General features: G+C 37.2%; 3 protein-coding genes across 3 annotated transcripts; 2 read left to right on the top strand and 1 right to left on the bottom strand.

The window, feature by feature from the left end:
• The first annotated feature begins 38,463 nt into the window (after positions 1 to 38,463).
• Positions 38,464 to 49,057, top strand: LOC133321360 (probable cytochrome P450 4ac1). Its single transcript, XM_061530452.1, has 8 exons — positions 38,464 to 38,659; positions 43,766 to 43,969; positions 44,030 to 44,111; positions 47,745 to 47,845; positions 47,911 to 48,154; positions 48,239 to 48,456; positions 48,519 to 48,830; positions 48,894 to 49,057. The coding sequence occupies exons 1-8, from the start codon at positions 38,464 to 38,466 to the stop codon at positions 49,055 to 49,057; spliced, it is 1,521 nt and encodes a 506-aa protein (XP_061386436.1).
• Positions 49,058 to 60,527: 11,470 nt separating this feature from the next.
• LOC133321339 (uncharacterized) lies at positions 60,528 to 61,064 on the top strand. The gene has a single exon (XM_061530435.1). The coding sequence runs from the start codon at positions 60,528 to 60,530 to the stop codon at positions 61,062 to 61,064; it is 537 nt and encodes a 178-aa protein (XP_061386419.1).
• Positions 61,065 to 65,676: 4,612 nt separating this feature from the next.
• On the bottom strand, positions 65,677 to 66,617 carry LOC133321349 (large ribosomal subunit protein eL34). The gene is made up of 3 exons (XM_061530443.1): positions 66,593 to 66,617; positions 66,218 to 66,290; positions 65,677 to 66,076 (listed from the first exon to the last, which is right to left on the bottom strand). The coding sequence occupies exons 2-3, from the start codon at positions 66,280 to 66,282 to the stop codon at positions 65,683 to 65,685; spliced, it is 459 nt and encodes a 152-aa protein (XP_061386427.1). The 5' UTR covers positions 66,283 to 66,290; positions 66,593 to 66,617; the 3' UTR covers positions 65,677 to 65,682.
• Positions 66,618 to 72,089: the final 5,472 nt, after the last annotated feature.

The following is a 72,089-nucleotide window of genomic DNA, read 5'->3' as shown; positions in this document are numbered from 1 at the left end:
AGGCGTGGACTTTTTTAAGGACCTACACAAGGCGTGGATTTTTTTAAGGACCTACACAAGGCGTGGATTTTTTTAAGTAATTTTTTTAAGGACCTACACAAGGCGTGGATTTTTTTAAGTAATTTTTTTAAGGACCTACACAAGGCGTGGATTTTTTTAAGTAATTTTTTTAAGGACCTACACAAGGCGTGGATTTTTTTAAGTAATTTTTTTAAGGACCTACACAAGGCGTGGATTTTTTTAAGTAATTTTTTTAAGGACCTACACAAGGCGTGGATTTTTTTAAGTAATTTTTTTAAGGACCTACACAAGGCGTGGATTTTTTTAAGTAATTTTTTTAAGGACCTACACAAGGCGTGGTTTTTATACCCTTCACCACACTGTGATACAGGGTATTATGTCTTTGTGCATATGTTTGTAACAGGCAAAAGGAAAGGGACTATCTGAGAGGTGGATATGAGGCGTGGATTTTTTAAACAATTTTTTCCAGGGACTATCTGAGAGGTGGATATGAGGCGTGGATTTTTTAAACAATTTTTTCCAGGGACTATCTGAGAGGTGGATATGAGGCGTGGATTTTTTAAATAATTTTTTTCCAGGGACTATCTGAGAGGTGGATATGAGGCGTGGATTTTTTAAACAATTTTTTCCAGGGACTATCTGAGAGGTGGATTTTTTAATAATTATTTTCCAGGTACTATCTGAGGGGTGGATATGAGGCGTGGATTTTTGAAATAATTTTTTTCCTGGGACTATCTGAGGTGTGGATATGAGCCGTGCATTTTTTAAATAACTTTTTCCAGGGACTATCTGAAAGGTGGATCTGAGGCGAGGATTTTTTAAACAATTTTCTTTCAGGGACTATCTGAGGCGTGGATTTTTTAAAGAATTTTTTCCAGGGACTATCTGAGAGGTGGATATGAGGCGTGGATTTTTTAAATAATTTTTTCCAGGGACTATCTGAGAGGTGGATATGAGGCGTGGATTTTTGAAATAATTTTTTCCAGGGACTATCTGAGGGGTGGATATGAGGCGTGGATTTTTTAAATAATTTTTTCCAGGGACTATCTGAGAGGTGGATATGAGGCGTGGATTTTTTAAACAATTTTTTCCAGGGACTATCTGAGAGGTGGATATGAGGCGTGGATTTTTTAAACAATTTTTTCCAGGGACTATCTGAGAGGTGGATATGAGGCGTGGATTTTTTAAACAATTTTTTCCAGGCCATAATAATGAAGGGAATGTAGGTAAGTATGACTATTTTTTAAGGCTGAAGAAATTATTTTTAGATTTAATTTAAAAAAAAAATTACCTCAGATTAACTGAAGTCACTTAAATGAAAAAAAACAAATATTTTTAAAAAATCCACTCCTATAATAGGGTGTAAAAAACTATTTTTAATAGGAAGTGAAAACTATTTAAAAAAATCCTCGCCTATAATAGGGTGTAAAAAAAATAAAACAATTTTTTTAAAAAAATCCACGCCTATGTTGGCTACTAGAAAAAATATTTTTTCAAAATAAAAAAATCACTCTGATGAGGAACTGAGGTCGATACACATTTTACTCGAGTGGGAATAACACACACACATAGTTCCGCCTTTAAAAGACAGTTATGGATATTTGAGTATGTGATGGCGCCTCTGTTGGTATTTTTTATTTTTAATAGCATTCTCTCCTTCCTTTTGTTGGGATGTAAATGCCAGCCCACGTAGTGGATGTGCAATAAAAAAATCATGGTATTTAAATAGACTTTCTTTCGAAATTGTTAAACTAATTTTCGGTTATAGCTCCACGAGCGGGTAAACTGCATTGAAGATGCGAAGAGCTATTTCAATAACGACAAATATCCGATTGGTAATAAAAATAATCATATTTACGATGTCAGCCAGGTGTTATCGGCTTGTCCGCCCACCTTTGATGGAGGTGTTGGAAATACCATTTTTATGATTTAACCACTTGGGGCTTATAAAAAATATTTTTTATACCCTTCACCACACTGTGGTACAGGGTATTATGTCTTTGTGCTTATGTTTGTAACAGGCAAAATTAAGCAAGATAGACACATGGTTCCTTTTGAGAATATGCATAGAATCACTTTCTGAGTCGATATATGCATGTCCGTCTGCCCGTCCGTCGGTCTGTCCATGTTAAATTGTAAACAAAGTGCAGGTCGCATTTATTATCCGAATTGGATGAAATTTGGCATAGCTCATTTATTTGGCCCAAGGACGAACCCTATTGAAATTGGGAAAAATTGGTTCAGATTTATGCAAATAGTGCACCAAAGTCCCTATATATCCTTCGATTTGCACGAAACTTGGCATAGTGTACTGAATTAAGTCTAGAACGATGTGTGTTAAATTTCTTGAAAATCGGTTCAGATATATAGCTCCCATATATATGTTCGTCCGATTTTAGGTAAATAGTGCACCAACGTCCCTATATATCCTTCGATTTGCACGAAACTTGGCATAGTGTACTGAATTAAGTCTAGAACGATATGTGTTAAATTTCTTGAAAATCGGTTCAGATTTAGATATAGCTCCCATATATATGTTCGTCCGATTTTAGGCAAATAGTGCGCCAAATTCCCTATATATCCTTCGATTTGCACGAAACTTGGCATAGTGTACTGAATTAAGTCTAGAACGATGTGTGTTAAATTTCTTGAAAAAGGGTTAAGATTTACATATAGCTCCCATATATATGTTCGTCCGATTTTAGGCAAATAGTGCACCAAATTCCTTATATATCCTTCGATTTGCACGAAACTTGGCATAGTGTACTGAATTAAGTCTAGAATGGTATGTGTTAAATTTCGTAGAAATCGGTTCAGATTTAGATATAGCTCCCATATATATTTTCGTCCGATTTTAGGTAAATGGGGAACCAAAGTCTTTATATATCCCTCGATTTGCACGAAATTCGACACAGTGTACTGAATTAAGTCTAGAACGATTTGTGATAAGTTTCGGGAAAATCGGTTCAGATTTAGATATAGCTCCCATATATGTTCGTCCGATTTTATGTAAATGGTGCACCAAAGCCCCTATATATCTTTCGATTTGCACGAAATCTAGCATAGCGTGCTGAATTAAGTCTAGAATGATGTGTGCTAAGTTTCCTGAAAATCGGTTCAGATTTCGATATAGCTCCCATATATATTTTCGTCCGATTTTATGTAAATGGTGCAAAAAAGTCCCTATAGACACATGGTTCCTTTTGAGAATATGGATAGAATCACTTTCTGAGTCGATATATGCATGTCCGTCTGCCCGTCCGTCGGTCTGTCCATGTTAAATTGTAAACAAAGTGCAGGTCGCATTTATTATCCGAATTGGATGAAATTTGGCATAGCTCATTTATTTCGCCCAAGGACGAACCCTATTGAAATTGGGAAAAATTGGTTCAGATTTATGCAAATAGTGCACCAAAGTCCCTATATATCCTTCGATTTGCACGAAACTTGGCATAGTGTACTGAATTAAGTCTAGAACGATGTGTGTTAAATTTCTTGAAAATCGGTTCAGATTTAGATATAGCTCCCATATATATGTTCGTCCGATTTTAGGTAAATAGTGCACCAACGTCCCTATATATCCTTCGATTTGCACGAAACTTGGCATAGTGTACTGAATTAAGTCTAGAACGATGTGTGTTAAATTTCTTGAAAATCGGTTCAGATTTAGATATAGCTCCCATATATATGTTCGTCCGATTATAGGCAAATAGTGCGCCAAATTCCCTATATATCCTTCGATTTGCACGAAACTTGGCATAGTGTACTGAATTAAGTCTAGAACGATGTGTGTTAAATTTCTTGAAAAAGGGTTAAGATTTACATATAGCTCCCATATATATGTTCGTCCGATTTTAGGCAAATAGTGCGCCAAATTCCTTATATATCCTTCGATTTGCACGAAACTTGGCATAGTGTACTGAATTAAGTCTAGAATGGTATGTGTTAAATTTCGTAGAAATCGGTTCAGATTTAGATATAGCTCCCATATATATGTTCGTCCGATTTAATGTAAATGGGGCACCAAAGCCCCTATATATCTTTCGATTTGCAAGAAATTTAGCATAGCGTACTGAATTAAGTCTAGAACGATTTGTGATAAGTTTCGCTAAAATCGGTTCAGATTTCGATATAGCTCCCATATATATGTTCGTCCGATTTTAGGCAAATAGTGCGCCAAAGTCCCTATATATCCTTCGATTTGCACGAAACTTGGCATAGTGTACTGAATTATGTCTAGAACGATGTGTGTTAAATTTCTTGAAAATCGGTTCAGATTTAGATATAGCTCCCATATATATTTTCGTCCGATTTTAGGTAAATAGTGCACCAAAGTCTTTATATATCCCTCGATTTGCACGAAATTCGACACAGTGTACTGAATTAAGTCTAGAACGATGTGTGTTAAATTTCGTGAAAATCGGTTCAGATTTAGATATAGCTCCCATATATGTTCGTCCGATTTTATGTAAATGGTGCACCAAAGCCCCTATATATCTTTCGATTTGCACGAAATCTAGCATAGCGTGCTGAATTAAGTCTAGAATGATGTGTGCTAAGTTTCCTGAAAATCGGTTCAGATTTCGATATAGCTCCCATATATATTTTCGTCCGATTTTATGTAAATGGTGCAAAAAAGTCCCTATATATTCTTCGATTTTCACGAAATTTGGCATAGTGTACTAAATTAAGTCTAGAACGATGTGTGTTAAATTTCTTGAAAATCGGTTCAGATTTCGATATAGCTCCCATATATATTTTCGTCCGATTTTATGTAAATGATGCACTAAAGTCCCTATATATCCTTCGATTTTCACGAAATTTGGCATAGCGCACTGAATTAAGTCTAGAACGATGTGTGGTAAGTTTCGGGAAAATCGGTTCAGATTTCGATAAAGCTCCCACATATATTTTCGTCCGATTTTATGTAAACGGTGCACCAAAGTCCCTATGTATTCTTCGATTTGCACGAAATTTGGCTTAGCGTACTAAATTAAGTCTAGAACGATGTGTGGTAAGTTTCGGGAAAAACGGTTCAGATTTCGATATAGCTCCCATATATGTTCGTCCGATTTTAAGCAAATAGTGCACCAAAGTCCTTATTTATCCTTCGATTTGCACGAAACTTGGCATAGCGTACTGAATTAAGTTTAGAATGTGTGTGTTAAATTTCGTAGAAATCGGTTCAGATTTAGATATAGCTCCCATATATATTTTCGTCCGATTTTTGGTAAATATTGCACCAAAGCCCCTTTATATTCTTCGATTTGCACGAAATTTGGCTTAGCGTACTAAATTAAGTCTAGAATGATGTGTAATAAGTTTTGGGAAAATTGGTTCAGATTTCGATATACCTCTCACGTAAACCCAAATATATTCGTCCAGTTTTACATAAATGGTGTACCACCAAACTCCTAATTTGTGTCCGAGTAACACGAAAATTTGCACAACGTATCCAATTGAAAATTTAATGACCTTATTGCGTTTTGCGGAAATTCGTGCAGATGCAGTCAAAGCTTCCATATGTATTGCGAACGGGTGCCTGATTGATATTAATTTTTTAACTGTATGGCTTACGTGTATCAATTTTCTAAGTTTGTCCCTTGAAGAAAGACATGAGAATGTTTCTTTGAGGGAACATTGACAAGCAATTGTAAGGATACATATGTACAATATATCGAAAGTGTTGAAGGGTATCATATAGTCGGCCCAGTCCGACTTTACTACTTTCCTTACTGGTTTTTAATTAAGGTTATGGTTTCGAAATGAAGAATAACAAAATATTTCAAATTTCATCCCACCATAGATCCCCGTTCTACCCTACCTTTAATTGAATTAAAAATCACAAATGTATTGGCAAAACATAATTGGTAAAACATAATTTTCATGCTGTTAATTTCTGAAGCACTCGGCGGCATCGCTAAGCAAATTTCCATGTAAAACATTTACATGTATTACACGTACACATACACTGATAGAAAAATGGCATTTCAAATTTAAGCCGAATACACTCAGTTTTTACTAAAATCGTACTTAAAAAATTAAGAAAAATTCGTACTTAGTTATTCTTAAAATAAGTACAATTTTGGATAGTTTTATAAATTCAAGTACGGAAATTATTGGAATAAGTATTAATTTCTTGACTTACGTAAAAAATTCTCATATTAAGTTAAGATTTGTATTTAATTCAAGAAAAAATTTCTAATAATGAAAAGTAAGTCATATATAACTTGAATTAAAAAGGAAATTCTTAAAACAAGCTTTGAGAGAAAAACAATGAGCACATAACAAATTTACTCTCTCAGATACTAATGAAAAGTAAGCGGAATATCACTTGAAATAAGAAGAACATTCTTATAACAAGCCTTGAGAGAGGAAAATGATGGAATACAAAAACTCTCTCGGCTGCATTTTTTTCTTAGTTGCGTTTGTTCATTTCTAGCTTTGATACAGAACATTGTGGAAAAGCAGTATTAGTTCGATTTGCGCGTGCCAGTAGACGGTTGGTAGAATTGTTTTTCTGTGTGCCAAAAAATGAGTGAAAGTGTTTTTTCAACTGTGAAAGAGACGCCTCCTGGGGACGACGACTCCCGTATGCGCAAATTACTCCAGGAGTTTCAATTGGAATCAGTCTTTGATTATTTGAAAGGTGAGTATAACAAAGATGGCGAAAAAAATAAAATATATATTCCGAATATTTTGAAGTGTTTATAAAAGTGTGCGCGTGTGTTTTTTTTATACATATGTAATATTTTACTCCAAATATATTGACTATTTCTACATACACATTTTAATAACGGTATATTTCCGAAAAATTCTTATGAAAATGTACATAAAGCTCAACAACCCCTGTTTGCTTTCGCAAACTGTTTGTATAAAATATATATGTGTACACACAAACACCTACTTGGTATACACATATTACCATGCAACAAAAGCGCGATCTTCAAAACGATAAGATAAGCGCAAAATTTCTTAGATCAAGAATATACTTCTTGCATTTCTAACGCGCATATATTTTAAGTATTACAAATTCTTAACGTAAGTGCAACACACTTAATCTAAGTGGAGAGAGCGAGTTGAAAGCAAACCAAAATGTCTCTGTTATTGTCTGTTGCATTGTGTATTTTTTGGAAGGAGAGAGAGTGTTGAAGCAAATCCAAATTTTATGCTCTATTCCGTTCTCATTGAATTTATTCGTATTCCTGGTCGTCGCTTACTATGTTTTTCAGTTTTGAATTGTGAAATACCGTTAGTCATGTAGAGTTTTTTTTGTGTATTCATTATTTTTGTGTTATGTAGCAAAATGCATTGATAGTTGTAAAGAATTTTGTTGATATCGTTATATGTCGCTGCGCTTTACATTAGTTGTGTTTTATATTATTCTTCAATTACAATATTTCCATATTATCTTTATGGTTTAACAATAACTTTATATCCTTATTTATTTAGCTGCTCAAGTGCGGTATAGAAGTTTGCAATACATGCAAACAGAAGATATAAAAGAAGCAATACCTCCTCTTGGTCTTCGAATAGAATTTCGAGAAAAACTTTTCAATAGCAGGTAATAAAATTTAATGAGTATATGATTTGGCGAATTAAATTAATTTTTCAATATTATTTTATAGTTTGGAATCGATGACGAAACAATTTCTGTGCAATCCAAAGTCGACAATTGGTTGACAGGAAAAGAGTTCCATGGGAAACTGCTGATTTGGTAAGCATTAACTTAAATAATTATTTGCAAAAAATTAGCAATTATTTAACATAGTCTTCATTCCAGTCTCATTTGATAAATTTACCACCATAGATTTTATATTTCGTATTATCTTTTCAGATCCAAATTAATTTCGAACTTTTGTATCCAGGCAAGAGTCATATGTTGTTTTCCAAGTGGCAAAATTTCAAAGGAAAAATGCTGCCATATCACGAAAGAAACGTCACCAAGTGAAGGACACACAACAACTAGGTAAACATGAGGAGTTTTTTGTATTATATAGATTTAAAAATGATTTTTCATTTATTTGTCGTATTACTTTATAATTTCTCTTAAAAATCAAATAAACTATATTTTACGTAAATCAACCATTGTTTTATTTCATATCAAACACGGAAAATAGCTTAAATTCAGCTCGAAAAACTCAATTTAAATGACTTTGGATCATTTCAATCACTGGCATTTCTTAAATCAATTTTATTTTTGAATTAGAACAAGTGAGAGTTTGGATTAAATCAAGTTTGGAAATATATTTTTTTATCATTTCAATCTGTGGTACTCTCAATTTAATCTTTTAATCAGGAACAAAATTCTTGAAACAAGTATATTGTGAGATAATTCTGATTTATAGAATGCTCAAATCAAGGCCACGTTGCGCTTGAATCAAGTTTTATTAAGCATTAAATCAATCCTAGCGATCTTTTACCAAGTAAATTTCGTACTTAGATCGAAACTAAAATTAACTTAAATCAATTCCAGTTTTCTTAAATCAAGACTCTTCTGAGCTTAAAGCAAACACAATCCGGCACAAATGGTGCTAAAATTAAGAAATCCGCACTAGAAAAAACCGTACTTAAATCAAGTTTTTTCATCTTGGTATAAGAAAAACAGCACTTACCGTACTTTTGACACCGCTCCGGCTTCATTTAAGTACGGAATACTCAATTTTTTTTATCAGTGTACACAACACACAGCCATTTACACATGTATATAGTTACATTCTGGAAAAAAAACACAGATCTTATCCCAAGATGTTTTTTTTTTCTATTTTGCACATCAAACGCAATGATCTGATAAATTTAACCATTCCGAGATGTTCATCGCAGATTTTTTTGTTCGTTTCGTAATTTTTTGCTCAGATTTGTTTCAGACCTCAATACGCGAACGCGGCAAATGTTCTACAGAAATGTTAACAAGTGCCAAAAACATCAAAAAGTACTTTAAAATAAAGCTCCGGGAAAAGGAGAAGAGAAGACAAATGAACGAACGACCGATCCGAACAAGAGACAAATAAAACACAAAAGAAAATGTTAATTTCATGTCGGAGCAACACTTCGCCGGTGAGGTGCCAAAAGCTATGTTTTTCTTGTATTTTTTTGGGAATAAAATTCCAATGAAGAGGCAACAAAACGAATTCCAAAAAAAAAATGACACAATTTGCCTTGAGAGTCTTTGCAAAAATATTCATTAGAAAATCGAGGCCTAGAGCCTGTAACGTCGTTTTCTCGTCGGCTGAGGTTAGCCCAGTCGTATCCAAGGTCACCATAAGAACCCACAAAACCTATTGATTGGAAAGACTAGTGTCTCACTTTTGGGGTTAAAATCTGATGTTTATTGATTTTAATACTAGTGTGTTTATATATAAATATGCGATACAAATAATTGATTTCGGGTGGCTTATTATGCTGGTGATTATCGGGAGCGGCTATGACGATTTAACGGTGTTCGGGAATGATGGTTGTCGAGAGTCGGAATCGATGATCGGCAATGATGATTCAACCGTGATCGGGAGTGGTGAATGTCGGAAGCGGCAACGACGATTTAACGGTGGTCGGGAGTGATGATTGTCGGGTGTCAGTACGATGATCTGCAACGACGATTTAACGGTGGTCGGGAATGATGGTTGTCGGGTATCAGTACGATGATCGGCAACAAAGATTTAACGGTGATCGGGAATGATGGTTATCTGGTGTCAGTACGATGATCGGCAACGACGATTCAATGGTGATCAGGAACGATGTTAGTAGTTGCTTACTGACTAATTTCTCGTACAATCTACTATATCTAACAACGAACAGTAAACCGAAGTCTCTCGGTGGAACAGTAAGCCGAATCCTCTGTGTGGAACAGTAAGCCGAAGTCTCTGTGTGGAACAGTAGACTGAAGTCTCTGTGTGGAATAGTAAGGCGAAGCCTCTATATGTAACAGTAATCCGAAACCTCTGTGTAGAACAATAAGCCGAAGCCTCTTTGTGGAACAGTAGACCGAAGTCTCTGTGTGGAACAGTAAGCCGATGCCTCTGTGTTGAACAGTAAGCCGAAGCCTCTGTGTGGAACAGTAAGCCGAAGTCTCTGTGTGGAACAGTAAGCCGAAGCCTCTGTGTGGAACAGTAAGCCGAAGCCTCTGTGTGGAACAGTAGACCGAAGCCTCTGTGTGGAACAGTAAACCAAAGTGTCTGTGTGGAACAGTAAGCCGACGCCTCTGTGTGGAACAGTAAGCCGAAGCTTCTGTGTGGAACAGTAGACTGAAGTCTCTGTGTGGAACAGTAGACCGAAGTCTCTGTGTGGAACAGTAAGCCGACGCCTCTGTGTGGAACAGTAGACTGAAGTCTCTGTGTGGAACAGTGGACCGAAGTCACTGTGTGGAACAGTAGACCGAAGTCACTGTGTGGAACAGTAAGCCGAAGTCTCTGTGTGGAACAGTAAGCCGAAGCCTCTGTGTGGAACAGTAAACCGAAGTCTCTGTGTGGAACAGTAGACCGAAGCCTCTGTGTGGAACAGTAAACCGAAGACTCTGTGTGGAATAGTAAACCGAAGTCTCTGTGTGGATCAGTAAGCCGAAACCCCTGTGTGGAACAGTAAGCCCAAGCCTCTGTGTGGAACAGTAGACTGAAGTCTCTGTGTGGAGCAGTAAGCCGAAGTCTCTGTGTGGAACAATAGACTGAAGTATCTGTGTGGAACAGTAAGCCTCTGTGTGGATGTATTTATGTAGCCGCCACAATAGGTAGCCACCAAAACTAATTGTGAAAGATCGTAAGTGCAATGAACATCCACAACACAAAATAGCAAGCCTGCGCAATGGCAAGACGCCCTCAGTAGATGAAAGTGAAATACTTAAGGTTGCAGAGTCACAACGTCAATGAGAATTATATGATAGAGTAGCTGAAGCGAGCAAATGCCTATGCACTCGTTCCTGATACTCATGGGGACGTCATGCGAAGTCGTTGCTATGATGGGTGGCTTTTGGCACGTTACAAGCCACAAATGTCTTTAATGCCTCTACACCTCGACCTAGACAATATTCTTTGGAAACAAATCATTACAAAATACACACCTAGAGCTATCCTATTCTATTGAAAAATGTACACCTAGAGCTCTTATAATCCTTTAAAAATCTGACAGACCTTTTGAGAAAAAATCCTAGTCTGTAAAACTATTGGAAAAATTGTAAAAAATTTACTCCTGGTGTCCAAATAGTCTTTTGAGAAAATCTATAAAATCCACGCCTATGGATCTAATAGTAATTTGGAAAAAATCCTTCAGAAAAGTTGTACTAGCGCCTTATTGGTACCTTTCAAAATATTTTGCTTTATTCACCTAAAATCGGACAAAAACATATATGGGAGCTATATCGAAATCTGAACCGATTTTCCCGAAACTTACCACACATCGTTCTAGACTTAATTCAGTACGTTATGCCAAATTTCGTACAAATAGAAGAATAAAGAGAGACCTTGTTGCTTTATTTACATAAAATTGGACGAAAATATATATGGGAGCTATATCGAAATCTGAACCGATTTTCACGAAATTTAACACACATCATTCTAGGCTTAATTCAGTGAGCTATGCCAAATTTTGTGCAAATCGAAAGATGTATAGGGACTTTGGTGCTCTATTTACCTACAATCGGACGAAAATATATATGGAAGCTATATCTAAATCTGAACCGATTTTCACGAAATTTAGCACACATAGTTCTAGACTTAATTCAGTACGGTATGCCAAATTTCGTGCAAATCGAAGGATATATAGGGACTTGTTGCTTTATTCACATAAAAACCTATATCGAAATCTGAACCAATTTTCCCGAAACTTACCATACATCGTTCTAGACTTAATTCAGTACGGTATGCCAAATTTCGTGCAAATTGAAGGATATAAAGGGTGCACTATTTACCTAATATCGGACAGAAATATATATGGGAGCTATATCTAAATCTGAACCGATTTTCACAAACTTTAACACACATCGTTCTAGACTTTTTTCAAATCGCTATGCCAAATTTCGTCCAAAAGAAACCATGTGCCTATCTCGTTTCCTTTTGCCTGTTACAAACATATGCACAAAGACATAATACCCTGTACCACAGTGTGGTGAAGGGTATAAATATTCTATAAAAAATCCACGTTTTGGCTAAGGTCCTGAAAAATAATCTTTAAAAAATCCACGTTTTGGCTAAGGTCCTGAAAAATAATCTTTAAAAAATCCACGTTTTGGCTAAGGTCCTGAAAAATAATCTTTAAAAAATCCACGTTTTGGCTAAGGTCCTGAAAAATAATCTTTAAAAAATCCACGTTTTGGCTAAGGTCCTGAAAAATAATCTTTAAAAAATCCACGTTTTGGCTAAGGTCCTGAAAAATAATCTTTAAAAAATCCACGTTTTGGCTAAGGTCCTGAAAAATAATCTTTAAAAAATCCACGTTTTGGCTAAGGTCCTGAAAAATAATCTTTAAAAAATCCACGTTTTGGCTAAGGTCCTGAAAAATAATCTTTAAAAAATCCACGTTTTGGCTAAGGTCCTGAAAAATAATCTTTAAAAAATCCACGTTTTGGCTAAGGTCCTGAAAAATAATCTTTTAAAAATCCACGTTTTGGCTAAGGTCCTGAAAAATAATCTTTAAAAAATCCACGTTTTGGCTAAGGTCCTGAAAAATAATCTTTAAAAAATCCACGTTTTGGCTAAGGTCCTGAAAAATAATCTTTAAAAAATCCACGTTTTGGCTAAGGTCCTGAAAAATAATCTTTAAAAAATCCACGTTTTGGCTAAGGTCCTGAAAAATAATCTTTAAAAAATCCACGTTTTGGCTAAGGTCCTGAAAAATAATCTTTAAAAAATCCACGTTTTGGTTAAGGTCCTGAAAAATAATCTTTAAAAAATCCACGTTTTGGTTAAGGTCCTGAAAAATAATTTTTAAAAAATCCACGTTTTGGCTAAGGTCCTGAAAAATAATCTTTAAAAAATCCACGCCTTGTCCAAGGCCTCGGAAAATATTCTTTAAAAAATCCACGCCTTGTCCAAGGCCTCGGAAAATATTCTTTAAAAAATTCACGCCTTATATAGGCCTCTGAAAAATATTCTTTAAAAAATTCACGCCTTATATAGGCCTCTGAAAAATATTCTTTAAAAAATCCACGCCTTATATAGGCCTCTGAAAAATATTCTTTAAAAAATCCACGCCTTATATAGGCCTCTGAAAAATATTCTTTAAAAAATCCGCGCCTTGTCCAAGGCCCCTGGAAAATATTTTTTAAAAAATCCGCGCCTTGTCCAAGGCTCATGGAAAATATTTTTTAAAAAATCCACGCCTTGTCCAAGGCCCCTGGAAAATATTTTTTAAAAAATCCACGCCTTGTCCAAGGCCTCGGAAAATATTCTTTAAAAAATCCACGCCTTGTCCAAGGCCTCGGAAAATATTTTTTTTAAAAAATCCACGCTTTGTCCAAGGTTTCCATAAATATTCTTTGAAAAATCCACACCTTGCCCAAGGCCTCGATAAATATTTTTTAAAAAATCCACACCTTATGGTAGCCCTTGAAAAAATATTATTTAAAAAAATTCCGAGATCCTTGAAAATTTTTTCTTTGTTTTTTAGGAAAAATTAAAAAAAATCCACACATGTATTAGTTGTTGAAAAAATATTCCTCACGTGTATGTGTGTAACACACACATTACACACACAAATTGTCGAAGTTGTAAACATGGTTGGCTGGCTGGATGGTTGGTCGGTCGGTCCGGCTGAATGAACTGAACTTCGTAGTGCTCGCATTATTATGAATTACCTCAGATGTTTTTTTTCCTGCTGTGGCTTGTTGTTGTGGTTCGTTCTTTGGTAGGCGATTGCCTGCCTGCCTGCATGGATTGTTTGTTGTCTTTCGGTTGAGTTGCTAGCTGGGCAGCCTGGCCAGGCTGCCGTTTATTTAAAATGCAAAACACGTTATTAACCGTTTTTAGAATTACTAATTGAATCGACGCGTACATTGGTTTCTTAAACGGTTTTTTCTCGCTTCATGCGTTCGTTCGTTTGTTTTGTAGAGGTTGTCCAATCTCCGTCCCCCACTGATTTCATTGCTGCCGGGAATCCTCCGAACTGGATTTAGCCATTCTATTCCGTACCACTCGTGGTGTTTGAAGTTTGTTATCTGTTTTGTTTCTGATTTTTTCATCGTCGTCTTCGTTGCGTTTTTTTTTCTAAGAGCTGTTCTTTTGATTGTCTGATCGCGTTTTTAATGCTTGTAACGAACGAACGATTGTTTGTGCCCCATTGTTGTTGCTGCTGTTGTTAGTTTTGTTGTTGTCGATATTGTTGTTTACTCATTGTTATTGTCAATTGTTGTTTACTTGCTTGTTTGTTGTGATTTTTTGCTGTTAAATGTTGTTGATGGTTGTTTTCACAACAACCACAACAACTTTTGTCGATTTTCTAAGAGAAAATGCCGGTACATGTAGTATTGCCTTGTTGTTGTAGTTTTTCATGTGTTATTTTTACAAGGAAAAAATAATGACAATAACAACAACACATTGACTATTTGACAAGAAAGGAAGTGCGTCATTGTTCCCCATAATTATTACAGGAAATGGGGGTATTTTTTCAAGGACCAATACAAGCTAGGTTTTTTGAAGAATATTTTTCATGGACCCACACAGGATTTAAAAAAAAAATTGCATGTAGCCACGCAAGGCGTGAATTTTTTAAAGAATATTTTTGTCGAGGCCTTAGACAAGGCGTGGATTTTTATACCCTACACAACTATGTCGTCAGGGTATTATAGCTTTGTGCAGCCCCAAAAGTTTGGTCCTAGACCCACCTTTAAGTATACCGATCATCATATCTCGACTAGCTGAATCGATCTACACATGTGTGTCCTTCCGTCCGTCTGTCCATTATATTTTGTAAACACGATACAGGCCACAGTTATGGATCAATCTTCACGAAATTTTGCATGTAGATGGGTTTTGGCCAATGAAGACCCCCAGAGGCCGCAATTATGGCCCAAACACCGCGAATTTTTGCATGGAGAAGGGGATCGGGCCAGAGAATAAGGATGCCTGTTCGGTCAATATTTAGCAGGTCAAATGGACCCTGACTTTTGTGTGAAAAATTACAAAATTTGTATTTACTCCTGAAGGACATAGACCCGAGAAGTTGATAGTATATCCAAGGGGAGTGGTTGACCTTTAAATTGATACCAATTATATGATCGTATGTACTCGGATGTGAGAGTTACACTTAACTATTTACAAGTGCTTACGCATTCAGATATTATTTAGTTGCCCATTACCACACTTGAGGGCGGAAATATAGCCCTGATCGCTTTAAAATTTTCCATGAGGTTCCAGTTATGGTCAAGGAGAACGCCTGTAATTTTCGGTGATGGTCAGATAGAAATTTTGGGATGAAATGGACCAAAAACTTAGGCCACAACTAAAAGCCGAACATCACAATACAACCTACGTCGAAGGGAATCTGGAAAAGTAGTTAGAAGCGCTATACTGAATATTTTGATATTCGGAAAATATGTCGGTGTAAGGAAGAGGTGCTGTTGACCTCTAATCGGGTAAGAGGGATATCACGAAATATTGCCCAGACTCGGAATAAACATCCGCAGAAAGTTAGAGTTCCGTGGTTGTTGTGTAGGGTATCGATTATACTGCTCCGCTCACTGGTTTAAAGAATATTTTTGTTAAGGCCCTAGACAAGGCGTGGATTTTTTAAAGCAGATTTTTATCGAGGCCTTAGACAAGGCGTGGATTTTTTAAAGAATATTTTTGTCGAGGCCTTAGACAAGGCGTGGATTTTTTTTAAAGACTATTTTTGTCGAGGCCTTAGACAAGGCGTGGATTTTTTAAAGAATATTTTTGTCGAGGCCTTAGACAAGGCGTGGATTTTTTTAAAGAATATTTTTGTCGAGGCCTTAGACAAGGCGTGGATTTTTTTAAAGAATATGTTTGTCAAGGCCCTAGACAAGGCGTGGATTTTTTAAAGAATATTTTTTTCGAGGCCTTAGACAAGGCGTGGATTTTTTAAAGAATATTTTTTTCGAGGCCTTAGACAAGGCGTGGATTTTTTAAAGAATATTTTTGTCGAGGCCTTACACAAGGCGTGGATTTTTTTAAAGAATATTTATGATCAACGGTCATTTAACCTCAATTTAAAATCCTTTCACATCCCACAGAACACATTCCGCTTAAATAACAATGGTATTCGAAATAGGAACAAAAATCTGAAATTGTATTTTCTTTCCCAGCCAAGCCATAGAAAGATATTCACACGTACTGTACAGCACTTGCTGCAATGAATTTCCAAAGGCATGCGAAGGAAGAACAAATAACAACAAAAACAACGACGATAATGATAATGTGACCACAATAATGGTGATTACAAAATGGATGAGGACTTCGAAGACGACACTACCATAACTACCGATGATGGTGTAGCCACATTTGTACGTGGCTAGTTTGTAATTCCGTCCATAACATTTACCATTTTACAGCAGCATCCTGCTCCGATGCCACCATATTTACTCAGATGGTGATGATGATGACATCTCATCATCTCTTCCTTATGGTCAGCAGCAAGTCAACGGAATGGTGGAGGAAATGTTGACAAAAGGGTTTTTGGCCTCTAGAAGCTCTTTAATATTCTGTGGAAACCAAACTGTTACACTGTAACACCGGTAGCTGGTGGAGTAGAGTCGACCACAAAATCGTCAACAATGCAGGCCATATTAGTGGAGGCACGTTTAAATTAATTCTTCGTTTTAAAAAAATCATCCTCATCATTATCGAAGCTGGCCCATCATCGACGGGGATGTTGATGCTGTGATTTGTTGAGTGTCGTTTTAATGATTTTCATCGCAAAGACTTTCTTTTGTTTTATTTTATTTATTTTTTTTTTTGTGAAGAAAAATGCGTGAATAGATTTCTAAACGATGTTTAAAAGGGGTAACCTATTTTGGGAAGATATAACTTTGAAAAAATATTCTTTAAAAAATCCACGCCTTGTCTAAGGCCTCCTCAAAAATATCCTTTAAAAAATCCACGCCTTGTCTAAGGCCTCCTCAAAAATATCCTTTAAAAAATCCACGCCTTGTCTAAGGCCTCCTCAAAAATATCCTTTAAAAAATCCACGCCTTGTCTAAGGCCTCCTCAAAAATATCCTTTAAAAAATCCACGCCTTGTCTAAGGCCTCCTCAAAAATATCCTTTAAAAAATCCACGCCTTGTCTAAGGCCTCCTCAAAAATATCCTTTATCCACGCCTTGTCTACGGCCTCCTCAAAAATATTCTTTAAAAAAATCCACGCCTTGTCTAAGGCCTCCTCAAAAATATTCTTTAAAAAATCCACGCCTTGTCTAAGGCCTCCTCAAAAATATTCTTTAAAAAATCCACGCCTTGTCTAAGGTCCTGAAGAAATATTCTTTAAAAAATCCACGCCTTGTCTAAGGCCTCCTCAAAAATATTCTTTAAAAAATCCACGCCTTGTCTAAGGTCCTGAAGAAATATTCTTTAAAAAATCCACGCCTTGTCTAAGGCCTCCTCAAAAATATTCTTTAAAAAATCCACGCCTTGTCTAAGGCCTCCTCAAAAATATTCTTTAAAAAATCCACGCCTTGTCTAAGGCCTCCTCAAAAATATTCTTTAAAAAATCCACGCCTTGTCTAAGGCCTCCTCAAAAATATTCTTTAAAAAATCCACGCCTTGTCTAAGGCCTCCTCAAAAATATTCTTTAAAAAATCCACGCCTTGTCTAAGGCCTCCTCAAAAATATTCTTTAAAAAATCCACGCCTTGTCTAAGGCCTCCTCAAAAATATTCTTTAAAAAATCCACGCCTTGTCTAAGGCCTCCTGAAAAATATTCTTTAAAAAATCCACGCCTTGTCTAAGGCCTCCTCAAAAATATTCTTTAAAAAATCCACGCCTTGTCTAAGGCCTCCTCAAAAATATTCTTTAAAAAATCCACGCCTTGTCTAAGGCCTCCTCAAAAATATTCTTTAAAAAATCCACGCCTTGTCTAAGGCCTCCTCAAAAATATTCTTTAAAAAATCCACACCTTGTCTAAGGCCTTGCAAAAATATTCTTTAAAAAATCCACGCCTTGTCTAAGGCCTCCTCAAAAATATTCTTTAAAAAATCCACGCCTTGTCTAAGGCCTCCTCAAAAATATTCTTTAAAAAATCCACGCCTTGTCTAAGGCCTCCTCAAAAATATTCTTTAAAAAATCCACGCCTTGTCTAAGGTCCTGAAGAAATATTCTTTAAAAAATCCACGCCTTGTCTAAGGCCTCCTCAAAAATATTCTTTAAAAAATCCACGCCTTGTCTAAGGTCCTGAAGAAATATTCTTTAAAAAATCCACGCCTTGTCTAAGGCCTCCTCAAAAATATTCTTTAAAAAATCCACGCCTTGTCTAAGGCCTCCTCAAAAATATTCTTTAAAAAATCCACGCCTTGTCTAAGGCCTCCTCAAAAATATTCTTTAAAAAATCCACGCCTTGTCTAAGGCCTCCTCAAAAATATTCTTTAAAAAATCCACGCCTTGTCTAAGGCCTCCTCAAAAATATTCTTTAAAAAATCCACGCCTTGTCTAAGGCCTCCTCAAAAATATTCTAAAAAATCCACGCCTTGTCTAAGGCCTCCTCAAAAAATCCACGCCTTGTCTAAGGCCTCCTCAAAAATATTCTTTAAAAAATCCACGCCTTGTCTAAGGTCCTGAAGAAATATTCTTTAAAAAATCCACGCCTTGTCTAAGGCCTCCTCAAAAATATTCTTTAAAAAATCCACGCCTTGTCTAAGGCCTCCTCAAAAATATTCTTTAAAAAATCCACGCCTTGTCTAAGGCCTCCTCAAAAATATTCTTTAAAAAATCCACGCCTTGTCTAAGGCCTCCTCAAAAATATTCTTTAAAAAATCCACGCCTTGTCTAAGGCCTCCTCAAAAATATTCTTTAAAAAATCCACGCCTTGTCTAAGGCCTCCTCAAAAATATTCTTTAAAAAATCCACGCCTTGTCTAAGGCCTCCTCAAAAATATTCTTTAAAAAATCCACGCCTTGTCTAAGGCCTCCTCAAAAATATTCTTTAAAAAATCCACGCCTTGTCTAAGGTCCTGAAGAAATATTCTTTAAAAAATCCACGCCTTGTCTAAGGCCTCCTCAAAAATATTCTTTAAAAAATCCACGCCTTGTCTAAGGCCTCCTCAAAAATATTCTTTAAAAAATCCACGCCTTGTCTAAGGCCTCCTCAAAAATATTCTTTAAAAAATCCACGCCTTGTCTAAGGCCTCCTCAAAAATATTCTTTAAAAAATCCACGCCTTGTCTAAGGTCCTGAAGAAATATTCTTTAAAAAATCCACGCCTTGTCTAAGGCCTCCTCAAAAATATTCTTTAAAAAATCCACGCCTTGTCTAAGGCCTCCTCAAAAATATTCTTTAAAAAATCCACGCCTTGTCTAAGGCCTCCTCAAAAATATTCTTTAAAAAATCCACGCCTTGTCTAAGGCCTCCTCAAAAATATTCTTTAAAAAATCCACGCCTTGTCTAAGGCCTCCTCAAAAATATTCTTTAAAAAATCCACGCCTTGTCTAAGGTCTTCTTTAAAAATCCACGCCTTGTCTAAGGCCTCCTCAAAAATATTCTTTAAAAAATCCACGCCTTGTCTAAGGCCTCCTCAAAAATATTCTTTAAAAAATCCACGCCTTGTCTAAGGCCTCCTCAAAAATATTCTTTAAAAAATCCACGCCTTGTCTAAGGCCTCCTCAAAAATATTCTTTAAAAAATCCACGCCTTGTCTAAGGCCTCCTCAAAAATATTCTTTAAAAAATCCACGCCTTGTCTAAGGCCTCCTCAAAAATATTCTTTAAAAAATCCACGCCTTGTCTAAGGCCTCCTCAAAAATATTCTTTAAAAAATCCACGCCTTGTCTAAGGCCTCCTCAAAAATATTCTTTAAAAAATCCACGCCTTGTCTAAGGCCTCCTCAAAAATATTCTTTAAAAAATCCACGCCTTGTCTAAGGCCTCCTCAAAAATATTCTTTAAAAAATCCACGCCTTGTCTAAGGCCTCCTCAAAAATATTCTTTAAAAAATCCACGCCTTGTCTAAGGCCTCCTCAAAAATATTCTTTAAAAAATCCACGCCTTGTCTAAGGCCTCCTCAAAAATATTCTTTAAAAAATCCACGCCTTGTCTAAGGCCTCCTCAAAAATATTCTTTAAAAAATCCACGCCTTGTCTAAGGCCTCCTCAAAAATATTCTTTAAAAAATCCACGCCTTGTCTAAGGCCTCCTCACAAATATTCTTTAAAAAATCCACGCCTTGTCTAAGGCCTCCTCAAAAATATTCTTTAAAAAATCCACGCCTTGTCTAAGGCCTCCTCAAAAATATTCTTTAAAAAATCCACGCCTTGTCTAAGGCCTCCTCAAAAATATTCTTTAAAAAATCCACGCCTTGTCTAAGGCCTCCTCAAAAATATTCTTTAAAAAATCCACGCCTTGTCTAAGGCCTCCTCAAAAATATTCTTTAAAAAATCCACGCCTTGTCTAAGGCCTCCTCAAAAATATTCTTTAAAAAATCCACGCCTTGTCTAAGGCCTCCTCAAAAATATTCTTTAAAAAATCCACGCCTTGTCTAAGGCCTCCTCAAAAATATCCTTTAAAAAATCCACGCCTTGTCTAAGGCCTCCTCAAAAATATTCTTTAAAAAATCCACGCCTTGTCTAAGGCCTCCTCAAAAATATTCTTTAAAAAATCCACGCCTTGTCTAAGGCCTCCTCAAAAATATTCTTTAAAAAATCCACGCCTTGTCTAAGGCCTCCTCAAAAATATTCTTTAAAAAATCCACGCCTTGTCTAAGGCCTCCTCAAAAATATTCTTTAAAAAATCCACGCCTTGTCTAATGCCTCCTCAAAAATATTCTTTAAAAAATCCACGCCTTGTCTAAGGCCTCCTCAAAAATATTCTTTAAAAAATCCACGCCTTGTCTAAGGCCTCCTCAAAAATATTCTTTAAAAAATCCACGCCTTGTCTAAGGCCTCCTCAAAAATATTCTTTAAAAAATCCACGCCTTGTCTAAGGTCCTGAAAAAATATTCTTTAAAAAATCCACGCCTTGTCTAAGGCCTTCTCAAAAATATTCTTTAAAAAATCCACGACCTACCTAAGGCTCTGAAAAAAATATTCTTTAAAAAATCCACGCCCTACCTAAGGCCCTGAAAAAAAAAATCTTTAAAAAATCTACGCCTAGTCTAAGGCCTTGAAAAAATATTTGTAAAAAAGCCACGCCTATTGTGCACCCCGAAACATATTTTTGTTAAATACCATCATTCCAAATGATGAGGTCCCCTCCTCATCCATATGAGGAGGCGAACCTAGACAATTATAGATAAAAAAGATAGTCATACGCACTAAGCCCCAGCCAGCCCGATACCTCTGAATGCCAAACATTTGCGAAGCAGAGCGAACAGATTCGATGATCGACGATCGGTAGTGGCCGTCGTCTCGCTGTTTGACATATTTGGTCATATCGTCAAATCGATGGGAAAATATTTGTGTAAATAACATTTTGCAGGCCGGCTCGACCAGCATGCCAGTCGCATTCGTTACGTTACGTATTTGAGTTGAGTTGAGGCTGCCTGTTCAATATTGATTAGTTTTTCCAAGAGGTCCAAAGCAATGATGGGAGGGAGGTGGTGGCAAAGGGAACTATGGAGAAAATGCCAATAAACACCGCCATCCTCCAATCGATGATTGACATCTTTTTCCTTTTTGCGCTATTAATAGTCATGATCAGATCAGGCCGATCCGTATATGTTGCAGTTGGAGTTGCCGTTCCATGTCGTAGTCGGTCGTTCGTCATCGTTGTCAGCAAGAGCATCTGTGCAACGCACAGGTTGTTAATGATTTTTGTGGTAACGGTAATGATGGCGATATTGATGTCGGTGGAAATGCTGATGCCGATCATCATCATCATCATCGGATTGATCGTCTCTATTGCCGTTTATTTCGAAGGCGATCAATTATGGAGTTAATGCTACTGTGCTACACTGCGTTGCGATGATGCGAATGTTGTTATTGTGGGTACTGATAAATGTCTAAGATATAATAGAGAGTTGCGGATCGATGTTTGGTTAAGTTCGGTAGTTAGTCAATACTTGCAATCATTTGTTCATGTTACGATTGATCATGGTGATCGTATTTCATTATGATTATGTGGTGGAGTTAGTTTTTTTGCAAGAAGATGGGGAACAGTGATCCGAAACCATAAATTTTTTTATATATTTGTGAGAGGGCCTTAGGCAAGGCGTGGATGTTTTAAAGATGATTTTTGAGAACGCCTTGGATTTTTTAAAGAATATTATTGAGAGGGCCGTAGGCAAGGCGTGGATTTTTTTTTTAAGAATATTATTGAGAGGGCCTTAAGCAAGGCGTGGATTTTTTTAAAGAATATTATTGAGAGGGCCTTAGGCAAGGCGTGGATTTTTTTTAAAGAATATTATTGAGAGGGCCTTAGCCAAGGCGTGGATTTTTTTAAAGAATATTATTGAGAGGGCCTTATTTTTGAGAAGGCCTTAGGCAAGGCCTGGATTTTTTAAAGAATATTTTTGAGAAGGCCTTAGGCAAGGCGTGGATTTTTTAAAGAATATTTTTGTCGAGGCCTTAGGCAAGGCGTAGATTTTTAAAAGAATATTTTTGTCGAGGCCTTAGGCAAGGCGTGGATTTTTTAAAGAATATTTTTGAGAAGGCCTTAGGCAAGGCGTGGATTTTTTAAAGAATATTTTTGAGAAGGCCTTAGGCAAGGCGTGGATTTTTTAAAGAATATTTTTGAGAAGGCCTTAGGCAAGGCGTGGATTTTTTAAAGAATATTTTTGAGAAGGCCTTAGGCAAGGCGTGGATTTTTTAAAGAATATTTTTGAGAAGGCCTTAGGCAAGGCGTGGATTTTTTAAAGAATATTTTTGAGAAGGCCTTAGGCAAGGCGTGGATTTTTTAAAGAATATTTTTGAGAAGGCCTTAGGCAAGGCGTGGATTTTTTAAAGAATATTTTTGAGAAGGCCTTAGGCAAGGCGTGGATTTTTTAAAGAATATTTTTGAGAAGGCCTTAGGCAAGGCGTGGATTTTTTAAAGAATATTTTTGAGAAGGCCTTAGGCAAGGCGTGGATTTTTTAAAGAATATTTTTGAGAAGGCCTTAGGCAAGGCGTGGATTTTTTAAAGAATATTTTTGAGAAGGCCTTAGGCAAGGCGTGGATTTTTTAAAGAATATTTTTGAGAAGGCCTTAGGCAAGGCGTGGATTTTTTAAAGAATATTTTTGAGAAGGCCTTAGGCAAGGCGTGGATTTTTTAAAGAATATTTTTGAGAAGGCCTTAGGCAAGGCGTGGATTTTTTAAAGAATATTTTTGAGAAGGCCTTAGGCAAGGCGTGGATTTTTTAAAGAATATTTTTGAGAAGGCCTTAGGCAAGGCGTGGATTTTTTAAAGAATATTTTTGAGAAGGCCTTAGGCAAGGCGTGGATTTTTTAAAGAATATTTTTGAGAAGGCCTTAGGCCTTTTTTAAAGAATATAAATTATGTTTTTAACTTTGAATGTTTTTGGTCGAAAGATACCAAATGGTATCATGCATATATTGTGATGCCTGAAAGTATGCTCCACTTTTTTAATTATTATTTACGGTTTATATTTGAATATTTTGGTATTGTTCAACAATTAAAAAATAAATTGATTTAATTGATTTAATATATATATTTATATATATTTGGCTATTGTGTTGTTTACAAACACTGTAATATGCATTTTCTTAAGTGTATATAAGGGGTATTAAAATTTTTAAAAACCACAATTTTTTTCCATATTAAATTATTTTCGAGCAATTTAAATATTCAGCAGTTACATAGGAGATTTTAATCGCATCCTAGAAGCTCCTCCTCTTCTTATATCCATACCTTAAACAGATTCTCGAAATATCCTTTACACCCTAATCCACATTTTCTTCCAAGTAGTGACAACAAAAATAAAAAAACTAAATCTCCTTAGAAGACATTACCAACTACTGGGTATCACCATAACCATCACTTCAGCCACCACCATCACCATCAGCAGCACCAAAAACGTCATTTTTACGACAACCGGTTAAAGACAAGACAACCAGCCATTGCTGCGGCTGTCTAACTTGGCCATAACCAAAGAAATCATTTTTCTCCGTTTAGCAAAAAAGCAATTATTTGCCGTTGTCTCCAGATCTCATCACCGTATTGGGAAGGAAGAGGAGGAGAATTAGAAGATGGAGAAGAAAAACACTAATATCAAATCATCATCATTATTGGTTGGATGGATGGATAATTTATTTCATCGATGATTTGATCGATCGATCGGTTGAGATTTTTTTTTGCCATCATCTATCTTTGAAGTTAGATGGAATGGAGGACAAAGGGAAGCAGAGGTTGAAGTACATCTACAATAGAAATATGTTATGGGATTGCAGTATTAAATAAAATGGTGGGGGTTGTGGACAACAACAACGATATATCTAACAACAAATGACATCCTTATGCGAACATTTCCTGTGGTATTTTTTGATACCCTACGCCATAGGGTGAGGGTATATTAACCCGTGACAATTGTTAGTTTTAAAAATATTCTTCAAAAAATCCACACGCCTTGTGTAAGGCCTCAGAAAAAGTCTTTAAAAAATCCACGCCTTTTGTAAGACCTCAGAAAAAGTCTTTAGAAAATCCACGCCTTTTGTAAGGCCTCAGAAAAAGTCTTTAAAAAATCCACGCCTTTTGTAAGGCCTCAGAAAAAGTCTTTAGAAAATCCACGCCTTTTGTAAGGCCTCAGAAAAAGTCTTTAAAAAATTCACGCCTTTTGTAAGGCCTCAGAAAAAGTCTTTAAAAAATCCACGCCTTGTGTAAGGCCTCCTCAAAAATATTCTTTAAAAAATAGACGCCTTGTGTAAGGCCTTCTCAAAAATATTCTTTAAAAAATCCACGCCTTATATAGGCCTCCTCAAAAATATTCTTTAAAAATCCACGCCTTGTGTAAGGCCTCCTCAAAAATATTCTTTAAAAAATCCACGCCTTGTGTAAGGCCTCCTCAAAAATATTCTGTAAAAAAGCCACGCCTTGTCTAAGGCCTTGAAAAAATATTCTTTAAAAAATCCACGCCTTTTATAGGCCACGAAAAATGTAAACCTTTGAGAATCTGCAGGGTATTACATAGTCTCCCAAAGAGGTCTGTATATAGCCTCTTTTATAAATAATTTTCCAATTAGGTTTTCCTTTACCCCCTACTCAAATGATGTGCAGTGTTAAAAAAATGTAGTTGACATTTAAGGAGGTTTCATTTATGGATTTCATGTTGAAATGTTGATGCTTGGGACCATTTATGTGGCAGTTGCACCAATGTTGTTGTTGTTGTGGCGATTGCCGTTGTTGGTAAAATCGTTCGTAATTAAAGTTATTAACATTTTGTGGCACAACATTATTGGCTAAAACGTATTTGTTACTTTACTATATTTGTCAAAAATGACCATAATTCATAAAAGGCCATTACAGAAGAAAAAAAATGATGTTGGATGCCCATTGGCTGAGATTTGGTAGTGGAGGAGGAACGGATTCCAAGAAGATGGAAGCGAAGGATGGGAGAATTGGTATTTGATTAGTTTTTTTTTAAATCAAAATTAAGTGGGGGCTATATGATGAAAAGATGACAATTATGGCAGTGATTCTTTGGTGTTGGTTTCCACAATGGAATTGGAATTCGCCAAGTAACCGTAATGGTTATTAGTCGAACAAAAACTAAGTCATTTTTGAAGTTATGGGAATCGGTAGATTTCCCAGAGTTAAAGTGTAATTATTTTCCAAATAAGCTTGGACAAAGCTTGGGAAAAATTATAAAATGTGAAAAAATTATTTAAAAAATAAAGCTTTAAAAATCCACACCTTGTCTAAGGCCTGAGAAAAAATTCTTAAAAAATCCCCGGCTTGTCTAAGGCCTGAGAAAAAATTCTTTCAAATATCCACGCCTTGTCTAAGGCCTTGAAAACATTACTTACTTACATAGCTGGCTTGTTACAGAACGGTTGTTCCATAAGCTGAGCTTAAAAAAGACTTCCAAGCTTGTCGGTCGTGTGCGCATCTCCGCCAATTTGAAAGACCACGTTCCAAGATGTTTTTTTTCTACTTGGTCTTTCCATTTGATTCGTGGCCTTCCCCTTCTACGGGAACCATCAGTAGGCTCGCTTTTTTATGCCTTTTGAACTGGGGCATTCTCATTCAATCGCACAACATGGCCTAGCCACTGTAGTCGCTGCAGCTCAATACGACTGACTATGTCGATGTCCGCGTATAAATTGTAAAGCTCGTGGTTCATTCGACGCCGATATTCACCGTCGACGCAGATCGGCCCGTAGATCTTTCGGAGAATTTTTCTTTCAAGCAGCCCAAGAGCTGTCTCATCTGCTTGCGTAAGGACTCATGCTTCAGATCCATATAATAGCACGGGTAGTATCAGCATCTTGTAAAGTGTGAGTTTGGTCTGGCGGGAGGTGGCCTTGTTTCTAAACTGCTTACTCAGACCGTAGTAGCATCTGTTGGCCAACACTATGCTTCTCCGAACTTCAAACTGATGTCAGTAGTTTTATTTATGGCGGCACCAAGATATTTAAAATCTTTTACGACCTCGAGGCTGTAGTTCTCAAGTGGTTGTTACCGCTCTCAGTGCTCGACCCATTATATCGATGTCATCGGCGTAGGCGAGTAACTGGTGTTGTTTGATGTACAGAGTGCCATTTCTGTTCGCATTTGCATCTCTTATGACCTTTTCCAGCAGAATGTTAAAAACTTCACACGAAAAACTGTCACCTTGCCTGAATCCTCGTTCGGTACTAAAGGGCTCCGAGAGATCCTTTCCTACTTGTGCCAGTTAAAGTTATCCGGTATAGCCGTGTTAATTTTGCAGGAATGCCAAACGCACACATGGCTTTATACACCTCTGAACGGATAGTGTTGTCGAATGCGACTTTATGGTCGACGAATAAGTGGAATGTGTCGATGTGTTTTTCGTGGGTTTTTTTCCAGGATTTGGCGCAGAGTGAAAATCTGGTCAATGGTGAATTTGCCAGGTTTGAAGCCGCATTGGTATGGTCAAATAATGTCACTGACCATTATTTGAGTCGTTCACACTGCTCGCTGGATAGCACTTTACATGCGATGGGAAGAAGACTTATTCCTCTATAGTTTGCAGTTATCGTCTTGTCTCCATTTTTGTGCACGGGACACAGGATGCTGAGGTTCCAAGCCTCTAGCCAAATTATACTAATCAGCTGGTGCATGCCCCTGACCGGCATCTGATCACCAGCTGGTAACCCGTCGGCTCCTGCTGCTTTATTGTTCTTGAGCCGATTAATTGATTTTATGACCTCATCTTGGCTAGGTGGTATACACTCTATACCATCTCTCTTATTGGTTCAGGGGTATCTTCTTCACCGCCATTATTTGATACCAGAAGCTTTTCAAAATGCTCCTTCCAGATCCTCAACACGCTGTATGTATCTGTCACCAGGTTTCCTTCTTCATCTCTACAGGAGGATGTGCCTGCACCGAAACCTTCGGTTTGGTGTTTTACACGTTGGTAGAATTTTCGGACTTCATTCTGACACCTGTACAACTCGATTTGCTCACGCTCACGTTTTTCTTGTTCTTTCTTCTTTTGTTTGAAAATAGGTTTCTCCACTCACCCGATAATTCTCCATCACATTACGTGTTGCTACTGTCTGCAGGGTTACCCTATACGCTGCGTTTTTCACATCAGTAGCATTACGACACTCCTGATCGTATCACGGGTTTCATGGTGGTGTCTACAAAAGCAACACTTGGGTACCAAGTGTTGCTTTTGCTGCAGTTTGTAGGGAGTGGGCAATTCTTTGTCATTGTGCTACTATACTATTATCGGGACAAGAAGTACATTCGTCGAGCAAGGTGGGTAAGTTGAGCAGAGTAGGCTTCTGCTAGCTGTTGTGTTTGCAGCTTTTCGACGTCCAATTTCCGTGTTACATTCGATAGGACCTTTGCTGCTACATTGAGACGGGTGCGTACTTTGGCTGCCACAAGATAGTGGTCCGAATCGATATTCGCTCCACGGATCGATCGAACGTCTAATACACTGAATAAATGCCTTCCGTCTATCACAACATGATCCATTTGATTTCTCGTTGCTTGATCAGGAGAAATCCAGGAGGCCTTCTGTATATCGAAAGGCTTGAATCTGGTGCTAGTAACTACCATGTTGTTTGCTGACGCGAAGTCATTCAACCTCATGCCGTTGTCGGATGTTTCTTCATGAAGGCTGAATTTTCCGACGGTGGGGCCAAAGATATTTTCCTTTGCGATTTTTGCATTAAAATCTCCTAGCAGAATTTTAATGTCATGGCCAGGGCAGCAATCATATGCTGTCTCTAGGCGCCCGTAAAATATATCTTTGGTCTGTTCATCTTTGTCTTCGTTCGGATCATGGGCGCAAATAAGACCGATGTAGAAGAACTTCGCCGTTATGCGGATTATAGCAATTCACTCATCTACTGGAATGAATCTGTAGACGAGGTCTTTTATTCTCCTGTTAACCATAAATCCGCAACCAAATTCATGTCTCGTTTCATGGCAGCTGTAATATAGTGCGTAATCGTCTAATTTACTTACGCCAGTCCCTTTCCATCCATCCTCTGTACTTCTGGAGTACATCCGCCAAGGCGAAAACTGCGCCTGTTTTGTACAATGTGTGCACATTCCAAGTGCATATTCGCAGATGGTGGTCCTTTATACGTTTACGGGGGTTGTCAACATTAGTGGAGTTTGGTTTTCTTTTTCTTTGCTTTATCATAGTAGGAGTGGTTTTCCGAGTGTGGGTAACTAACCCGACGTCTCACTCCATTATAGTTGTTATGAGTGAACTCGCGGCACATATTTCAACGGTTGATGAATAGCTACCCCAGGTGACACCACGGGGAGGTCAGTGTCCACAATTGAGATGAAAGATAAGCCTGGATTTCGCCATGTTAAAGCCTCTCAGAGTCGTTGCTTGGTATCTATCATCACCTACGCCACCCCATTGAAAAAATGTTCTTTAAAAACCCACGCCTTGCCTAAGGCCTTGAAAAAATATTCTTTAAAAAATCGACGCCTTTGGCAGTCCTTGAAAAATTATTCTTTAAAAAATACACGCCTTGTGTAGACCTTAAAAAATATTCTCTAAAAAATCCGCTCCTTTGGTAGCCCTTCAAAAAATATTCTTAAAAAAATCACCTACCTCAATTCTTTGGAAAATGTCGTTAATATATTTTTTTATTTTAATTTAAGTATGTAAATAAATAAAAATTGAAGTATGCCCTGATCTACTCCAGCGGTATCGTAAAGTATCTTTATATTTACCCCACTCATCAAGCTACCTAATATTTACCTAGTGTATACAAATTTTATTAAATTATCTAAATTAAATCAAGTAGTTGAATAAAGATAAAATAGAAGTGCAGGTGTTCGGAACATCCAATATATAAAGAAACCATATTATACTGTATTTTCATTAGTCGATTGAGAACCTATTAAAAATCATGAAGCTGTTGGTGGTATTTTTAGCTGTTGTCGTATTCATAACTCTTCAGGGCGAGGTAGGTTCAAATTTTGGTATTTTTAATTTCATTCCGAACCTCTGAAAATTCCATTTTAGGCTCGTCCTCAAGACGACACAATCATCTTGGTGCCAAATGAGAATCAAGTTATCTATTATGATTACTATTCCGATGAGGAATCGCCGCTTCGTCAACCCCGAGGAAATGTCCTATCGAAGCCAGCGAGAAGTGTTGTTGAACCCCGTGGAAATGTTCTATCGAAATCGGTGAGAAGTGTTCGAAATGTTCTTCTTAGTCCAATGAGAAGTGTTTTGGCACGTGGAAATGTCCTCTCGAAGCCAGTAAGGAGTGTTGAACCACGTGGAAATGCCCAGTCGAAGCCAGTAAGAAGTGTTGTTGAACCCCGTGGAAATGTCCTGTCAATACCTACCCGGGCAAGATCTCTTCAATAACCTACGAATTAGTACAAACTAATTTCAATAAATGAAAAACAATGCAAAGTGAACAAATTTGAACCTATACATGGCTTTTGGAGGATCGAACTTATATTTTTATGTTGTTATGAACTACTTGAACGTGATGCAGAATCGACATCGAACACATCCGATCTAACCCTTGAAAACATATGCTCGCTTACGTTGACCCTTGAAAAAATATTGTTTAAAATATCTCGCATTCGTTGGCCCTTGAAAAATGTAATATTAAAATATTCTCGGCCTATTGTAGCCCATAAATATCCTTAAAAATCCACGCCTATTGTAGACCCTGAAAATTCTTGCTTCTGTTGGCCCTTGAAAAAATATTCGTTAAAAATCCTAAATTCTGTTGGACCTTGAAAAGTTTATTTTTTTAAGTCAACGCCTTTTTTAACCCTTAAAAAATATTCTTTAAAAATCCTTGCTTCTGTTGAGCTTGGACTTTCAAAAAAATCCTTACTTCTGTTGAACCCTAAAAAAATTAATCCACGCCTTTTGTAGCCCTTGAAAAAATTCGCAGCGTTGGTAATGCTTGAAAAAATATTCTATTCATAAAAAATGCAGGCTTATTGTGACCTTTTGAAAAATATTCTTCCAAAATCCACGCCTATTGTAGCCGCCGAACAAATATTCTTTAAAAAATCCACGACTATTGTAGCCGCCGAACAAATATTCTTTAAAAAATCCACGACTATTGTAGCCGCCGAACAAATATTCTTCCAAAATCCACGCCTATTGTAGCCTCCGAACAAATATTCTTCCAAAATCCACGCCTACTGTAGCCGCCGAACAAATATTCTTTAAAAAATCCACGCCTATTGTAGCCGCCGAACAAATATTCTTTAAAAAATCCACGCCTATTGTAGCCTCCGAACAAATATTCTATAAAAAATCCACGCCTATTGTAGCCGCCGAACAAATATTCTTTAAAAAATCCACGCCTATTGTAGCCGCCGCACAAATATTCCTTAAAAAATCCACGCCTATTGTAGCCGCCGAACAAATATTCTTTATAAAATCCACGCCTATTGTAGCCGCCGAACAAATATTCTTTAAAAAATCCACGCCTGTTATATGCCCTGAAAAAATATCCTTAAAAAATACACGCCATTTTAACCATTGAAAAAATTCTTGCTTCCGTTGGACATTCAGTCCACGCCCATTGTAACCCTTGAAAAAAATATTTTTTTTAAAAATCCTTGCTTCTGTTGAGCCTGGACTTTTAATAAATCCTTGCTTCTGTTGGACCTTAAAAAAAATTAATCCACGCCTATTGTAACCCTTGAAAAATATTCTATAAAAAATTCAAAACTTTGGTAATCCTTGAGAAAATATCCTCAGAGAATTCAGGCTAACTTAAAACCAGTAAGCTAACTTAAAACTAGTGAGCGAAGTAGTATATTCGGACGCGGCTGACCATATGATACCCTGCAAAACTACCACTGAAGTTTAAGATTCTGCGGATCTATATTCCGGCAATATTTCACGATGGTTGACCGAATATAGGTCAAGTCCTGACATCCTTTTTATTGTATACGCCATACAATAAAAAGTTGGTCACTAGGTTTTGGTTGATTTGAACATCGGAATATTGACGGATCATCATCTAAACATCCGTTCTAAGTATTTGGTCGACTTCTCGGGTTTATGTCCTTCAGAAGTAAATATATACGCATCAGAATACAAATTTTGTAATTTTTCACACCCGCTAAATATTGGCCGATCTTCATCAAAACTGTCATGCTCATTCTATGGCCATTCTAAAACCAGTAAGCTAACTTAAAATTAGTGAGCGAAGTCGTATATTCGGACCGGGCTGACCATATGATACCCTGCAAAACTACCACTGAAGTGTAAGATTCTGCGGATTTATATTCCGGCAATATTTCACGATGGTTGACCGAATATAGGTCAAGAGCTCCACTTTTTAGTCCTGACATATATTTCAAATCTTGTTTTCCAGAGGTAAATATTACGCCATACAATAAAAAGTTGGTCACTAGGTTTTGGTTGATTTGAACATCGGAATATTGACGGATCATCATCTAAACGGCCGTTCTAAGTATTTGGTCGACTTCTCGGGTTTATGTCCTTCAGAAGTAAATATATATGCATCAGAATACAAATTTTGTAATTTTTCACACCCGCTAAATATTGGCCGATCTTCATCAAAACTGTCAGGCTTATTCTATGGCCAGAACCTTCTCTTTGTGTGGTATTCAGGTCATAATTGTAGCCTATAGAACGACATGAAAAACTGACAAAAATAAAGTTTTTGGTCAATTTCATTCTTTAAATATTAACGAAATCATTACCGAAAACATTAGGGGTCTTCGTTGGCCAGAACCCATCCTACATGCACGTGTTAACAATATATAATGGACAGACGGACGGACACACATGTCTAGATCGACTCCGCTAGGCGAGATATGACGATCGGTATACTTAAAGGTGGGTCTAGGACCTATATTTCGCGGCGTTACAAACTCTTGGAGTTGCACAAAGCTATAATACTCTGACAACTTAGGGTATAAAAATATATTATTTTATGCTACTATGTGCCGACTAAAGTCAAGCTCAAGCGAGATAGGCCTGTATTGAACAGAGTGTGGCATAAGGAATGCTAGGCCTCCACCTCCACTTCTGGTGTGATCCTTCCTCAGAACGTTGTAACCATCACAACGATGTAGGCTACAATTTTCATTGAGCTTGGTTTCCTGCACCGCCGCGACCAAAATATCTTCCGATTCATGAAATCCACTATCTCATCTATTTTTCCTCGAAGACTGTTGCAATAAAATTGCAGAAACGATGCACTGTCAGGAGTGGGAACAGCAACGTGCGGTGTTAAGTGCTGCATACTTGGTTGCTGTTGAGAAGACTGCGGTGGAGTTCCGTACTCCGACGAAAAAGACGACGACGTAGACGAAGACTCGCTGGGGATTGCGCTGTCGCAGCACGAGGCAACGTAATCCCATTCTCGTAATCTCGCCAACCTGTAACAATTCCTAAAGTGCACCCACTCCCTGCACCCATTACATCTCACCGACACTGACCTGTGGTGAATGATGTTCTGGCAAACCGAACAGAACCACGGTCTGGGGTTTTGTTTGATCCCGGCACGGACCAAAATAATCCGGAGCAAGTATTCCGGGATATGTTGCTCCCAAAACAGCAAAACAATAGAAACATATATAACTGGGTTGGCAGCCGCTGGCCGAAAAGTATTTGGTCAATCCGCTATCGTAGAACCCGCTGCAGTGGGATTGTATTTTGTTTGTTGATACGTTTTGAGCATTCGCGAGAATTCGGGAATGTTTGTTTTCATTCGTGAGAGAATGTCAGAAAGAATTTCAACCACCAAACGAAACAAACGAACGTTGCTGTGTGCTCTCTCTCTCTCTCTCTCTCGTTTGTTATGTGTGTGCGAACATTCTTTGGCGAATATTCGTTTTGGTAAAGAATTAATCGCCATAAATTCATTCGTAAAACGAGCACAAAACGAAAAGAATGAATTTTGTATCATTCGCGAGCGAATGATGTGAAAATATTTCACTCTTTTAATAATACGATGGATCAACTAAAATTTGTATCCGATCTGTTTAAGGAATCGTAGTTGGGACGCACAGTCATTCCCCTCATACGAATATAAATTAAGTCTGATTAAACTGTCCAGCTTTACAATGCCAAATGCCCAGAGGGGAACAGTGCGGGCAGAGCAAATTGATAGCTACACGTTCCGCACGTTAAATGAGGATGCCCCCACCAGAATAAGGGGAGAGTGTCACACCATAGGAAAGCCAACTGGCAAGGATTCAGAGAGTTCACCAACCAGCGCTTCAGAGAACTTTCCATTCCTTCTGATGTACGGGTAGCAGAAAGGAAATTCCCAGGCAGCTGCAGCTTCTAGATTTATACCTGCTGGTCGAATACCCAGCAGAAGCAGTTGGTCTGGCAAACGAGCGTGATGAGCTCCGTCGATTTAACCCAGCATATCCCAGGGTCAGGGAACTTACGTTGGAGGTCAGCAGATTAGTCACGGAGCATAAGCGGAATAAATGGTTGGAACACCTTAAGAGTTGCTACATTGGTACCGGAGTAAGTAAACTGTGGACAACGGTTAAGTCGCTCTCGAACCCTGGTAAGAAAGATGACAGGACCTCAGTCACATTTATCGACGAAACTGTGACTGATTCGAAGAGATGCGCAAGTCATTTTAACCGACAGTTTGTCGAGTATCCCGAAAGCGACAGGGCGAAGAGAAGAGTACTTCGTCGTATAAGATCTCTTCCAGGCGAGGAGGTACCACCACAGTTTACGTTGGGTGATGTTGCATGTGTCATCCGTAACGCGAAGTCATCTAAAGCGTTGGGCGCTGATGGAATATCTATGTGTATGCTGAAGCAGCTGGACGAGCCAGAAGTCCAGTATTTGACTAACGTCCTCAACTTGTCAATAGCCACCCTCGTCGTCCCCGAAGCCTGGACTATGGGCAGAGTAGTCCAGCTACTGAGGGCAAGAATGCCAGCAAAGGTGAATCTTACAGGCCAATTTCACTTTTGTCGCCAGTAGCGAAGATCCTTGAGGCTTTACTCCTCCCCAGCATTAGAGAAAGCTATCCAGTTGTCGATCATCAACATGGATTCCGTAAGCAACACGGTACAACATATAAGTAGGGGACATAACCAGAACCGGCCGTGCGATAAAACAGTGTTGGTAGCGATTGATAAGGATGCCAGCAAAGGTGAGTCTTACAGGCCAATTTCACTTCCCTCCGGCCGAGTTTGAAACTTTGCATAATCAACTATCAACGTGTGGACGCCAGTCGTACTTGGAGTTCAGGAACAAGAAGTCCAAACCCCGCAGAGTTAAACAGGGAGTTTCCCAGGGTGGAGTGATTTCTCCGGAACTGCTTAACCTCTACCTTTCCGGTATTCCACGCCCTCATGACGGCATAAAAATCGTTACATATGCAGATTATTGTACGAACATGGCGTCGGGTCCCATTGTTGAGGACATATGTGTGAGGTTGAACGCCTATCTCGTCGATTTAGCAGCCTTCTTCAAAGCGAGGAATAAGAAAATATCCCCCTCGAAGTCGTCAGCCACACTATTCACCACATGGACTGCGGAGATGAGAATGCCGTTGAATGTGCAGGTCGATGGGCATACAATCCCGACCACCAACTACCCCAAAATGCTCGGGGTCACATTCGACAGTATGTTCAAATCGTCCGCGCAAACCACAGCTATCTGCGATAAGTTAAAAAGTAGGAACAAGGTTCTCAAGTCGCTTGCCGGCAGCATTGGGGCGCAAATAAGGAAACCTTGTTGACCTCTTACAAAGCGATAAGTCGGTATGTGGCTAGCATTCGTAAGAAAGAGCGTATTTTAATCATTCTTCGCACCCTGTTGCTTACATTAATACATTAGAATGACATATTACATTTGGTAAATCATTTATAAATAAAGTGAACAGTACTGGACCAAGATAACTCACCTGCGAAACACCAGATGATATGGAATTTTTGTAGAAATAGTGCTTTGAAACTTTACCATTTGTACTCTGTCCACTTCAATAAAGAAGGACAGAAACCAATTCTATTCAATTTCAGTATCAATAGCTTTAAATTAACGTTATCAAATGCTTTGTCGAAGTCGGTACATATGCAATCCGTCTGATGTTTTCTATTATACGTTCTCTCTTCGATACTGTAGTACGTAAGGTATTGCTCCATAAAGTTAATCTTATAGGGTTCCTGTCAATTTTTTAAGCTGGATTTCATCCTATTTAGGAGACTGTACCAAAAAGTTTATGTTCAGTGATTCCTTTTCCAAAGATATTATTGTTTCCTAATGGAGTTCCGCAAGAAAGTCATCTCGGTCCGTTACTGTTTGTTCTTTATCTGCATGATCTTCCGAATTCCATTCGTTTTTCCCAAATATTTTCCCATAATTATTTGTTTGTATTGTCCGCCCAGTCCTAGAATATGGTTGCATTCTTTGAAGCCCATTTTATAATTGTTACTCTGATAAAATTGACTCAGTTCAAGTTCACTTTTTAATTTTTGCCTTGCGTGGCCTAAATTGGAACCCATCTGAATTACTTTCACCTTATAAAAGTCGCTTAGTGGAAATTATTCTTCCAACACTAGAAAGAAGACGTTTTATGTTAAGAGCATTATTTTCTTACGGGAGAAATAATTTATGTTCTTTCTCGAGGAACACGTAATTTTTGAACCATTGAAATTGTCGAACGCGAGAACTAATTATGAACTAAAAAAAAACAATGAGTAATATATAAGTATGCCTAAGTAGTCCATTGCATGCTATAAAGAATTCTATACTGGGCTTGGAAACAGTAGAACCTGGCATTTGAGCAGCATTTGTCAAATTTTATGTTATAGCTTCTGTTTGCTGTTGTTTGTGTAATTAACTTAGTTTACAGTATTGTTATCGATCTAATTCTAATTTATATTTGTTGTATAATTACAAATTGCCGCCTGGTGACCTATCTGTTGTAGCCGGTATTGTAAAACCACTACTAACCCGCCTTACTCCGGCCTTTGGTGTGTACGTGCTCCCTGCGAATAGGGAGGTAAACCCTCGGTCGGCAGGGGCTGGAGTGAGAGGCATGGGAACGAACATATAATCAGTAGGTTACTAAAGTAGTTAGTTCCAAACGTTTTGTTATAGTAGAACGACAAATTTGGGAAATTGAAATTTTTTTAAGAATATTTTGAAGGGATTTCAATATTTTTCAAGGGCTACAATAAGCTAGGATTTTTTAATACAATACAAGTTCTCTATGGGAAAAACCTATATTTACCCGAGTATCGATATGGCCTAATGTTCATTACTTAATATTAATTTATTGAAACTATTTAGAATACTTATTATGAATTAAGTGTCGAACTGCGATAAGATTGAGATTTTATAAATTGCAATTTAGTCGATCATCGGCGGTCTTCGGGTACACGCGATTTTCTTTGTATAATCAAAAAAAAAATAGAATAAACGGATTATTAAATAGACAGGTGAGAACGTCGATAAGTTCGGTCGAACCGAACTGCATTCAAAATTCGGGACATTGTTATGGTGTTAAATTATAGTAGATTGTTCACGCTCTGAAAAAATAGTGTTCCAAATTAAATAAATTTTTTTATTCAAAAGGAATCCGATATTTAAATTTATTAAATTTACCGAACACAGTCGGTCTCTGAACGACTTTGCTCAATGAACGCCGTCGGTAACTGAACGACATTGTATTATCTTCTACACCTTGAGTGTTGTTCACAGGTCCAATGACTTTGACCAAATGAACGGCGTCAAATAACAACAATTTCATAAAAAATCTGATAAATTGAATGAAGGTACGTGTAATATATTGTTGTCCCATTTCATGGAATGCGGTGCTTAAAAGATCAAATGCTGCAGTAGTGTTTTAATTATCGCTGGAGGGTCAGTAAATAATATGAAGTGACATTTAAAACCAAAGCACTCTCATAGACAACCGTGGAGCTGGACTGCAGGGCAAACAAGTGTGCTGCCGAATAAAACGGAGTTATGCCATCGACCACCAACCATTAACAGAGTGGAGAAAATATATAGGAAAGTCCTTCGAATGATTGTGAAAGTAGTCATTCATTACGGTTGGTTGAACTGCCAGAACTTAATTGAACGATATAAGCAACTGAACCTGTTGAACGACCTATTTCACTTTTAAAAAAATGATCTAGTTCGTTCGATCACTTAACTGAACGAGATTGCCCAAGACTAGAACGAATGGCGGGATTCTATAAAAATGCCGCACAAATTTCTATATAAGTCAGCCTTCCAGTACACTAACAAATTACTGCTCCATCGATTGGAAATTTCGTCTAAAGCCTTAAATACTAATAATTTTTGGTAGCTAGAATTTCTACTCAATGAGAATTCAAAATATAAAATTACAGCTAATAATATGGGGGCTTCCATAGTAGGAAGATTTACTATCATACCACAATTCAAAGGAGAACAAACTAAGGATTTTTAAAGAATGTTATTGAGGGAGATTTTGTAGATCGTAGATTTTTTCAACAATATTTTTCCAGAGGACCGCGTCCAAACCGCCCAATAAATAACCCAGCTTCTCACGTATCATTATTATATTTTTCTTTTAGGAAAACTAACAAAAATTGAATGGAAACAATAAAACTGTGCGATAAGGAAATAAATATCAAGCAGCTGACTAAAATAATTTCTGCAATAGCCGTATATCAATTCAGTTGGGCGCCGTATTCCACTGTAAACGGAACTTTTTTTTCCAAAAATTAAAAATAAATTAAGAAGAGCGAGAGATTTCTAAAAACTCAAAAAACAACAAAATGTGGCTAATCATTTTGTTGTTGTGTGTGATTTTATTACTTTGCCTCTACAAACTTAATGACAAATATTTTCTATTGTGTCTGTGTAAACGTATTCAGACTGTGGATGCCAGTAAACTAGAGGACAAAGTCTGCATAATTCCGGGTAAGCTGCCGATGTTTGCAAATAATTTGGATCTATTGAATTTGACACCAGGTAAGAATCGAGAATTGAATTTTCAATATTTTGGTTCCGAATCTGAAATTCTGCATATAATGTATGTTCTTTCTACAAAACAATTTCTAGAAACAATTTTCTTATATGGTAGACGGCTCAACCGCATATCCCAGGGTAGGAGTTTTATTTTGTATTTCCTATTTACCCCTGTTTACAATATCAACAATGCCGAAGATGCTGCGGAATTTTTTCAGAACACCACAATATTAGAGAAATCAGTCTATTATAAATATTTAAAACCTTTCTTGGGTGACGGTTTACTAATTAGTTCGGGTAAGTGGCCAAAAATATTAACATTTGATCTCTTCTGTGGTTGTTATCAATATTTGTTCGTTGTAGATCGTAAATGGTTCAATAGGCGAAAACTTTTGACACCGGCTTTCCATTTTAATGTGTTGGAAAAATTCAATGATATTTTCAAGTAAGTAAATGTTTTAAAAATTTTCTTTACAAATATTCCTTAGAATAATATTCTTTAAATAACCCATGCCCCTAGCAGGTCTTAAAAAATATTCTTTAAAGAAACCAAACCTGTAGCAGCACTTAAAATACTTAATTCGGCAACGTATCGTTATAGTAGGACGACAAATTTGAGAAAATTGAAAATTTTGTAAGAATATTTTGAAGGATTTCAATATTTTTCAAGGGCTACAATAGGCGTGGATTTTTTTAATACAAAAACATAAAAAAAGCTAGGTGATCGCATTCAGGTAACACCGCCATCTCTTCAACCAGCTTCAGATTTTGGCACCTTCACCTTTATCTGTCGGTTTCAACATCCAGACTGAATCATTGACAATTATTTTCTTCAGATTCTCGATCCCACAATTTCCACATGGCTTCTCCACATCTTTACCCTCTTGCTTCATCTTCAAGGTCGTCAGTTTTGTCTACAGGATCCAACATCCCGGCCTCATTTCTAGGATTTATATTGGCAATCTTCATGGCCGGAAGGCTGTATCATCGGCAAACTTTCTCATTTTGTCTGATCAACTTCTTTGGTATTCTTATTGGCAACAAAATCTTCCTTTGATTGGTCATAAGTGTTTTCGACAGGCTCCAACTTCCCAGCCGCATGTGTAGGATTTTTAACCACAATCTTCGTGACCGGAAGGACTCCTTTGGTTTGCTTTTATTAACAACAAAATCTTCCTTCGATTGGTTATCAGTTTTGTCGACAGGCTCCAACATCCCGGGCCGAATTTCCACGATTTTTTGTCGGAATACCCATAATTAACGACCTCTGCTTACCGACCCGATAAACCTTTGTTGTCGCTTCATTCCCCGACTTCATCTTCCTTCCCGCAAAACAAGTGTCAACTGACGACTCACACTTCTCAGTATTGGCATTGGCATCTGGCCAAATTATCGCGTTCGGCGTCTGCTCATCGACGAGTTCTTTCAAAAGTTTTCATTCCTCCTTTTCCCATGATTTTCCTCTACTGATCGACGGGTCATCTTCGAAAGAGCCAGTTTTTTCAAAAGTTTACCTTTCCTCCTTTTCCCATGATTTTCCAGCTATCTGGAGTTTCTGTGCAGTCGCAACAATTTTCCCGCTCCGTATTGGCATTGGCTACCATTAGTCTGGCCAACTTATCGCATTCGGCCTCTGCTCGTCGACAGGTCTTCTTCGAAAGAGCCAGTTCTTTCAAAAGATTCTTTTCCTCCTTTTTCCCATGACTTTCCTGCTGACTGGACTTTCTGTGTAGTCGCATCCAATTTCCCGATTCTTATTTGCGTTCGGACTCTGCAGATCGATGGGCTTTCTTCGAAAGAGCCAGTTCTTTTAAAAGTTTTCTATCCTATTTCTTACCTGATTTCCCTGCTGCCTGGGCCTACTGTGCAGTTGCAACTAATTCATTTTTAGGTTCGCGAACTTGCTTTTCTAAGACCGGGCATTTGTCTTTAGCCTCTTCATCCTTTGCTTGCAACCTTTTTTAAAGGCAACCATTAGAGTCTTCCGTTGTTCTCATCTTCTAGCTTCATATTTCTTGCACATAACTCCGCCACGTCCAAGCTTCCCTGTCCTAAGCTTTCGTCGCTTCCCCCTCCTCCTCCAATGCCGACTAAAGGTTGGCAATTTGCACATGGGCTGGCCTGAACGCTCCGCCATTTTGGATCGTCTTTCATTTCATCGGGTGTGCCCCACACTAGATCTCCTACACAGTCATATGCTCTCTCTATCTCATGCATATTCCCAGTGGTAAACAAACTGTCGATAATCTCTACGAATCTGTCGACATATTGTCGGTGCCGAGCTTTTGAACGACTCGTCTTCTGCGGAGTAATATCCCATGACCTAACCCCTTCGTTCTGTAGCTTCTGTAATCAGAACTCGCCAAAATGTCTGGCCGTTACACCCTTCTTCCATGCCACAGCCTTCTACTGACTAGGCATTTTATTTTTCGAATTTGATCTGTCTGAATTTTTCACCAAACTGATAGAATTTCCTCCACTTCTAACTCCATATTTCTTGCACGTATCTCCTTCACATCAATGCCGACTGAAGCTTCTCAATTTGCACTTGGGCTTGCCTAAACCCTCTTGCCATTTTGGATTTCATCTCCAATAGCTCCAGCCGAATCGTTTTCCATTTCATCGGGTGCGCCCCACACTAGATATCCTGCATAGTCATATACGCTCTCTATCTTCTGAATATTCACAATCGTAAAAAGGCTATCGTATATCTCTAAGAATCTGTCTATACGTGCTAGTAGAGTCTTTATGTCTTCGTTCCTCCTCCAAAGCCGACTGAAGCTAAGCAATTTGCACCTGGGCTGCACTAAACCTTCCTGCCATTTTGATTTCTTCTCCAATAGCTCCATCCGACGGAACGTCTTTCATTTCATCAGATGCGCCCCTCACTACGTCGATATTAGCTACTAGAGTCTTTATGTGTACGGTCGGTGCCGAGCTTTTGTACGACTCGTCTTCACCGGAATAATATCCTAAAGTCTCAACCTTCGTTCTGTAGCTTCTGTAATCAGAACTGCCCCTCGCCAAAATGTCTCGCCGATACAGCTTCCTTCTGACTCAGCATTATATTTTTCAATTTTCTTCCGTCTGAATGTTCTACCAAGCTTATAGAATTTCCTCGACCTTTAAGGTAAATTTTTTAGCATCAATTTCGTTCACACTCGTTCACTGACCTGGCTCGAAGGACCAATGTTATCAGGGTTCTTTATGACCCGGATATTCTCCGTGGATTGAAAGAACGTTTCTATACCTTGTGCATTTTACTAAGAACTAAGTATGATAATATGACTTAACCTATCTTAGACTTATGTGTAAGAGAGAGAGGGCGTACACATCTGCCGTAAAAGAAATTTTCTCTCTTTTACACCAGAGACATGACTGAATATTCTTCCACAGGGTAGCACTTACATTTGCAAACTACACAGGCGTCATATCGCTACCAATGATTTGCGTACTGATGTTTATTAAGTTAACAAAGTTCATACGGTCATCTATTTCATAATTCTATTCCGACTTCTGATCTAATCATAAAACGTAATCAATTGCGCAGGCGACTTCTGTACATACCTGAAAATAAAAACAAAAATTATGAGAATTATTTCTTTGATTCGAAATTAGATTAGTATCAAATTTTTATTTCAAATGTGATTAAATTGTATTCCTAATTCGACAGACCTCCCTATTCATACTGAGTTTTGGAACTCCGAATGTACTTTAAGTCCAATTGCAAGCCATCAAAAAGGACTGTACCCGATAAACATACAAAAATAAATCATGGAATTGAGGGAGAGAAAATTTATTTTTTTATATTTTTCTCTTCTCTCTTTTTTACATTTCTCTCTTCTTAAGAGCGAATAAAACCTTAACTTAGACACCCAGATACATACCTCTAATGTAATAATTCAAGTTTTAACGAATAAATTATAAAATCCGATAAGAGAAATAATAACGGTGAAACTGCAGAAAATGCGGTAAATAGTCATTCTGAATAATTGAGGGTGCCAGGTAATTATTCGTCAGCAAGTTTTTCATTCAAAAAAGAGGAATCTGAATCGAATAAAGGTGTCTGGTTACATTGTTTTGATTTACATAGAGGGCAATCATATTATAGTAAAATGTAGATTACTGATGTTTTATATATTTTTCAATCGGAAAATATTGGGACCTATCGCATTTTTTTAAAGACCTTAGAAATTTGGATTTTTTAAGCAATATTTTTCTAACGGCCAACCTAAGGCGTGGATTTTTTAAAGAATATTTTTCTAAGGGCCAACCTAAGGCGTGGATTTTTTTAAAGAATATTTTTCAAGGGCCAACTGAGGCGTGGATTTTTTAAAGAATATTTTTCTAAGGGCCAACCTAAGGCGTGGATTTTTTAAAGAATATTTTTCTAAGGGCCAACCTAAGGCGTGGATTTTTTAAAAAATATTTTTCTAAGGGCCAACCAAGGAGTGGATTTTTTAAAGAATATTTTTCTAAGGGCCAACCAAGGCGTGGATTTTATAAAGAATATTTTTCTAAGGGCCAACCAAGGCGTGGATTTTATAAAGAATATTTTTCTAAGGGCCAACCAAGGCGTGGATTTTATAAAGAATATTTTTCTAAGGGCCAACCACGGCGTGGATTTTTTAAAGAATATTTTTTGTTGTAGTTTGTATAACCATTCCAATATGGGCTAATACACATTAAAATACAATATGCATGACGAAATTAAATGTCGAACTAACTGTGATAAGATTGAGACTTAAATAAGATGAAATTTAGTCGATCATCGTCGGGCTTTGAGTACACGCGATTTTCTCTGTATAATCAAAATAATTTTGAAAAATATTTTTGAAAAAAAAATGTGTTTAATATTTCTGGTAATATGTTTGATCGTATTTATCTGCCTTTACAAACTAAATGAAAAATATTTCCTATTGAGTCTCTGTAAACGTATACAGACCGTGGATGGTAGAAAATTGGAAGAAAAAATATTTATAAGGCCCGGTAAGGTGGCAATGTTTGGTAATAATTTTGATTTATTAAAATTAACACCAGGTGAGAAGGGAAAAAAATCGAAAATTACATTCTTCAGGTAAATTTTTATTTCAAATCCCCCCAAATTAGAAACCATGTTCCAATATGCTCGTCAAAGCCTTAGCTATGCCAAGGGTCAGAGTTATATTTATTATTTTTTTACGGCACCAATTTATAACATTACCAGAGCCGAAGATGCGGCCGAGCTATTTCAGAGCACAACGATATTGGACAAATCGGTGTTGTATAAATTCTTAATACCATTTTTGGGAGATGGATTATTGATTAGTTCGGGTAAGTCTGAGGGGTATTCTCTTTACAGTGGAAATTTGATGTTATCAACATTCGTTACAGATCGCAAATGGTTTAATCGCCGTAAGGTTCTGACACCGGCATTCCATTTTAATGTTCTGCAGACCTTCAATGATATTTTCAAGTAAGTGGGAGCTACGAAATTCCAGGGTATTTTGGAAGGAATATTGTTCCAATGGCTTCGACAGGCGTGGATTTTTTAAAGAATATTTTTCAAGGCCTTAGACAAGACGTGGATTTCTTAAAGAATATTTTTTTCAAGGCCTTAGACAAGGCTTGGATTTGTTTAAAGAGTATTTTTCAAGGCCTTAGACAAGGCTTGGATTTTTTTAAAGAGTATTTTTTCAAGGCCTTAGACAAGGCGTGGATTTCTTAAAGAATATTTTTCAAGGCCTTAGACAAGGCGTGGATTTGTTAAAGAATATTTTTCAAGGCCTTCGACAAGGCGTGGATTTGTTAAAGAATATTTTTCAAGGCCTTCGACAAGGCGTGGATTTGTTAAAGAATATTTTTCAAGGCCTTCGACAAGGCGTGGATTTGTTAAAGAATATTTTTTAAGGCCTTCGACAAGGCGTGGATTTGTTAAAGAATATTTTTCAAGGCCTTCGACAAGGCGTGGATTTGTTAAAGAATATTTTTCAAGGCCTTCGACAAGGCGTGGATTTGTTAAAGAATATTTTTCAAGGCCTTCGACAAGGCGTGGATTTGTTAAAGAATATTTTTCAAGGCCTTCGACAAGGCGTGGATTTGTTAAAAAGTAGATGTTTTAAAGAGTATTTTTCAAGGCCTTAGACAAGGCGTGGATTTGTTAAAAAGTAGATGTTTTAAAGAGTATTTTTCAAGGCCTTAGACAAGGCGTGGATTTCTTAAGAATATTGTTGAAGTTTTTTCTAATTTTTTAAATAATCTATTACCCCCCAAACCGCTCAATAAATAACCCAGCTTCTGCACATGTTTCTATTATTATTTTCTTTAAGAAAACAAAAAATAAAAATAAATTGGACCGTGAATGGGAACAATAAAAATGCGATAAGGAAACAATAGCAAGCCGCCGACTAAAAAAACTTTGCAAGGTTGCAATGTTTGCAAATAATTTGGATCTATTGAATTTATTATTCACCAGGTAATTAAAAATAAATTCTTCGATGTTTGGATTTCGAATTTAAAGAAACAAAAAAAACACAACAACATGATGGTTATATCATTTTTTGTTACAGTGTGTGATTTTATTCCTTTGCCATTTCCAAGGGTAGGCATTATGTTTTGTATTTCCTAAATGCCCCTATTTATAACATCAACAATGCCGAAGATCTATTGAATTTGACACCAGGTAAGGTCCACAAAGAAGTTCTTCGATGTTATGGGTTTCGAATTTAAATTCCGCTTCTTTTTTCGTCTTCTTCTACGATCATTATAGAGACAATTTTTGTATACTGTCGTAGACACCACGCCATTTCCAAGGGTAGGCATTATGTTTTGTATTTCCTAAATGCCCCTATTTATAACATCAACAATGCCGAAGATGCTGCGGAATTATTTCAGAGCACCACAATTTTAGAAAAATCGGTAATTTATAAAAAATCCACGCCTCAGTTGGCCCTTGAAAAATATTCTTTAATAAATCCACGCCTCAGTTGGCCCTTGAAAAATATTCTTTAATAAATCCACGCCTCAGTTGGCCCTTGAAAAATATTCTTTAATAAATCCACGCCTCAGTTGGCCCTTGAAAAATATTCTTTAATAAATCCACGCCTCAGTTGGCCCTTGAAAAATATTCTTTAATAAATCCACGCCTCAGTTGGCCCTTGAAAAATATTCTTTAATAAATCCACGCCTCAGTTGGCCCTTGAAAAATATTCTTTAATAAATCCACGCCTCAGTTGGCCCTTGAAAAATATTCTTTAATAAATCCACGCCTCAGTTGGCCCTTGAAAAAAATATTCTTTAATAAATCCACGCCTCAGTTGGCCCTTGAAAAATATTCTTTAATAAATCCACGCCTCAGTTGGCCCTTGAAAAATATTCTTTAATAAATCCACGCCTCAGTTGGCCCTTGAAAAATATTCTTTAATAAATCCACGCCTCAGTTGGCCCTTGAAAAATATTCTTTAATAAATCCACGCCTCAGTTGGCCCTTGAAAAATATTCTTTAATAAATCCACGCCTCAGTTGGCCCTTGAAAAATATTCTTTAATAAATCCACGCCTCAGTTGGCCCTTGAAAAATATTCTTTAATTCCACGCCTCAGTTGGCCCTTGAAAAATATTCTTTTATAAATCCACGCCTCAGTTGGCCCTTGAAAAATATTCTTTAAAAAATCCACGCCTCAGTTGGCCCTTGAAAAATATTCTTTAAAAAATCCACGCCTCAGTTGGCCCTTGAAAAATATTCTTTAAAAAATCCACGCCTCAGTTGGCCCTTGAAAAATATTCTTTAATAAATCCACGCCTCAGTTGGCCCTTGAAAAATATTCTTTAAAAAATCCACGCCTCAGTTGGCCCTTGAAAAATATTCTTTAATAAATCCACGCCTCAGTTGGCCCTTGAAAAATATTCTTTAAAAAATCCACGCCTCAGTTGGCCCTTGAAAAAAATACTTTAATAAATCCACGCCTCAGTTGGCCCTTGAAAAATATTCTTTAAAAAATCCACGCCTCAGTTGGCCCTTGAAAAATATTCTTTAATAAATCCACGCCTCAGTTGGCCCTTGAAAAATATTCTTTAATAAATCCACGCCTCAGTTGGCCCTTGAAAAATATTCTTTAAAAAATCCACGCCTCAGTTGGCCCTTGAAAAATATTCTTTAATAAATCCACGCCTCAGTTGGCCCTTGAAAAATATTCTTTAAAAAATCCACGCCTCAGTTGGCCCTTGAAAAATATTCTTTAAAAAATCCACGCCTCAGTTGGCCCTTGAAAAATATTCTTTAATAAATCCACGCCTCAGTTGGCCCTTGAAAAATATTCTTTAAAAAATCCACGCCTCAGTTGGCCCTTGAAAAATATTCTTTAAAAAATCCACGCCTCAGTTGGCCCTTGAAAAATATTCTTTAATAAATCCACGCCTCAGTTGGCCCTTGAAAAATATTCTTTAAAAAATCCACGCCTCAGTTGGCCCTTGAAAAATATTCTTTAAAAAATCCACGCCTCAGTTGGCCCTTGAAAAATATTCTTTAAAAAATCCACGCCTCAGTTGGCCCTTGAAAAATATTCTTTAAAAAATCCACGCCTTAGTTGGCCCTTGAAAAATATTCTTTAAAAAATCCACGCCTTAGTTGGCCCTTGAAAAATATTCTTTAAAAAATCCACGCCTCAGTTGGCCCTTGAAAAATATTCTTTAATAAATCCACGCCTCAGTTGGCCCTTGAAAAATATTCTTTAAAAAATCCACGCCTCAGTTGGCCCTTGAAAAATATTCTTTAAAAAATCCACGCCTCAGTTGGCCCTTGAAAAATATTCTTTAAAAAATCCACGCCTTGTTGACCACTTGAAAAATATTCTTTAAAAAATCCACGCCTTGTTGACCACTTGAAAAATATTCTTTAAAAAATCCACGCCTCAGTTGGCCCTTGAAAAATATTCTTTAATAAATCCACGCCTCAGTTGGCCTTGAAAAATATTCTTTAATAAATCCACGCCTCAGTTGGCCCTTGAAAAATATTCTTTAATAAATCCACGCCTCAGTTGGCCCTTGAAAAATATTCTTTAAAAAATGATTGGCTCTTTTAAAAGATCCCCGACTTGTTTCCACTTTTTCAGAGAAGAAAGCCTGAAACTTTTGAAGAAGTTGGACCATCTTCAAAAGGACGAAATCGAGGTAAATGATATTGTAACGGAATTTACTTTGAATAATGTGATCGGTAAGTTCCAAATCGAAAAAAAATGCGAAGAGAAAAAAATAAGCAATTGATTTTCCCTCCCCTAGAAACGGCTTTGGGTGTCAAATTGGATAATATCGATGGTAGTTCGGAATATCGTCACACAATACACGATATTGAAGAGGTCATTTTGGAGCGTATCTATAATCCTTTGATGTATTATGATTTCATTTTCCGTCTATTCGGAAGATATGACAAACACAAGAAGGATTTGAAAATTGCCAGTGATTTTAGTAGTAAAATTATACAAAAGAAAAGGGAGGAGTATCGTAAGAAGAAGATGGAAATGGCGCCCAAGCAGGGGCAGGAAGGGTGAGTTACAGGGTTTGGAAAAAATAAAAATTTCAATTTCAATTTCAATTTTTTTTCTTTCAGAGATGACTTCGGTAAAAAGAAACGTTATGCCATGTTGGATACGCTACTCGATGAGGAGGCCAAGGGTAATATTGACCATGAGGGCATTTGTGATGAGGTCAACACCTTTATGTTTGAAGGTTATGATACTACTTCGACATGTTTGATATTTTCCATACTCAATTTAGCCTTGCATCCGGAGGTGCAAAAGAAGTGTAGAGAGGAAATTGCCAATATAGGTAGGAGAGAAAACTCGAATTTCAAAAAATCCAGTAATTCATTATCCCTCTCTTTCTTACAGCCGACTTCTCTTCCCTGACCGTTTTTGATTTCAATAAATTGGAATATTTGGAATGTGTTCTGAAGGAAACATTGCGCCTTTATCCCTCCGTGCCATTTATTGCCCGCTCCTGTACATCGGAAACAATAATAAATGGTTTAATTTTACCGAAAAATACTCAAATTAATGTTCATGTCTATGATTTGATGCGTGATCCTCGACATTATCCTAATCCTACGAAATTTGAACCGGAGAGATTTTTACCAGAAAATTCAATGGATCGCCATCCATTTGCCTTTGTACCATTTAGTGCGGGTTCCAGGAATTGTATTGGTAAAATAATTATTTTTCGAGGAGATTTTCTTCAATAGTAATTTTTGTTTTTCTTTTCCGCAGGACAAAAATTTGCCATTTTGGAAATGAAGGCAGTTCTGGTGGCCCTTCTGAGTAATTTTGAAATTTTACCCATAACCAAATTGGAAGATTTAATATTTGAATACGGTGTGATATTGCGGACAAAGGAAAAGATTTTTGTGAAATTGAGAAAACTACATAAATAAAGAAATAGATTTCTTTGACAATAATCGAACAGATAATAAATAGAATCTTTCTATACTTGTTGAAGGCCTTGGAAAAATATGTATTTGTAAATAATCAAAATTAGTAGTAGATATTTTGCTTTTTAGCATGTTCCAGCGATTGTTCTATTGTAGATAACCTTCAAATATTAGTTCTAATGGTAGTAGCTTCGGGTCTGAAGCTTGACAGAGGTTATAATCTGTGGGTGAGTAGTCTCAAACTGTTTGAAGTTATACTGGTAATAACTTCGACCGAAGGTTTTGGTAACACGGGTGTCAGCCCCTAGGCCTACGGTTCTAGACTGGCAGTTGGGGTTGATCCTTGGGGGCATGGTGCTGGACGTGGATTGGCACCTGCATTAGGTGTTGTAGCAGCAAAATACAAAACATTATGGGTTATGGATTTTCTGTTTCTGGTTCCTCTATATTCAAATTCAAAAATTTTGCAACTTGAATGGGATGTGTTCATAGGAAATTCAGCGCTAGGTGAGGCTGCTCTTTTTCAGAAACGTATCGATGCAGTAAGAAATAGTGTGAACTAACGCATACTCTACACTTCAGTCCTGAATTGCATATGGCAACTGTATGTGCTTTTATAGGCAATTAATGCAAGCAGGTACATCTTTAATGAACTCAAATCTTTGCAGAACTGGTACGGCAGTACAATTATTTATATTATGCTGTAAAGATCTACAGAACACGCATTTTTCAGAAGATGGATGATGATATCTTTCATTTAAAGTAGCCTCGAAATCAGATCATAATGTTAGCTTCTCGAAATCAAGATGGTGTTAGTGATTAGATCGCCCTTTGAAATGAATTAATAAGGCATTTGTAATCATAAATAGAAGACATCAGGACTTTGCCGTAACGCATAAGTCTTCTAGTTCACCTAGATCATTATTATCGGGATCTAGAATGTCAAGTTCGGATTGCAACCTTAAGCGATATTCTAGTACAATTGCTTTACTTAGCTGGGCAATTTAAGAGTTGATACGTGTTCTGTGGTCCTAGTCTCCTACAGGACATGCGTTAGGTATCGAGCTGCCAATTCGTGCCTATTTGGAATTGAGGCGGTTGTGACATACTGCTCTTAGTTGAGCTAAGACTACTCGTGTTTGTCGGTTCAGCTGTTTCTCCTATGCTGCGGTATTCCCACGATATAGCTTTACTTCCTGTGTTTTTTCATTCAGACCTACTTGATAAGCTTTTTAATCTAAGTGTTGACACCTCTCTCTCTCTCTCTAGATCAGAAAGATCTCTCCTGACGTGCCTGGTCGGGGGAGTTCTGTCTATAAGGCTATGACAGGGGTATTCCCGACGACAACACCCATGCAAGTACTGCATTGATAACATATAGTTGTGTCGATGGACGGGTAAAATCTTCGTCTCCTCATGACTCCCAGTGGAAACATTCTGTTGAATCACTTTCATTCCACTGACCGTCCTCGATTTCTTTTTTTCAGAATTCCTCATACGACTGTCGTCTAGACTTATAGTTTACGATACAACGTTTCAAACTTGGCTGTAGGTTTGGTTGTTCCCTCGTCGTCCTCGAACAGCTTGATGTGATTGACGGTATCAAATGTCATGACGTTTCAAACCTGGCTGTAGGTTTGGTTGTTCGCTCGTCGTATTCGAACAGCTTGGTGTGATTGACGGTATCAAATGCCTTTGATTTATGACTTTGATTAGGTACTCTACTCCTGGATCGTCAAGCTGCTTTAACATAACCAAACAGATTATATTCGGATCAAGCGAATTGGATGATTTTCCGCTTCTGATGGTACTTGAAGCATACTTCAACGTAAATTGTGGTGGTCACTCCTCCACTTGAAGACATCGTATACGGCACAATACTCATCTTTTCGTCCTCTCGGGTTGCTATACAAACTGCCGATTAAAACAATAACGGATATTTAAATTCAACGCCTTTCGACAAGACAGACGTCCTATCATCCTTGCCTCTTGGGGTTCGAGAGCGACTTAACAGCTGCCTACAATTTACTCACTCCGGTACTGATGCTACAACATTTCAGATGGGCTAGACACTTGTTCCGCTTAGGCTTGCCGACTAACCTGTTCACTTCCATTGTCTGTTCTCTGATTCTTGGATTTGTACGACGAAGCGCACACGCTCATTTGCTAATCCCGCTGCCTCTGCTGGGAAGTTGGGTCTCAATCCTGGTGTACTATCCGCTGGTATATACCGAGCGGCTGCACAACTGGTGGTCTTTTGATGGATACATAATAGGGAGGCGATCTGACCCCAATAAAAAGACGGGTTTCCAAGCCAAGTCATTCGTCATACTTGGAGTCTCCCCTTATCATGGAATGTCGTAATGACATAAATCATGATGAATATTGAACTACACAACCACTCATTTTCTCTGCTGTCTCTTTCGGACCCATAAATATTGTTCTCTTTGGCTGATACATTACATTCTATGGGAACAATTCCAGATAATTCCAACCCGAAAAATTTCCACTTTTAAAGACAATTTTCAGCCTAGCTGACACGATTTTCTCGACCTTGAAAAAAATTCTTCAGCATTGATTTTCTTTAATATTTCTCGCTGATTCGGGTCGATGGACCAATGTCAGTAGGCTCGATGGACCTTAAAAAAATATTCTTACAAAATCCACGTAAATTTCCAATTTCAAGCAAATTCGCTAACTTATACTGCTCGAAGGACCAAAGCCAACAGGCTCAAAAGTCCTTGAAACTATATTCTTACAAAATACACGTAAATTATTCACTTTTGAAGACAATTTTTGGAAAGAATTTCCTCGATTTAAGGAAACTTCTTCAACAGTTATGTGGAGATTTATTTCGCCAACTATCCGTCACTTATTCTGTTCGAAGGACAAATACCAACTAGATCAAAGGTCTTCGAAAAAAAATATTCTTACAAAATCTACGACTGTAATGTACCTTGACAGAATTTCCACGACTTTAAGGCAATATCGTTCATCGAATGACTAATGCCAATATGCACAAAGGTACTTGAAAAAATATTTTTATAAATTTCACGCAAAGTTTCCACTTTTGAAGACTATTAGACATAATTTCCATATCAATAGGATCAAAGGCCCTTGAAAAAAATATTTTTACAAAATCCGCCCGTGAGATAATAATAAATAACAAATTTTAACATAATTGACAGAATTTCCTTGACTTTAAGGCAACTTTTCTCCAATATCGCTCACTGATCTGGCTCGAAGGACCAATGCTACAGGTTCAAAGGCTCATAAAAATATATTCTTACAAATCCACGTAAATTTTCCACTTTTTATGACAATTTTCAGACTATTTAACGGAATTTCCTTGAATTTATGGCAACTTCTTCAGCAGTTATGTGGAGATTTATGTTCTTCACTATCGATAAGTAATCTCGCTCGGAGGACCAATGCCAACGGGCTCAAAAGCCATTGGAAAAATATTCTTACAAAATGCACACCTTAATAACAATTGTTGAACTAATTGACAGAATTTCCTCGACTTTAAAGGCAAAGTTTCTCCAATATCGGTCTCTGATCCGACATGAAGGACCAATACCAACAGGCTCAAAGGCCCCTGAAAAATTGAAGACTATTTTAAACCTAATTGACAGAATTTCCTCGACTTTAAGGCAACTTCTTCAGCATTTATGTGGAGATTTATTTTCTTCACTGTCGGTAACTGAAAGGCCCCGCATAGCTAGTCTTATAACAAAATATTCTTTAAAAAACCACCGCCTGCAATAGTCTTGGGAAAGATATTACTTAAAATTCCACGCCTAAATTTGCTGTTAGCAAAATATCCTTAAACAGAATCGATGACTCCAAAATCCAAGTTTATGGCTTATCTTGAGTATTGTGGGAATATTGTCCGATCATCTTTCAAACATTTTCTTTTACAAAAGATTATAACTCATTTGAAAATATGTAACAATGACCACAAATGGCATCACTACTCTGTCTTTCTTTCTTTGTCCCATGCTCCATATATAGAAATTAAATTCAATGTGTGAATTAAATAAAAACAAAAAACAATTCATCAGACATAGGATGGGAGAAAAAAGTATGTCTCTGGTTGTCAGTTGTGCTCCAGAATGCTGATGCGACGCATGGAGAATAGTGATTTGTTTGATTTGATCGCAATGACAATTCCTAGTTGTCGAAGATGTTAAACTTAAAGTTTTTTTCCTTTGTGTCCCGCAAAGAAGTTGGTACTAATGTTAGAAAAACAAACATGTAAGAAGTTCTACATTGATTACAAATTCCCAGAGCCTGTACTAATTCGCATTAAGGAAGTAAGCCGAAGATGTTAAGAATTTATAATAGGATTCTATTTAAGGTTCTGGTAGCAAAGAATGAAAAAAAAAAACAATTTCCCCTTTTCAGATATTAAAAGAATTAACTCTGGGAAATATTTTTTATCGAATGATGAGGTCAAAATTGTATCAGATTCTGGACGTCACTATAAATCAGAATATAACCTTTGAAGGAAAACCACAGGAATCGTTGCACCTATTCAACGGCCCGCCGAAGCTTACAGCCATCTATGTCCAAATTCTCTGTGTAAAACTTGAGAATGTCGAAACTACTTCCCTCCTTTCAATTGTAGGAGGAAATTCTCCAAGGCCTTTTTGATCTTATGATAGATTTTGGCATCGAATCATATTTATTGAGGATTTGTGGAGATAAAACATGGGTTCCACCGGTTATTCCTTACAAATGTTTATTAAAAAATGCTGCATGAGGTCCTGTTTATTTAAAAAAAATCATTGATTCGGTTGGTTTTTGTCGAAAATGTTTTAAACTATTTGTTGTTGTAACAGTCCTATTGCTTTTACACAATGGGCTGCGGTGAACGAGTAAGACTCGGGTCGTTGCGAATCGTAGACCCCTCTGTCGTGGAAACTTCGGCGGTATTTTGTCAAGTTTTATTTGATAACCTGTCTATTGGCCTACCTCACAGTGGGTAAGCCACAGGTAGACCGCCCTGCAGCGCACCAGCACCGAAGTGCTGTACCAATCGGAGGGAATGCAGAAGGCACACTCTAAGACTACTCATGTTTGAGCTAAGACTACTCATGTTTGTCTGCGCAACTGCTTCTCCTCTGCTGTGGTAGATGGGGGTGATCTCCGATCATGACATTCAAACGATATTGCTCTACTACCTCTACTACCATGTGAATACCATACTTGATAGGTTTCTAGATCTAGAGGTTCAGGATGTTTATATCTTTGGACCTCTCTCTCTAGATCATGACGTGTCTGGTCAGGGGGAGTCCTGCTTGATAGGTTTCTTGATCTAGGGGTTCATGTTTATATATTTGGACCTCTCTCCCTCTAGATCATGAAGATCACTTCTGACGTGGGTGGTCAGGGGGAGTCCTGTCCATAAGACAGCGGTGTTCTTGACGATAGCATCCACGCAAGTACAACACCGACAACATATAATTGTGCCGGGTAAGATCTTAACTCATACGCAGTGGAAGAATATCCAGACCTGCAATAATGCTGGCCTAACAACTGCAACAGGGTGTCTCCACATGACTCCAATGGACCATTTTCATGAGGAGACACCCTGTTGCAGTTCGCAAACCACACTGACGTCGCATAGCTTACCACTGGTCGGCCTATTGTTTTATAAGAGGTCAGCAACAATGTTTCTTGGTCAGCGTCCCAAGTGATGCCGGCTAGCGACTTGAGGATCTTGTTCTCAGCTTATCGCATAAAGCCGTGGCTAACACAGACGACTTGAAAAGGCTGTCGAACGTTACCCCCGTATCTTGGGGTAGTTAGTGGTCGAAATCAGTTCTCCATCGACCATTATGTTCAGTGGGAGCTTCATATCAGACGTCCATGTGGTGAACAGTGTGACCGTTGATTTTGTGAAGGATATTTTCATATTCCTCAAATGGAAGAAATTTACGAGATCAGCTATGTCGACGTTTAACCTCCCACATATGTCATCAATAATGGGATCAAAAATTAAAATAGTGGTAAGTTCAAGTGCTGAAATAGAGAAAAATACTCCCTAGCCTTTAGCTCAGCTATAGTGATTACCCGGCCTTCAGCTTCGTTTATAAAGACTCCTTGACTGAATAGCCATCATTTGTTATATGAAAACTTATTGACCACATGCTCATCTCTAAAAATTCCCTGGCTTTCAGGTGGTCTATAAAATAAAAAAACAAAACTGTGTTCTTTCGCTTATCCACAAACACCCTGACCTTAAACTCGTCTATGAAAAACTCCCTGGTCTTTAGTTTGTCTGTAAAGATTCCCTTCAGAATTCGTCCTTCCATAAAGACTCCCTTCAGCTAGTCCTTCCATAAAGGCATCCTTCACCTCGTCTATGAAAGACTCCATTCAGCTCGTCTACGAAAGACTCCCTTCAGAGCTCATCTATGAAAGACTCCCTTCAGAGCTCATTTATAAAAGACTCCCTTCAGAGCTCGTCTCTAAAGACTCCCTTCAGAGCTCGTCTATAAAGACTCCCTTCAGAGCTCGTCTACGAAAGACTCACTTCAGAGCTCATCTATGAAATACTCCCTTCAGAGCTTATCTATGAAAGACTCCCTTCAGAGCTCGTCTATAAAGACTCCCTTCAGAGCTCATCTATAAAGGACTTCCTTCAGCTCCTCCATAAAGGATTCCTTCAGAGCTCATCTATAAAGGACTTCCTTCAGCTCCTCCATAAAGGATTCCTTCAGAGCTCATCTATAAAGACTCCCTTCCTAGCTCGTCTATGAAAGACTCCCTTCAGAGCTCGTCCATGAAAGACACCCTTCAGAGCTCGTCTATAAAGACTCCTTTCAGAGCTCGTCTATGAAGACTCCCTTCAGCTCGTCCTGCTGCCTCCTGCTCATCTATAAAGCTGCTTTGTAAAGAATAAACACTGAAAATTATTTGGCGCCATCTAGTGATGTATAGCACAGTTATATTATTTTGCGGCATGTTGAACGAGAATTTGCTCCATTACCTAAGCCTCATTCCTTAACACAATTCCTCGATAAACATTTAACTCATATCTCACACAAAACAACAACAACAAACACCACTCGTAAAGAGATCCAAATACCACACCACATAAATAAATTTAATTAAATAAACAAAAGTATTCAAAAAAACACCAAAACAAACTATTATTTCCTCTCAAACAAAAAAATTCACACACAAAAACAACAACAGCAACACACGCCGCAAACATTCCATCTTCATGCAAACACACGCACACTTCCATACACCTCCACACATTTGTTGTTTGTTTTTCTTCTTCTCTTCTCTTCTGGCCTGTCAACACCTGTTTTTCTTATTGGAGTAACAGAGAGCACAATAGAATTCACTCACGAAGCAATTTGCAAAATGCACACGGGAGAACAACGAAACGCAAAGAAATGGAAGAATAAAGTAAAAATAAGAAAAAAACAAATCAACATTGGCATTTTTCGACACAAATTGTTTTCAGTTTTTTACATAATTCATTGGATATTTTGCGGGCATTTCAATGAAATTAGAATCGGTGGAGTTTGTAGTTCACACTAACCTGATTGGAAATTCAAAAAGATGATTGGAAATAACACAAAACACTTAAAAATTCGAAGACCGTCGCGAGAACAAAACATTTTATCGGCCATTTTCACACAAAACTAGTGATGACAGGCGACAAACGATGACAGTTGGATACGGTGTGTTATCGATAACTGATTTGGCTCCAATTGCTTGGTGGGGAGAACGGAATGTAGAGTTGTATTTTATAATATTTGAAATGGGAAAAATTGAATTTTATGTTTTTTTTTTCTCGAAAAGTTTTGAAACCATTTGGAGGGTGGTTTTATAGGCAAGCTGAAACAAGAACGAGTTAGTTGAGCCATTTATAGATGAGTTGAAGGGAGTATTTATAGGCCAACTGGAGCAGCGAGTCTGTAGAAGAGATGAATGAAGTCTCTGCAGAGGACTTGAAGGTGAATTTTTGGACGAAGAAGAACTGAAGGCAGCCTTTATTGATGAACTATTGGGTGTATTTATAGGTAAGCTTTAATAGACGGTCTTAAAGGAGTATTTTGTAGACAAGCTCTGAAAGTTTTTTAGACGAGATTTGAAGGAAGTCTTTATAGACGAGCTCTGAATGGAATCTTTCTTTCATGGAATTCAACGCAGATTATCAAGGAAGTGATGGAGAGTGTTTATAAATGAGCTGAATTGAGTCTTTCATAGTCGAGCTGGTGGGAGTCTTCATAAACGAGCTATGAGGGAGTCCTTATAAACGAGCTCGGAAGAAGACTTTTATAGACGAGATGAAGCAGGAAGTTTTTACAGACAATCTGAATGAAGTCTTCATAGACGAGCTGAAAAGAGTTTTTATGCAGGATTTTAAAGGAGTCTTTACGGACAAATTAAAGGTAATGTTTATAGAATTCCAGTGAGTCTTCATAGACAAGTTTAATCTCAGGGAATATTTACAGACGAGCTGAATACAAGGATGATATGGTAGGACATCTGTATAGACAAATTGAAAGCCGAGGGTCTTTATAGACGAACATAATGGTTTCTTTTTAGGCGAACTAAAGCAGGAAGTCATTATAGACAAGTTGAAGGCTTGGGTGTCCTTAAAGACGAACTGAAGGCCAGAGAGCCTTTGCACATCATGAACTACTTTGGACTTTAGAGTCCGCGACTTTATTGCCTTAAAGTCCGTTTGGCTCTTGGCATAATAGTCACCGGTCCTAGGTTATTTCTAATAATTTGTTGGGCTAGTTAAGGCACATTCCTGATTCCTATGGCGAATTGCAGCTGGAAGTGTATTCATAGACAATCTCAAGTTAGAGAAGCTCGTATATTCTTTATTAAAAAAAACAGAAGCTTCGGCTGTATTTATAGAAGTCTATAAAGTCTCACAGACGAGTAAATCATCGACCAAAGGCCGAGTGTGTGAACTTCTCAAATTGTCCATAGTAGAATTTTAGAAGCCAAATTGGCGAAAAGTTTTGATTTCTTCCAAAAGAAAAAATTGTTGTAAACAGACATTTAACTTATTCTTGAATTTATTATTTTTAAGGAATAATTTTAAGCTAGAAGCTTGGGTTATTTCAAGTAGAAACCACCACCATTAACCGGAAATCGGATCCATAAACATGTCATTCTGTAACCTATACTATATCTTCCACTTGGTCAGATATATAGTGGTTTCTAACAATGGGATAAAATTATTTAAATCAATTAAAAGCAAATATAAATAGGACACCCGTCGATTATTTAGATAAATATATGATAAACTTGTTGTTGTTGTAGCAGTTTATATGAATTGTATATTTCCTGTTAAGTTTCCTCCAGTTCTGCCTCCAGATTTAGAAATGCAGCTACCTCCACTGGCTGTAACCACAGATCCTCCGGACTAAGGTGAGTAGATTTGGCTGGGCAATTGAACAAGTGCAGTGTGGTATGAGGGCCTGTACCACATGCTGGGCAGACATCCTGCACCTGGTCATCAATCCGTGCCCAATACAAATTGAGCCGACTGCACCATCCAGAACGTAACTGAGCCAAAACTACTCTGGTTTGTCTGGGCAGCTGACGTTCCTCAGCTGCAATGAGTGGGGGTGAGCTCCGAGGACGGCATTCACTTTGTAACCATTCAGCGCTGCGGCTACTGCATCTGTATGAATGCCATTCAGACCTGCAACTTAATCTAGAGGTTCCCTTTTGTATCGTTGGACCTCTCTCTCTAGATCATGCAGATCCTTCCTGACACACCTGGGTGGGGGAGTCCTATCCACCATATGATGGTTGGGATGATCGTCCCTGAAACACCCGAGCAGGTACTGCAACGAAAGCATATTGCTATGCTGGCGTACGGGAAGGATCTTCGTCTCCTCATAAAGATGGTCCACTGGTGTCATGAGGAGGCACCCTGTCGCTGTCCTCAGGGCGGCATTCTGATAGGTCTGAATATTTCTCCATTGTGTATCACTGGAATTCGCAGACCACAATGGAACCGCATAGCTAGCCACAGACCGACCTATCACTTGGTAAGTGGTCAACAAGGTTTCCTTATCTGCGCCCCAAGTGCTGCCGGCAAGCGACTTGAGGACCTAGTTTCTACTTTTCAGCTTATCGCACATAGCTGTGGTTTGCGCGGACGACTTGAACATGCTGTCGAATGTGACCCCGAGTATTTTAGGGTAGTTAGTGGTCGGGATTATAACTGGGTTGGCAGCCGATGGCCAAATAAATCGGGTCAATCCGGTATCGTAGAACCCGCCGCCGTGGGATTGCTATATATTTGTATATGATAAACATGGGGGGTTTGGTGCACCATTTACTTAAAATCGGACGGAAATATATATAAAATATACATCAACCATATTTTGAGTTCTTGGTGCATCATTTACTGAACCGATTTCAAAAAAAACTTTCCACACCATTGATTACATTAACTTCAGTACGTTGTGCAAAATTTTGTGTTAATCGGCCTAAGTTCAGGTCTTTGATGCACCATTTACATAAAATCGGACGAAACTATATCTGGGAGGTATATCTAAATCTGAACCGATTCCTACAAAACTTGGCAAACATTAGGCAATACTTATTTAAGTATGTTGTGCCAACATTTTGTAGCAAACTGCCTAACTTTGGGTCTTTGGTCACCTTTTACTTAAAATCGGACGAAACTATATACTCGTATAGTAGCTATATCTAAATCTGAACCTGCCAAGCACCTGGGGAGTTTGGTGTAGCATTTATATCTAACTTATTGGTTATACTAACTTCAGTACGTTGTGGAAAATTTTGTGTAACGCACGAAAATATATATGTAGAAGCTATAACTAAATCTGAACGGATTTCAACGAGATTAATTTATACATTTATTAATTTATACGTAGGGTAATGCCCCCATATAAGAGTATCCCCCAAATTTCGGAATTGCGAGGGTTTCGGACACATTTTTCATCCGAATAAACTTTAGTTGGATATGTTGTGTTGTCATTGGGTGTCAAATCTTTTACCGAAAATTATTAATATCAGTTTGAATACACCCTCCAAATAAATAGAGATCCCGAACCATTATAAGTATTTTGATAGTCCTAGGTAATATACATTTTGTTTCGACAAAACTGTGCTGTCAGACACCTTCACCGTGAAAAGGACAAAGTGAATTCTCAGTACTTTTCAGATAACCTATTGCCTCTGAGCCTTTTCCTCTCAATTTTTTAAGAGGCAATAACCCGTTAAAATCGTAGTTTGAATTTTAACGATGAAACATTTAGGTTCGATTATTTTTAAAAACTGATCAATTACATTTCTAAGGGGGATCTACAAACACACATATTTTTATAAAAAAAACACGTCATTCTCATGAGACCAACTCAATGCATTTAGATTAATTATTGGCAGTCAACGAAGAGAGCCCACTAACAACGCAGTTCGATAAACAACAACAAACCAAAAACACTTTCTTATGGCCAATAAGAAAGAAATTGAAATATTAATGGTGGGCCTGGATAATGCAGGCAAAACTAGACTACACTATACCCTCAAAGAGGGTCCCATGGTTAATCTAATAACCACATTGGGTTATAATGTTGAAACTATCGAATATAAGGGACAACAATATACCATTTACGAAATTGGTGGCCTCAATACCGTACGAATCTTACGGAATTTTTATACTGAAAATAAATCAATTGTTATTTATGTCGTTGATGTGGCCGATAAGGAACGTTATGCAGAAGCCCAAGAAGATCTGCACAATGTATTTGAAACGAATGAGAATTTAAGTGATGCTATCTTATTGGTCTTGGGTAACAAAATTGATTTGTTACCGGCATTTGATGTCAATTGTTTGGTGGATATTTTAAAATTGCCAGATTTAAAACAAAAATGGAAATTGTTGGGAATTTCTACGCTGATGGATGGTCGTGATGAACTATGTAAAATATTTGATGTTATATTGGAAATGTTACCAAGTGAAAATTGTCATGTTGATGCTGAATAATATAATTTATTTTTTAACTTTTTTTATACAAAACAATAACAACAAAATTTGTTTTATAAGAAAGCCGTTGGTAAGTAAATTCTTCGTATAGAGCTAATGCTGGAATAGAATACTATGAAGAGACGTCAATCGATGGTCAATAGCTGTATAAAGGTATTTGACTTCGAAAGAGAGCTCCAATTGACTCAAATTGGCCATCCAATTTTGTTTTGGCAGTACGTTGTCTTACAGACCCCTCAAAATGCAATTAGCTTCTACAATAACATGTATTTCACTATATTCTGGGTACCAAAAATATTTAGTTATGCAGAGCAACTTCACAGTCATGAACTAGAATGGATAAATAAGTAAGTATAATTATTGAGTCTTCTTCTTTCTATAATAAAGACTAGAATGGATAGTAACCGACTTGACAGCATGGCTGTGCCCATAATAATGGCCGGTCCTTGGTTGTTTATATTAAGGGAACCCCCCCCCCCATTCTCGATTTTTTATTTTTAAGATTTTAAATGGGCTGGTAAATGAATACCAATGCTTGTTAAGGTTTGTAACTTGGCACATATATATTTGAAGATTTAAAAAGGAAGAAAAATAATTTACCAAAATTTGTTGTTGTTGTTTTGTTGTCGTTTTTTGGGTTCAAAGAAAAGTCCATATTTTCGATGGCGGGCATGATAACTCCTCACTGGAACATCGGAATCCGAAAATTCCAACTGTGTTAGAAAGAGGACATGTCTGGCTCTCGTATGAACTAGGATTATTGACTTCGCACAACAATTAACAAAATGGCGGAACTTTGAAAATTTTTTTATGGAAAATCGCCTATTTTTTACCACAAACTAAGTTAAAAAATAAAGAAGATCTTCACCGATTGGCTTTATCCTAGTTCATACGAGAGCTACACACTCCCAGAGAAACGTGTCAAAATTTGAAACCGATTGGATTATTAGATTTTGAGTTATCGTGCCCGCCATTCGTTTTGTGAAAAACGCGTTTAAAGTTTAAGAAGCCCTTTAACCGTCACTTGATGCTGACACAATAAATCGGCTATATCTTCAAGAGTTCTTGAGATTTTCACGTGAAATTTTGTAGGAACATTCTAGAATTAGAGTAGATTCGAATTAAATCAAAAAAAATTTTGACACCGAGAATGGGGGGGGGGTCCCCTTAAGTTCTTGGAATAGTTAATTGTATTCGTGATTGGTAAGTCATTATAGAAGACGCTCCGGGAGTGTTTATAGACGAACTGAAGCTTTATAAGTCTACTTAGAGAAGCTGTACAGATTCCCACAAGGACGTAGGATCTGGTTTTAAGTCTAAATTCAGACGAATTTAGAGCCTTAGGATTAGGAGTTGCCGGCAAAAGCAACAACTACAACACATACGAAATATACGGACAACACCACAAGTATACGTTTTATACTCACGTGATGGTGCGCACAAATAAATAAAAAAGGAGAAAACGGTTCACTGTTTTGATTATTGAAAATGCTGTCAGGCGACAGATTTATTGATTGGATTTGGGTAGTTGGGGGTTTTACAAAAATAAGGATCAGGACGATCTTTTTTGTTGCACTACTTTTTCAAGAGTGATTAGTGATGGGCGGAAATCGATTATGTTCCCCTTTATGAGATGGGAGGACGCCGATGACTACAGGTCCAACTCGATGAGGTCGTCATCGGTGTCCATCGGTGTGGTACCCACGTACGGCTTGATGGCTGTGCGGCCATCAACAGAAGCTGAAGATCGGGTAATCTTTTTAGAGGAGCTAAAGTTTGGATTCTTTTTAGAGGAGCTACAGTTTGGGCGTCTTTTTAGAGGAACTGAAGAGGGGGAGTCTGGTTATAATAGGCTACTCAAAAATTGTTCATTACAAAATCCAATCCTTGCAGTAATAGATTTTTTCAAAAACCATGTTTAGGAACCTAATATTTATTGATAATATTTATGAAATAAGCCACGCTGGACCACGCTGATATAGTTTGTAAAAATTGCCCACAACTCAAGTGAAAACGTTGTTAAGATCGGCCGGGCCGAACTCTTTTTATACACTCCACCATGAACAAGGTGGGCATTAGAAATACCCTCTGGCGATGGTCATAGGTAAATATAATTATCAGAAATGAATTTCTCGACACCAAAAAGCCCCCATATTAAAAAAAATCCACACCTACAGTTTCAATGGTCTCTGAGGAAATAATTCACGCCAAAATCCGCAATGGTCCCTGAAGAAATACAAAATTCTAACCTAGAATCCAAATGATCTTTAAAAATTTTTCTTGTAAAAATCCATGCTGCGCTCCAAAGAAGTATAAAAATCAAATACTATCAGCCTCTAAAGAAATATTGTTTAAAAATTCACAACTAGAGCCCTAATTGTCTTTTGAGAAATATTCTTTAACAGAAATACACTCCTAGAGCCCTAACAGCCTCTGAAGACATTTTCTATAAAAAATCTACACCTAAAAAATAATATTATTTAAAAAATCACCCCTGGAAATATTGCTACCTAGAAGTCCAATAATCCCAGCAGTATCTGATTTTTATCTGAAATTTTCTTTAAAAAACCAAGCCTCGAGCCTGAAAAATGTTTTTTTAAAAATTACCCCTAGAGCCAAGATAGTCTCCGAAAAAATGTTCTCTAAAAAATCACCCCTAGAGCTAAAATAGTATCTGAAAACATGTTCATTAAATATCCCCACCTAGAAGTCCAATAATCCCTGATGGAATATTATTTTAAAAATCAACGCCTAAAGGCCCAATAATCCCTGACAAAATATTCTTTTTTAATGCACACTAGACCCCAAATAGCCTTTGAAGAAATATTCATAAAAATCACCCCCGGAGCCAAAATAGTCTCCGAAGAAATGTTTTTTAAAAATCCCCACATAGAGGCCCAATAATCGCCGATGAAATATTCTTTAAAAAATCGACGCCTAGAGGCCCAATAACCCCTGATGAAATATTCTTTAAAAAATCCACGTCTAGAGCCCAAATGGGCTCTTAAGAAATATTCTTTAAAAAATCCATGCATAGACCCCGGCAGTATCTGAAGAAATGTTCTTTATAAATCCACGTATAGAGCCCTAATAGAATCTGATGAAATATTGTTTAAAAATCCACGCCTTGAGCCTAAATAGCCCTAGAAGAAATATTCTTTAAAAAATCCACGCATAGACCCCGGCAGTATCTGAAGAAATTTTCTTTATAAATCCACGTATAGAGCCCTAATAGAATCTGATGAAATATTGTTTAAAAATCCACGCCTTGACCCCTAATAGAATCAGATAAAACATTGTTTAAAAATCCACGCCTTGAGACCAAATAGCCCTAGAAGAAATATTCTTTAAAAAATACACGTCTAGAGCCCTAATAGCCTTTGAAGAAATATATTTTTTAATCTATGCCAAAGCCTCAATGATTCGTTCATAAAATCACCCCTAGAGCCAAAATATAAGAATATCCTCTCCTAGAGGCCCAATAGTCCCTGAAAAAATATTTTTTTTTTTCTAATCGAAGCCTCGAGCAGTAATGGTCCTGAAGAATTATTACTTTAAAAATCCTCTCCTAGAAGCACAATAGTTCCTGAAGAGATATTATTAAGAATATGATATTCTTTACAAAATCCATGCCTAGGTCCCTATTAATCCATGATTTTGGTTCCTAAGAAATATGAAATGTTCTTAAAAAAAACATGCATAGAGCCTTATTGGTCCCTAAAGAAATACTAATCAAATATACACGCATGAAGGCCCAATCGTTCTTAAAGAAATATGCTTTAAAAAATGCTCACCTATTTCTCCAATAGGCCTTAAAGAAATTATTATTTAAATGTCAAAGGACAGATTCTTCATGACCACGCTTCGAAGTCGAATACTCCTTGAATAAATAATCTTTAATACATACATGTTTATAGCTTGAGCGGTCTATTAAAAATTGGCTTTGAGCTTATAGTCAGGATATAATTTAGAAAACATGTTCATTTAAAATCTAAACTTAGCTATCGTGTGTTCGAAAAAATGTACTACACCCGAAGTGCTTCATAATAACCCCATGGATATCTACAGCAATATTCTAAACTATCAGTCTTAATATTCAATACTCATCGAATTAGATCTCAAACAATTGGGATGGCATCTTATAAGAATGAAATATTTAATTGGAGATCCTGCTTTGTTTCAACTGGGCTACAACTTCGTACGACTGCTTCATTTTGAATTTTTTTATTGCACTGATATTTAATTTGTTAGTTGACCGTAAGATCAGAATCTTCAAAGTTTGCATAAATCTAATAATAGTCCCTCCTTTTCTTCCTCTTCTCCAAATCGTTTTTTCATTTCAATCACTTTCAACAAATGCCACCTTCATAGAACATTTTCCAATCACATCATCACCATGCACATGTTAATTTTTGTTGATTTTCAAAACATTTCTCGTTGTTTTTGTTTTTTCAACTTTTTTATTGTTTTATACGAAACACACGCATCATCACACTTAAAAACCAATAATTTCTTTTTAAAAAATAAAGAAATTCTCCCTTCTATGATTTTCGCATATCAGGAGGACAGGAGTGGTATTTTTTGTTTTACATCAAAGTTCCAAGAGTTTTTTTTTGATTTACTTCTTGGATTTGCCGGTAGCTTTTTGGGCGGGTTTCTTGGCGGCCGACTTGCCAGCGGTCTTGGCGCCAGCGGATTTAGTGGGCTTCTTCTCGGCAACCTTGGTGGGTTTGACGGGCTTGACCAAGCTTTCGCGTTGGCTCTTCAAAGCCTTGACGATCTTTTGTTCTTCGATCAAGAAGGCACGAACGATGCGTTCGCGCAAGCAACGATGGCAGAGGACACCACCATAGGTACGGGCGACAGTCTTCAAACGCTTGGACATACGGCTACGTTCGCATGGGCGAGAGGGTTGGATGCCCTTCAACTTCTCTTTACATTGACCGCACTTTGGGACAGTCTTGTTCTTCTTGACATATTGGTAGACCAAACGACCGCCAGGGGTACGGACACTAAAAACAAAATGTAAACATTAGAATTAAAAATTCTCAACACTACGAAGGGAAGGCCAATCAGGAGGAGCATGGAAACGTATCCCCTTCCTGACTGACCATTTCCCTCCCTTCTTCACTCATTTTTGTTTGTTTACTTACATACGTCTCCTGTTGGATTTGGTGTTGTAGGACAGACGTCTTCTCAAAGTCAAACGTTGAACCATTTTGTCGGCTAAAGGGGCAATCAACGACAGCAACAAATTCAAGGTATTCCAAACAATTCCGGTAGCATCATTCATCCAAGGCAGCAATCAAAACATTCCATTTTGTTGTTGTCAACATCACATCGGCACAATCAAAATTGTCGGCGAAAAATTAAAAGAAAAACACAAAGAATTTCAAATTAGTTTCATTGTTTCACACATTTCGAAATGTCTTTTATTAATATCACAGCACTATATTCATGATTTAGTTTGTTTTATTTTGATTTTTCATGATTTTTTTAACATTCACAAATTTTTTCAGTACGCATACCTTCAAGAAAAAAACTAGAAAGGAAGTTGTCGGTATTGCCGTTAACCGACGAGAAGTTGGCTGCAGCATTTGACAGCTGTCAGTGTCATTTTTTCGTCAATTGTCGATAAAACTGTGGCGCAAGAGATGTATTTTTTATTGGGTTAGGGATTGCAATAATAGATTTAGGTTATAAATTTAAAAACTAATATTTTTTTTAAATTAAAAAAATGTTTATAAATATTAACGTCAGCGCTATTAAACCAGCGTAGCCAGCATTACTTTGGGATAAATTAAAAGTATCTCTTAGTTGACATATATTCAATGGCATTGGAAACCTAAGCGACCGTTTTATTAAACCAGATATTTAATGTTTAATTTAGCGTATATTTTATATAAATTACACTAAAATGCATCATGACTGAATCGGCATGTATAAAATATTTTTTGACGAAGCCTGTTTTTTGACTAATAATCATTAACTATTGGTCTGTTCCATGGCCCAAACATCAGGTCATACAGAAGGCAAATTCCTACAAAGATACAACCCTACATCTACAATTATGGTAAAACATTTTTGCTGTGGCGAAAATGTCTTTTAGAACATTTCGTTTATTTTATATATTTGTTCAACGCGAACGACAAAGTTAGCATCCAGCACCATTTATTTGTTTTTAACACAATTTGATATACTATTCTAGCATTTTTACACATTTGTTTTTGACATTGAAAAATTATTTTACATTCTTTTGATAGATAAAAATGTAATTTTAAGTCAGTAGTCACACGGGCAAATTTTGTGGTAAAGTAAATTGAGTTTATGGGCGAAAGAGGTGAGAGGAATAAAAGGGGGTACATACATACTTGTACTCCGCAATTCTCTTTTGTTTCGTTATTCGTTGTAAACAACTGAAGTTGGCTGCAGAAAAGTTTTGCATTTTCTTTCATTTTATTTTTTCTGTCCGCAAACAAACGTCAAGGCAGTTATTAAAATTAAAACCTTTTGCGAGAAAAAAACTACATAACAGGTCTTCATTCTACGGCTATAGCTTCTTCGAGTAATTCAAAACTTCCTTTTATAATTAAGTTTTTTTCTTTTAATTTCATTTTTTAATTTTCATGAACAATGGTCAAACGAGAAAATGAGTGTGTGGAAGAATAAGAAAATTCATAAATTTAATGCAAGGGTTATTTGCGTGTCTAAACAACAATGCAATTTTTAAAGAAATTGAGAAGAAAATTTGTCATGAAATTTTGCACGTGTGACTACTGACTAATTAGAAATTAAATATTTTGACAAAACATATATGGTGTGTTCCCGTACCTCAAGAATCTACACGATTTTACTATTTTCTTCAATATAATAAAGGAAAATTCGTTATCGTAGTAAAAAGTGGTAGATTCTTGCAGTACGGGAACAGACCAGTAGATCGCAGCTGGCCCAAGGTGTATTTAATAAGGTGTAAGTGACAATCATATGGTTTTAAACTTTTTTATTTATTGTCTGTGAAGTAAATTTTCAAAAACATTTTCAATAATACATTTCGATTTCAAAAATGGTCTTTAAATTTAGTGTTTTTTTAATAATAATAATAACTCAAGAAAACTACATTCATAGAGGGGGACGGAAAGGAAACTTAGGCTCAGTTATAACCCGGTTCGCCAATTATGTTATGTGTGGGAATCTGTCCAGAAATCCTAGCTACTCATAAAATCGAGGAGATTATGTTAGCCTATATTGGAATCGGCCGCTTGGTGCTTGTCACAATTTTCGGTGGAGTTTAAATACGCCTATGGAAATATTTTATACGGTCAAGACAATTTCCATGATTTAGTCCTTGGCCGGGGATTTATGTCCTTCAATTTTCTTTAACCCTACGTTCAATAACCGGGTACATTAGTACCTTTTTTTGAATAAAAATGCTGTAAAAAATTTAATTTATTTATTTATTTATTTATTATAGTATTAACATTATAGTAAATACAATGCTAATAATAAAAGTATCTAGCATTGGCTACAATGGCCATCAGCTAAATCGGTTGACAATTCTTAATAATTTTATTAAATAGTAATTTTAAGATGACGTATGTAGGTTAATATCTTATTAATATTGACAGTAGTAGGTGATATTAAAATATTCGTTCCATCGTTGTTGAGGTAGTTGAGGCGGGCTCTGTCGAAAGCGTTGCATGTTTCTAAAATATGTTGTGCTGTGTAGACATTTCCACATTTGGGACACTTGTTGTCAAAACTTGTGTTAATGAGATGTTGGTGTGTGGCAATAGTATGACCCATTCGAAGTCTCGAAAATATGCGCACTTGCTTTTTAGGTACATTGGTAGGATAGACGGGCACTATGCAGTTAGGATTTATTTTGTCATAGTGCACATGGTCAAATAACATGTGTTGTTGTTTAGCATTTTGTTTAAGTTTGTGTTTTATAAATGTTTTTAAATCTATTTTTTCGATTATTCCATCTAACAACACTGGAGCGGTGCAGGCGTACTTTGCTGCTTTATCGGCGTTTTCGTTTCCTTCAATTCCAACGTGACCAGGTACCCAGAAAAGTTTTATGTAGTTGTTCTCGGTTAGCAAATCCCGAATTTTGTTAATTGAAGCCCAACTGTTGTTTGATGTACATAACACCGATTTTAGAACCGATAAACTGTCGGAAGTAATTATTGTTTCTTGTTGTGAATGGATTGCAATATTGATAGCTTCTATAATGCCAGCAGCTTCGGCCGTGAAGATAGATGAAAAATCAGCAAGGGTTTTAATGGATAGAGTATCGCCATTGGAATCAACAACTGCGTATGCGGAGACTGAGTTTGTTTTAGAGGCATCAGTGTATAAGAACTGCCAAGACGAGTGCTGCAAGGAAAAAAATCGAAAATGGTGTGCGTATATTTCGTTTGAAGTTCCATTTTTTCCTAGAATGCTGAGAGATGTATCGCACGATTTGTCCGAAAAAAGCCATGAAGGGCATTTAGGTTTAAAACATGTAACCTTATCCCTAAAGTTTACTATGTTATTCCTAATAGAATAGTAAACAACTGATGTTTTTTTAGGTTTTCGGTTTGTTTTTAAAATTTTCGATACATCAGTGTTAATAACGGAAGACTTGGATGACAGGATTTTAGGCAGTAACATATTCCTAGACTCGAGAATTCTATGCTCGAGAGAAGGCAATCCAGATTCAATCAGTAAGGTTTTGATGGGAGTAGTTCTATATGCGTATGTGCTGGCCCTGATGCTATCGTGGTATACGGCTTTAATAAGTTTCAAAGTTGAAACAGGACTGTCCCCAAAAAGGTACAAACCGTAGTCAATTTTGCTTAGCACCAATGTCTTTACCAAGTAAGTAAGGGTGTTGATGTGGGCGAAACTTTTATGTGAAAGGTACTTTATAATGTTTAAACGGGGTATAAGGTCCTTTTTTAATTTAAGTATGTGTTCGTTCCACCGATAGTTTTTTTAAAAAATTACACCCAGGATCTTAAGCTTCTTGACGTAGGGAATGCTAACACCGTTGATTATTATGTTGGTGGGTTTACAGCTATGCTTCCGACATATATGTAGAATTGAAGATTTTGTAGGAGAGATTTTGGCACCAGATGTTTTGGCCCAAGTGTTGATATCATTTATAATGTTAGAAAATTGAATGTTGGCAGCATCGTTATCTTTATTCGAGCTCAGAATGTATAGGTCGTCAGCGTAGAGGCAATGATATATTTTAGGATATTTGTTTATGATGTTGCTGATTTGGTTAAAGGCTATTTGAAAAAGCACTACCGACAGTGGTGACCCTTTAATTTAATTTAATAATGGAGATATTTGTATCAAATTTTGAGGAATCATTCTTGAGGTATGTTCACACATAATCGAAGAAAAAAATTATAAATATTTTCCATATATATAATTTTTACATTTTTTTTAAAGTTATTACCTACGTAGATCAATAACCGTGGTACATTTGTACCCATCCAAAGATAGCTCTGTAACTCATTAAAAAAGTGGACTGTCGTGAGGTTTTTTGTTTTAAATTAGTCTATGCGGATCTGGTCTAGATGTAGGAACTCAAAATTATATATACATTAAAATAATATATATTTAAATCCATGTTTAAATGATAATCTATCTAAAACAATCATAGTAAATTCGTTATAGCTTTCGAATGGGTTAAGCTTTTTTAGCTATTTTTTTATTGGGATCTTATTTAGGTGTTCCTCAACAAGTTTACAAAGAGAACGCCATTTTGTTTTGTGTTCTCTTCAATTCGGTTCAAAATTAATGAATGATTGAAATACATCGAATTGTCGTGGATAAATCAAGAAGTTTACCCAGTAACATTCAGTAAGTTCTCAGCGTAGAACTAACTAGCGCTCTCTTTCCTTTATTGGACTTTGGAGTAAACAGAAAACATTCAGTAACAATTGTTACCAAATATCGAGTAACCAGACACAGTTATTATTATCCCATGTAGTTTGAAGTATAAACCATTATTTCCATTGTGGGCTGTAAAATATTACAACCTTGCCTGCATGCGGTTGCTGACCATTTTTATTCGATGGTAGACTGAAGGAGATTTTACTGAAGCAATTTTTCCTGTTATTCAATTCGTCGTGTGGATTGGCATCGAATGTTATGTCACCAGATAACATCAATTCATTTTAGATTCCGTATGAATCACAAATTTCCTTGAAAACGGCCAACGCAAACTCACCGTAGCGACAAATTCACAATTGACCTGACTTCTTGATTTGGAACTGCATAAAGCTCTGGCCATTTGCTGAAGTAATCTATAAGCACATTTACATACAACAAAAATTCAGGATTTAGGGCTGTTGCGTCATTTACCATATCAACGTCATTACACCAGTCGCTCGGTGCACTTAAATTAAATATTAAATTTAAGTATCAAAGTTCATAAATGAACTTAAAAAACAAAATATATCATCGGATATCCCAACATTTCATTTTATGGAGTCAAGCGATATGTGCGGCTGAAATGTTTTTGTCTTTTTCATATGATTTTTAATTTGAAAAACCCCGAAAATACGTATTTAAGGAAATAAAAAATTTTGTTTTTGCATAATAGTCAGGCTGAATCCCAGTTTGTTGTTTTTGTAAAAAAAACAACTATTTATTAGTGGGGAATGTATGGCATTGTTTGCCGAGGGGTAAGGCAGGGAAGACTATAGTTTCGGATCACGCCACTGAACTTTAAGTTTTTTTGTTGAGATATTCTCCCCAGAAGCTATTGCTTCTATACAAAAAACCTTTCATACCCAAATGTCTCTTGTAACAAAGCGAAGTACTTAGCTGACCAACGACATAAACTGCACGAGAATTTCGCTGGAGCCTCACTTCGAGGTTAACAAGGCATTTACAAACAATACCACACCTTTCCCACTGTTAACCTCGAAGTGAGGCTCCAGCGAAATTCCCGTGCAGTTTTTGTCGTTGGTCAGCTAAGTACTTCGCTTTGTTACAAGAGACAACCCAGAGACTTCGCTT

The sequence above is a fragment of the Musca vetustissima genome, unplaced genomic scaffold (assembly GCF_032173495.1).
Source record: "Musca vetustissima isolate MV318-11 ecotype Yass unplaced genomic scaffold, APGP_CSIRO_Mvet_v1 utg24678, whole genome shotgun sequence".
Taxonomy (NCBI): domain Eukaryota; kingdom Metazoa; phylum Arthropoda; class Insecta; order Diptera; family Muscidae; genus Musca; species Musca vetustissima.
Note: the sequence above shows the minus strand (reverse complement) of the source record. Positions and strands in the feature narration are given on the sequence as shown.

What these genes read in the sequence shown, in the direction of transcription:
- LOC133321360 (XM_061530452.1), top strand. Translation starts at nt 38,464, where the DNA reads ATGTGGCTAATCATTTTGTTGTTGTGTGTGATTTTATTACTTTGCCTC. An exon ending in AAGAAGAAGATGGAAATGGC is followed by an intron (nt 48,155 to 48,238) that starts GCCCAAGCAGGG and finishes TTTTTCTTTCAG; the next exon opens with AGATGACTTCGGTAAAAAGA. An exon ending in AGAGGAAATTGCCAATATAG is followed by an intron (nt 48,457 to 48,518) that starts GTAGGAGAGAAA and finishes TCTTTCTTACAG; the next exon opens with CCGACTTCTCTTCCCTGACC.
- LOC133321349 (XM_061530443.1), bottom strand. Translation starts at nt 66,282, where the DNA reads ATGGTTCAACGTTTGACTTTGAGAAGACGTCTGTCCTACAACACCAAA. An exon ending in AAATCCAACAGGAGACGTAT is followed by an intron (nt 66,077 to 66,217) that starts GTAAGTAAACAA and finishes TTTTGTTTTTAG; the next exon opens with TGTCCGTACCCCTGGCGGTC.
- LOC133321339 (XM_061530435.1), top strand. Translation starts at nt 60,528, where the DNA reads ATGGCCAATAAGAAAGAAATTGAAATATTAATGGTGGGCCTGGATAAT.